At 35.9% G+C, this 72,089-nt stretch overlaps 1 long non-coding RNA gene across 1 annotated transcript; it reads right to left on the reverse strand.

Moving 5' to 3' along the window:
- Positions 1 to 31,005: 31,005 nt before the first annotated feature.
- Positions 31,006 to 52,631, reverse strand: LOC142850719 (uncharacterized). Its single transcript, XR_012910710.1, has 3 exons — positions 52,566 to 52,631; positions 49,628 to 49,741; positions 31,006 to 31,100 (listed from the first exon to the last, which is right to left on the reverse strand). It is a non-coding gene; the product is annotated as an uncharacterized LOC142850719 (long non-coding RNA).
- Positions 52,632 to 72,089: the final 19,458 nt, after the last annotated feature.

The raw sequence follows: 72,089 nt of genomic DNA on the forward strand, positions 1-72,089 counted from the left end.
CTTCATCCCAGAGATACAGGGCTGGTTCAGCATATGAAAATTTATCAATGTAATGCAGCATATAAATAAACTGAAAGAAAAAACCATATGATCATTTCATTAGATGCTGAAAAAGCATTTGACAAATCCAACATCTCTTCATAATAAAAGTCTTGGAGAGATCAGGGTTTCAAAATACTTTTCTAAATATAATAAAAAAAATATACAGCAAGCCAACAGCCAAGATCAAATTAAATGGAGAGAAGTTCAAAGCAATTCCACTAAAATCAGGGACAAGACAAGGCTGTCCTCTCTCTCCATATCTCTTCAACATAGTTCTTGAAGTTTTAGCGATAATACTACGACAAAAAAGGAGATCAAGAGGATTCAAATTGGAAAGGAAGAAGTCAAACTTTAGTTATTTGAAGATGATATGATATTGTATATAAGTGACCACAGAAACTCTACCAGAAAACTCCCACAGCTAATAAATACCTTTAGTGAAGTGGCAGGGTACAAGATCAACTCAAAAAAAAAAAAACAGTAGCCTTCCTATACGCAAATGATAAGGAAGCTGATAGTGATAAAGAAGCTGATAGGGAAATCAGAGAAACATCACTTTTCACAGCAGTCACAAATAACATAAAATATTTTGGGGTACTACTAACCAAAGAAGTGAAAGACCTATTTGACAAGAACTTTAGTCTTTGATGAAAGAAATTGAAGAAGATACCAGAAAATTGAAACATCTCACATGCTCTTGGAAAAGTAGGATAAACATAGTAAAAATGGCAATTCTACCAAAAGCAATCTATAAACTCAGTGCAATCCCCATAGAAATCCCAACACAATTCTTCATAGTCCTTGAAAAAACAATAATCAACTTCATTTGGAAAAACAAAAAACTCAGAATAGCCAAAACAATCCTGTACAATAAAGGAACTTCCTGAGGCATTATCATCCCTGACATTAAGCTCTGTTGCAGAACTACAGTAATGAAAACAGCTTGGTATTGGCATAAAAACAGAGAGAATGACCAATGGAATAGAATCGAAAACCTGGATATTAATCCACACAACTATGAACACCTGAATTTTGTCTAAAAAGCTAAAAATTATACAATGAAAAAAGAAAATATCTTCAGCAAATGGTGCTGGCATAACTGGATGGCAACATGTGAAAGAATGAAAATAGATCTGCATCTATTGCCGTGTACCAAACTGAAGTCCAAATGGATTTAAGGCTTCAATATAAACCCAACCACACTGAACCTGATAGAAGACAAAGTGGAAGTAGTCTTCAATGCATGGGCACAGGAGTCCACTTTCTAAATATAACACCAGTAGCACAGAAACTGAGAGCAACAATAAATAGATAGGACCTCCTGAAACTGAGAAGCTTCTGTAAAGCAATGGACACAGTCATAAGATAAAAAGGCAGCCTAATTAATGGGAAAGATCTTCACCAACCCTGCATCAAACAAGGGACTGATCTCCAAAATATATAACTCAAGAAACTAGACATTAAAATTATAAATAACCCAATTGAAAATGGGGTACTGAACTAAACAGAGAATTCTCAACAGAAAAATTTCAAATAGCCAAAAGATACTTAAGGAAATGTTTGACATTCTTAGCTATCAGGAGAATGTAAATCAGAACTACTTTGAGATATCATCTTACACCTGTGAGAATGGCTAAGATCAAAAACACTAATAATAGCTTATGCTGGAGAGGATGTGGAGTAAGGGGAACACTCATCCAATGCTGGTTGGCATGCAAACTTGTACAACCACTTCGAAAATCAGTATGGCAGTTTCTTAGAAAATTGTGAATTTACTTAACTCAGGATCCAGCAATACCACTCTTGGGCATATACTCAAATGATGCTCAATCATACTACAAAATCATTTGTTCAACTATGTTTATAGCAGCATTATTTGTAATAGCCAGAACCTGGAAACAACCTAAATGCCCATCAACTGAAGAATGAATAAAGAAAATGTGAAACATTTACACATTAGAGTATTACTCAGAGGTTAATAACAATAATATCTTGAATTTTGCATGCAAATGGATGGAATTAGAAAACACTATCCTGAGTGAGGTAACTCAGACCCAAAAAGATGAATATGGTATGTATTCACTCATAAATGGATACTAACTATAAACAAAGGACATTGAGCCTGTAGTTCATGATCCAAGAGAAGCTAAGTAATAAGGTTAACCCAAAGAAATTATATGGACCCACCTTGAAATTGAAAACAAACCGTATTGACTGGCAGGTTTGGGAGCATGATGATGGTGGGAAAGGGGTGGGTAGGAACAAAAGAGGAGGGAAGAGGAGAAGGGTAAAGGAGAACTTGAGGGAATGGGGTGATTAAGATGAAGGGGTGAGATGAGAGCAAGGAGAGAGATATCTTGATTGAGGGAGCCATTATAGGATTAGCAGAAACCTGGCTCTGGAGAAATTCCCAGGAATCCAATAGGATGACCCCATCTATAACCCTGGGTAATAGAGTAGAGGAGGCCTAATCTTAACTTGCCCTCTAGTCAGACTGATGTTTATCTTAAGTATCACCATAGAAAATTCATCCAGCAACTGATGGAGGCAGAGACAGAGACCCACATCCGAACACTGGGCAGAGCTCCCAAAATCCTGTTGAAGAGTGGAGAAAATGAGAATATGAGCAAGGAGGTCAAGACCATGATGGGTTCACCTGCTGAAACAGTTTGCCTGAGCTAATGAGAGCTCACCAATTCCAGCCAAACTGGGAAGGAACAAGCATAGGACTAAACTAGTCCCTCTGAATGTGGTTGTCAGATGTATGGCTGGAGCAGACTCAGTGGCCACTGGCAGTGGCACCAGGATTTATCCTTACTGCATATACTGTCTTTTTTGGGATCCGATTCTCTTTGGATGTATACCTTGCTCAGCCTAGATCTAGTAGGGAGGGCCTTGGACCTTTTACAAGGCAATGTGCCTTTCCCTCTCTGAGAATTAGATGGGGGTTGGGTGGCAGCGTGTGCGGAAGGAGTGGAAGGAGAGGAGAGAGTGGGAACTTGGATTAATATTTTCTTAAAATTTCTATCAAATAAAATATAAAAGTAGATTCTATTATCTACCTTTTTAGTACATTGTATCTATATTCTTCCTTTTTTCTTTCCAGAGTAGATTCAGTAATCTACCCTTTTATCTTATCATACCTGTATCCCCTATTTTTATTCTCAAAACAAGAATTCTGAATCTAATCTCCTTTGCTCAACTTTCCTCCTAGTCATAACCAATAACAGTTTGTAACCACCCTCCATTAGAAAGGCAAATATTCATAACCCATTGAATGACCAAAAAACTACTTACCTTCTTTTGAATGTGGGCATAGTATTTTTAAATTTTCTTCCTGCTGTCTGAACGCAATGGTGTCTTAGTGGATCCTGAAAGGAAAAATTTGGTGGATTAGTTGGGAGAGGTAGCTGCATTATTTGATGTCCAGTCTCTGCGTAATGGGAAAGTGCAGGACTTGACTCAAATCATGGTTAGAGTCTTCTGTTTGAGTGGATCTACTTAGCTAGCCACCTCAAATTTTTTCTGACAAGATTGTAGTATAAAAGCTGATCTTTAGGTGGACTTTCCCACCTTAGTGGGATTATCATAGTCCTGGAAGAATATTCCTTGAAAGGCCTAATCCTCATTTTAGAGACTTTAAAAATCACTGTTAGGTGTGCTCATGGTTCACTGCAGAAAACTGATAGAGACTCAAACCCAAAATCATGTACAGGAAGGTAGACGAAATCTTTTGCTACGGTTAGTTAATACTCTATTTGTACCTTTATACCTTGGCAATGCTTAAGCATCATGGGCAGTCTGTTTATTGCATTTCTCCAATAGTTCCTAGCCTGTGCAGTACTAGATGCTTGTCTTATTTTCATACCCATGATTCCACAGTCTTTTTTATTCTGTCTCATCAGCAGGTTTACTTTCATACCAAGGTTTTTGCTTACTTACAAAACTCTGTTTACCATGGACTGCAGCTCATTTGGACTTTCAGCAAATAGTGCTATGCTGTTGGTAAAGTACAGGTTATTGATTTGCACACCACCTTTCTGCACACCAATCTCCTTATCTTCAAGAGCTGTTGCTATTATTAATTCTGGAAATATAGTAGAGAGTATTAGTAAGAGGACACATCCCTGTAACACACCTACAATTGTCTTAATCTGATCACTTATTTCTCCACAAACTTTGACTGATGCAAAGGTATCTTTCTTTCTTTTATAAATTTTTTATTGAGTTCTACATTTTTCTCTGCTTCCTTTCTAGTCTTTCTCCTCCCCTTCTGCCCTCCCCCAAGGTCCCCATGCTCCCAATTTACTCAGGAGATCTTGTCTTTTTTTTTACTTCCCATGTAGATTGGATGTATGTATGTCTCTTTAAGGATCCTCATTGTTGTCTATGCTCTCTGGGATTGTGATTTGTTTTCTTTGCTTTGTTATTAAAAACCAGTTATGAGTGAGTACATATGATAATTATCTTTCTGGGTTTGGGTTACCTCAATCAAATGATGTTTTTTAGCTCCATCCATTTTCCTTCAAAATTCAAGATGTCACTTTTTTTCTCCTGTGTAGTACTCCATTGTGTAAATTACCACATTTTCCTTATTCATTCTTTGGTTGAGGGGCATTTAGGTTGTTTCCAGGTTCTTGCTATGACAAACAGTGCTGCTATGAACATAGTTGAGCACATGTCCTTGTGGCACGATTGAACATCCTTTGGATATATACTCAAAAGTGGTATTACTGGGTCTTGAGGAACGTTGTTTCCTAATTTTCTGAGAAATCAACACACTGACATCCAAAGGGGCTTTACCAGCTTTCATTTCCATTAGCAATGCAGGAGTGTTCCCTTTACCCCAGAAAGCCTCCAGTATAAGGTGTCATTAGTGTTTTTGATCTTGGCCATTCTTATAGGTATAAGATAGAATCTCAGAGTTGTTTTGATTTGCGTTTCTATGATGACTAAGCATGTTGAACATTCCTTAAGTGTCTTTCAGCCATTTTAGATTCCTCTGTTGAGAGTTCTCTGTTTATGTCTGTACTCCATTTTCTTATTGGATTTTTGTTCCTTTGATGACCAAAGCAAAAAAAAAAAAAAAAAACCCAGGATGGAAATGGGGTAGGAGTTCCTTCTGTTTGTATGAGATGATCATGTAGCTTTTTTCTTTCAGTTTGTTTATATGGTGAATAGATACTTTGGATATCACTATGGCAATTTCTCAGAAAATTAGAAAACAAGCTACCTCAAGACCACTTTTGACTCTATACCCCAAAAAATGCTCAAACATACCACAAAACATGGGATCAACTTTGTTCATATCAACATTATTCAGAATAGTCAGAACCTGAAACAACCTAGATACCTTTCAACCAAAGGAGGGATAAAGAAAATATGCAACATTTACACAGTGGGATATTATACAACATTAAAAAATAGTGGCATATTGAGATTTGCAGGCAAATGGATGGATCTAGAAAAATCCATATTGAGTAAGGTAACCCAGACCCAGAAAGACAAATATAATGTGCCAAATGTAGCATGAAAACTCAAACCCCAGAGACAGATATTGGAGTTGAAGCTGATGATTAGAAAACCAAAGCAGCCAACCACAGCAGAGGCCTTTTGCCTCTACCAAGTCTTCAGACTGAAATGGCCATATCCTGTCTCTGTGAATCTTCAGACCCCACACTCCACACTGAGTTCCTGTTTCTTCCTCTTTATATTCCTCTTTCTTCTCTCCACCCAGTCATATCACTTCTATCTCTACCCTCCTAGTGCTGGGATTAAAGATGTGTGATCCCAAGTGTTGGGATCACCTTTTTGTGAGTTCTGTTTTTCTTTTAGATAGATTCATTCTCTTGTAGCCCAGGGTGGTCATAGAGACCCTTCTGCCTCTGCTTCTTAAATCCTGGGATTAAAGTTGTGTGCTACCACTCCCTGGCCTCTATGGCTGGCTAGTATGGATGTTTTGCCCTCTGATCTTCAGGCAAGTTTTATTTATTAAAACACAAATGATATTCCACCATACCACAAATCAAAATTAAATCAAATTCAGAAAGAAATAATTTAAATAAATCTCTAAACACTAAAAAGAATGGAAGCAGTCATTAAGTCTCCCAGCAAAAAAGAGCCAGAGAATTTCAGTACATTCTATCAGAATTTCAAAGAAGGGCTAATACCAGTATTTCTCAAATTATTTCCCCAAATAGAAACAAAAGGAATATTGTCAAATACAATATTTTTTATGGAGCTACAATTACGCTGACACCTGAACCCACAAAAACTCAGCAAAGAAGGAGAATTATAGAAGAATTTTTTTTGAACATAGATGCGGAAACACTCAATAAGATAATGGTCAACAAAATCTAAAAACACATTTAAAATAGCATCTACCATGATAAATGGGCTTCATCTTAGACATGTAGGGATGGTTCAACATACTAAAATCTGTCTATGTAATCCACCATATAAACAAACTGTAAGAAAAATAGACACATGATCATCTCCTTGGATGTTGAAAAAGTCTTTGACAAGATCCTACACCCTTTAATGATAACAGTCTTGGAGAGATCAGGAATAAAATTTTAGTTTTATTATGTAACTAAACATAATAAAAGCAATATATAGTAAATTAATGGCCAAGGTCATTGACTGGAAAGAAACTCAAAGCAATTTTAATAAAAGCAGAAACAAGCTAAAGCTACTCACTCTCTCCATATCTATCAATCGTATTCAAAGTTCTGGCTAGAGAAATAAGAAACAAATTGATATTATGGGGACACAAATTATAAAAGAAGTCAAAGTATCTCTATTTGCAGATGACATGACTTCTTTTTTCTCATTTAAGTCCTTCCATGGGCCTCACCTTGTTTTTTAAGTTTATACTGATTCTTTAATTTTTTCTATATATATACATACACATATATATATGTAAATATAACCTGATCAACATATAATATTACTTGTTTTTATATGTGTTTTCACAGCTAGCCATTTGATACTTGATAAAAATTTTTAAAAATTAAAGTTGAAAGTAGGAGAAACAAAAGCATCAGCAATCTTCCAAGGCCAGATAACTATCTGTAAAATGTCATCCATAACAATTCTGGTCACTAATTTGCTCTAGTCATAATGCTAACAAATAATAATAATAACCTAAAAATAATATGGGTGAGATACAGAAACAAAACCTTTGTTGTGTACCTGACACTAAAATGAAGCTCTCCAAGAATGTTGTATCCATGACAATTCGGAATAAAATAGAATAGATAACATCAGCCAATTTTGTTTCTCCTAGAAACAGAAACATCCAACCTTCCTCCTGCCCTCAGTGCAAGTTTCTGATAAAATATTTTTATCATTGTTATTAGTAAAGAATGGACTAACTAATTTGTATTACTAGATAAAAGATCAAATGAATGTAATAGGCTGGAGTGATGACTCAACGTTTAAGAGCACTGCCTGCTCTTCCAAAGGTTCAATTCCCAACAACCACAAGTTGCTTCTGTAATGACATCTGGTGCCCTCTTGAGGAAGAGTCCTGGTCAGTCATCTTTATTAACTTAGACCATGAAACTCAATATGGACAAATTCAACAGAATTGCCATAAATGGTCTGCCCATGCATGCAAAAATTTGAAAAGATGGAAGAGTAAATGAATGTAATAGGCAGTACTGTCTTTCATCATTGTTTTTTCTTTAAATAACAGATTAGATGCCCTTCTAAAATCTTTCAGGAAAGTGTTTTGAAAATAATCCAGAGAAAGTATAAGAATTTCAAGACATCCTTTCTTAGTGAAAGCAGATGACAACATTAGGTCATACTATTATATTTACTGCCATGAAATCAGAGAGATACAAGTTTGCTTTTTTGACATGAATGATTTTCAAATATTATTTTATAAAATAAATGTTTTTTCATTGTAACATTATTTTGAAGTCTTGCTTGCTAATGCTTTTTCTGCTTTGCTTCTCTTCTAAAATGTTGATTTAAAACAATAATTCATGATATATGTTGTGTTTACTATGTAGCTATTCATTCCAAGCTAACACATTCCCTCTTAGAGGGAGGAGAGAGTGTCACATGCAGGAAAGCAACATAACATAAAAAACAAAGAAGCAGACTGTTTCAAGACTGGGGAGGTCCTTCCTTATATGTGAGCAATAAGGGATTGCTCACAAAGAGGAGACTCTTCAGTGGAATTGCCTGCAAGTCGCACAGAAAGCTGTACAGATGAAGATTTTATAATGCAAAGTTCAAGCTGCAGAAGACCTACTAGTGATGCAGCTACCTGTGAGTCACCAATGTTCCTATAAGTGACAAAAGTAAACTCCTAAATTCACCCAGGTAGACTTGAATGGATTTGTCCATTGGCGCCATGTCTGAAATGAATAGATAGATGTCTGTGCTTTGTTCTTCCCAGGAAAATTCACCCAATAATTTTCTGTGCAATAATGGTTTAGATGCATGAAAAAAGATGATTTAGAACATGAAAAACTTTTATTTTATATATGCTCTTTAAAAAATGTTTTGAGCCAAGTCGGTGGTGGCACACACCTTTAATCCCAGCACTCGGTAGGCAGAGGCAGGTGGATCTCTGTGAGTTCAAGGTTAGCCTGGTCTACACGAGCTAGTTCTAGGACAGGCTCTAAAACTACAGAGAAACCCTGTTCCAAAAAACCAAAAACCAAACAAACAAACAAAATTTTTTGAAATGTGGAGTTGATGCAAATGGATTTCTTGGGGAATTCATAAGTACTATTTACATTTAAAAAATTTTTGAGAGTATAATATAATTGCAACATTAGACTTTTGTACACATATTCAAACTCATTTTATCTCAGGATTCTTTTATTTATTAGAATATATTATGAGTCGAATGTTTAATGAAACATTTCATGGGGAACTTTGCTCCATCTAAGAAGTACATAGTTATGAGACAACCTAGAGGCCAGCAAGCACAGGCCCTGATGAAGAGCATTCACTCCTAGGGACTCATTGACTCCCCAGTATATGTCTAGAAAGTACACTGGAAGTTATGGTTTCAATACCAGCATTTAAGTGGAAAATATTCAATTTATAAAATTTTTTATAATGCTGTTATTTCTTCATTTAAAAATCTGTATTTACTGTGTTTTAGAGAGTACTAGGAACTGGAAGAGGCAAGTAGGGGTATTTAAAATGAAGGACAATAGTAGAATTAACTGTTACTTATAGGTCCTAGAACACTGAATTAAACAATCTATTTTAATTTTTACTTTACTTTTACAACAAGTGTAAGCATGATATATGAGTGCATGTGCCATATGTATGAAAGACAGAGGCTAATTTTGGCTGAGTCAGTTTTATCATCACCTTTATATGTGTTCCAGGAGTCATACTCAGGTCATCAGGTCTGTGTGGCAAGCATTTTAACTCATTGAGCCAACTTGTGGATCCAGAAAGCACATGTGCTCCTACTACACATGCACAGATATACTGTCTTGTCATCTCTCCCTATGTAATTTAGTACAATGATTATTTACACAACATTCACATTGTAATAGGAATCATAAATAAACTAGAGATGGCTCAAATATAGGGCAGTATGCATATAGGTTACATGCATATATGAAGCCATCTTAGGTAACAGATGGGAGAATCCATAGTTTGAGCATTGTGGTATCCTTGAAGAACAGAGATAGAGATGAGTGATAGACTCTAGGTACAGTGTCCTGAGGATATATCAAATTTTGATTATGGAAAGGGACAGATAAAAAATATTCTTAAAAAGAGATAGGAGACATCTGAGTCAGAGAAAAATAAACTGGATCCCTAGTAAGAAGTGTGAGTAAGTAGCTCATACTCCTAATGAGTCACTGAACCTTCTAAGTGTCAATCTGTCCTCATGTAAAAGACTGTGGAACTCCATTGCCTCTAGGCTCTTAAGCAATTCTCTGTGTCTAATCTAGTTTGCTGTCTTTTACATTTGCAAGGTCAGGTTTAAGGAAGTCAGGCAGCCAAAGAAGAATTCATAGTTGAACTGCTTCTTAGACATTGGTTTCATTTCTATTTAATTTATTATCAAGCTTACATGAAAACAAATTTGGTTATTGTTTGAAACAAAAGATCATTAAGCAGGAAGCATCTCAATGGCATTGTGATTAATAGACTCTGAAGAGCTCAGGAAGCAGTTTCCAAGCACACTGTTTTCCTCCCTTTGTACAAAAAGAAACCTCTTTGTACAGGTTGAAATGTAAGATTAGATACTAATTTGATCTCTTGCATTACAGAGCAGTCTTTAACACAGTGCACAGATATGGGCTTATCTGGTGGGACTGCATTTGAAAGACATGCTGCTATTCGAGGAGATAAGGACAGACCAGCTTTGTTTCCCTAAATTATTCAGAGCAGAAATAATTGGCTGATTTTCTGATATGCAGATACATCTCAGGTGTTACCTAGACACCAACAACGTGTGTGCTGCCTAAATACCTCTCTTCCTTTCTTGGATAAAGAGATTCCTTTTTCACAAAAGAGGTGAAATCTTTGTACAGATACTGGATAGTACCTTCAGGTATGGAGAATATTTGATAAACTCTATCATCCTGCACAGAAAGAAGCCTGCTTTCCTCAACTACAGATAAAAAGTTCTGTAATGATCCACAAAAGCTTCAACGTGGCGGTACTGAGGAGCAGGGAAGTTGCCACTTAGTTATAGTTAACTAGCAGTGCTACAATCATAAGGTTATTGTAAAGATGGAAAAGGCAGCCCTCCTTTATACCTTGTTGTTTCTCAGTTGTCTTTATCTCTTTTAAAGCCTATGTTGCTTTTCATTTTAACTTTAGAAAAAATTTCACCTTCTTTACAGCTAAATAAACACTGTGTATATTCCACAGCACAATTCCATTATCAATACATCAGTTGATGGACATCTAGGTTCCTTCTAATTCATAGATATTGCAAATTGAGAAACATTAAACATGGTTGTGAAAGTATCTTATAGTCAGATATAAAGTCATTTATGCCAGGAAAGGTGCTCAAGACGTAGTTCTGTTTATAGTTTTTGAGAAACCTCTAGACAAAGTTCCAAAGTAACTGTATTAATATACATTCCCACCAATAGTTATAAGACCTTCCTTTCCCATAAGTTCATTTTAGCATTTGTTGTCATTTATATTCCTGATGATGACCTTTCTGTTTGGGATGACATGGAATCCTATGTATTTTTAATCTAGATTTTGCTGGTAACTAATGAAAACGAACACTTTTGAAAGTGTTTACTAGCTACTTGATTTTCTTCTTTTGAGAATTTTCTTTTTTTTTAAAGGAATATAAAACTATTTATTGACCACTGTTCACCATTATTTACAATAAAGTAAATATACAGTTGGATGACATTCTGATACTACAAAGTTACTTTTCTGGCTCACTGAACCACAACCCAAATACTGAAAAGATTGTTGATCCTACCAGTAAGGAATGAGACAGGGTAAAGAAAAAGCATGCAAGTCATTAGTTTATATTACCAGATTTTGTTCATTTATGTCAGCAGGTCTGAAATTGCCAACACCATCTCTAACCATGATTCTATTTCCACAGCAAACAGATATTCCACACATCATAATCTTTTAGATTTCAACTTTCTACAAAGGAATGGTTCACTAGAGGAACCTTACATGCCCAATTGTCTTTTTGCTTAGTTTTTAGAGACAGGGATTCTCTGTATAGCCCTGGCTGACCCGAAACTCAGTAGACCCGGCTGATTTAGTCTATTCAATTTCATAGCCCATGTTTTATTTGGGTTATTGTCTTGAAGTCGAGGTTAAACTATCTGTAATTTCTAGACACAAATTATCTGTCAGATGTTTAGTTGGCGAAGACTTTTCTCCCATTCTGTGGAATGCCTTTTCACTTGGTTGACAAAGTTTCCTTTGCTGTATAGAAAGTCACTAGCTCCCAACTGTCAGTTACTGGAACTGTTTCCCGCACCTCGAGTCTCATTCAGAAAGTCTTTACCTGTGCCTGAAAGCTGACATACTCCCTACTTCCCCCCCCCCCCTAGAAATTTCAGTGTATCTGGTCTTATGGTGAAGTACTTTATCATTTGGAGTTTTATGCACAATGATAGATGAGAATCCAGTTCTATCTTTCTATATGTTGAAATTAGGTTTGCTGGAACCTCTTATGAATGATGCTTTCTTTTTTCAGTATTTATTTTTTGATATCCTTGTAAAAAAATCAAGTAACTACAGTTGTGTAGACATCTTTCTGGGTGCTCTATTCTTTTCCATTGACTGTATGTCTGTTTCATTTAACAGTCCCTTGCTGGGAGAAGGTTAACCAAAATGAAGTGTACATTTTAAAAGCTATGTAGAAATATACTATCTTGTAACTCAATTTTGACTAAATTTGAAACCTGCTCTACAAGAAGGAATTTGTAAACCTTTAGTCCATGGCTGTGGAAGTCAGAGGTCATTAAAATGGGACTTACTGTTGTTATTCTTCTGAATGGTCATATGTCAAACCACCTTCTGAACATTGTTTATATCATTGATCTACGCTTCTCTCAACCATGGTCAGAGAAATGCCTTTTAAAAGTGGGCAGTAGTTAATATAAAGATTCATACATAACAGTTAAAGTGCTGAGAATAAGTGACCATTGAGTGCTTGGTTTTAAATGGCACAATGGCTATTTATAACAATCTTTCTGCTCTCAAGTAACAGTGTGGAAGAAGAAACAGGAAGAATGTAAGTGCTAGAGGATATGAAGGGGTGCTGCTGTCCAACCCCATCCTCACAAATGCCCTTCTAAAGTTCTTCATAAGCACAGACTGCAGTGTTTCCAACTACAGATCTTTGCTGGAGGGAGGACTCCATGTGGTGAATGAGATAGATTGAGTATCAAGGTTAACTTGAATGTGGTCAGAACAGGTATACATCCCACTGGGAAAGTCTTAGAGGTGTTGGAAACAAGTTTCAGTCTAAATGCAATCTCCATGAAAGACAATAAGTTTTAGTAAAAATTTAACATATGAAATGAGCCATTGCCTTCTACAAGTTTTAATATCCTGGCCCTGTTCTTTTCAAATAGTATTGGGTGCCTTTAATCCAACAGACTTTAATTTTGATCTATAAAATAATTCCACATCTAAATAGACTACCTTAGAAATAGTTACTTTTACAAAAGTTCTGACTTGAATGTATAACCCCAAATTCAAATTCTTAATTCTCAAATTAATAGGTTGATGGCTTTAGAGTTGAGGATCTTAGAGGTTAAAGTAATAACATTAGGGTCTCATAATTTTACTATTGGCTTTATAAGAGGAAGAAGATTGAGCGTCTCACCATGTGATGCCATCACTGTGTCTGATGAAGCACATAGACCCTCAAAGGATTCTGGCATCTTGCAATTGAAGTTTCATACTACTCTGAATGTGAGAAACATATTTTCTTATAAAGTTACGAGTCTTTGCTATTCTACCATAGTAAAAGAAATAGACAAATACAATCAGGTGCAAGAAAACACTCCATTATCATTCAAGGTTTTTAAGTTAGTTTTTAAATCTTTACTTGCTTATTAGAATTAATCTCTAAGCATGTAAAAATGCTATTTGGTATGAAATCTCCAATCTCTAATCATATATCTTCAACAACTACTATTTGCATAGATAATAAATTTAAAATTATAATTAGAAGATAATGAGTTTCAAAAATAAATTGCACTATACTACGGAAGAGGAAAATAGAGGAAAAGAATATTAAAGATTATTAAAACAAAGGAAAATTAATATTTTTGTAGCAAGTTACCTACTTTAGTCTCAGTTTTCTCATTTGCATTTTTTTCATATTTTATATGCTGATTCTTGATATATAGCACTGTAAAATAACATTTCATTCTTAATTTTTAAAATCACAAATCAACAACCACAAAGAATTCAATAACTCAATTTCTTAATTCAATCTCTGTAAATTTAAACCATCTATTTTTCTATTATGTAGATAGATCTGAATAGCAGGAACTTTCTTAGGCAAAATTCTCAGTCAGGTCTTTTAAATGAACCCATGTTGTGTGGTTAGTGGTCTATGCAATTCTGTGTACTCTACAGTGCAGTTAGGAAACATGAGTTTTAACCCTTGAGTCAACTCCTTCTTTAGTCCTCAAGTGAATGAATTATAAAACTGATTTTTTATTGTATTTATTTATTTGATGTGTTGAGAGAATAAGTTTTGCCCTTCTATCATGTGGGTACTCAGGTCCTCAGTTTTGGAACACTGCATCTTTACCCACTGAGCCATCTTACCAGTCCCCCAAAAACCTTAACATCAAGAATTTGTCTTTATCTCCTCCACACACTGGCACTAAGGATTGAACTTATGCTTTATACATGCAAGACAAGCACTTTACTATTGTGAAACATTCCCCAATCCTATTTTTTGTTTTAAAGGAATATAGACAATTTATAAACAATGAGTTTAAAATTAAATAGTTATTTCTCTTTCTTTTTAAACTCTCACCTGTGCATCTAGGTGTCAGAATCACTTTCATCAGGCATCTTCGTTTTTAGAAAATAGGGCAGAATCAATGTGTCAACTGTAGTTTCTTCTCAGGACAGATTTCTCTATCAAAGCCCAATGACAATTATTGGGACGATATATCAAATTTAGCATGAAATAATATGCATGGATATTTGATGTGAAATTTAAAAATAAGGTTTTAATAAATACAAAAGATTTTGCTATAAAGAAATAATCATTAGTGTCTGCATTTCTCTAATCTTTGCTGGCATCTTCTGGCATTTATTTTATTGATCTTGATTCTGCTTACTGTGGTAAGGTAGATTCTCAAAGTAGTTGTAATTAGCATTTCCCTAATTGCTAAGGGTGTTGAACATATTTTAAAGTATTTCTTGGTTATTTGTGTTTCGTCTTTTGAGAATTCTATGTTTAGTCCCATTCCCAAATTTTGTTGGGCTGTTTATTGAGTTCTTTACATATTCTAGATCCTAATCTTCTGTCAGATGTATAATTGGTAAAGATACTTTATGATTTTGCAGGTTGCTGCATTGCTCAAATGATGATTCACTTTGGTATACAAAAACTTCTTAGTTTCGTGTGTTCTCATTTATAAGTTATTGATCTTGCCAGGTTTATCAGGTTCTTGTTCAAAATGTGTTTTACTTATTTGCTTTGGTCAGATACACAGTATCTAGTCTTATGTTGATGTGTTTGATCCTTTGAAGTTAAGTTTTAATCAGTTATAGGTACAAATCTATTTTCTTCTACACACAATTATCCAGCTTGACCAGCAGCATTTGTTGAAGATACTATCTTTTCTCTCTAATTTGCACTTTTCGCATTGCTAAAAATCAGGAATATATATGTGTGTGTGTGTGTGTGTGTGTATGTATGTGTGCGTGTGTGTGTGTTCATGTCTGACTGTGTGAGAGATAGATTATGTCTCAGTCCTCAGTTATACTTCTCCAATTACTGTCTTTTTATCACAATTCATTGCCTGGATTTTTTTTTAACTATAGCTCTGTATTATCTCTTTAAATCAGAAATGGTGATACCTCCTGCGATTATTTTATTTTTCAGGATTATTTTTGTTATCTTGTTTGTGCGCATGTTTTCATCTTATAATTTTTTTCAATTCTGGAAAAAAAAAACATTCTGAAATTTTGATGGAGATTGCTTGAAATCTGCAGGTTGCTTTTGGCAAGATGTCTATTTTCACAATAGTTGTCTTTCCAAAAAATAAGCATGATAGAGCAAATCTTAGTCAGTACTGGTGGGAGTGTAAAGTCATATTGTAAATTAGTGTGGTGGTTACTAAAAAAGATGATTAAAATAGATCTACCACAAGATTCAGCTATATTATTGTGCTGGTTAGCGGTTTTTAAACTTGATAACAAACAAGAATCAACTGGGAAGAAGGAAGTTCAATTGGGAAATGTCTCCATTAAATTTGTCCATAGACAGTTCTATGGGGCTTTTGTTAAAATCAGTAATTAGTGTAGAAGATCCTAACCCACTGTGAATGATGCCTTTGTTGATAAGGCTCTTTGGGTGCATAAGAAAGTAAACTGAGCAAGCAAGTAGGAACAAGCCAGAAAGCAGCATTTCAAGACAATCTTTGAGTCAACTTCTGCCTCGAGGTGTTGTGTGAACTCCTTCAGTCAATAGCCTGTAAGATACCACCTAACTTTGAACATGGTCTCATGTGCTATAAATGCAGTTGCAAAGCCTGCACGACTCTGCTGCTTGCTGAATTTGGTTCTAGTTCCCAGCGCATGGAGAAGACTGCAGATTGCTGCTCTTAGTGTGAGTTTATCTCTAAATAAATAAACCTTTGTTATACTCTTTTTCTGGGCTATTGTAGATATCTTTGGTGCGATAACATCCAGGTTTCCGCTTTGTGTTAATGTTCTACCTTCCCTAGATGATGAACTCCAAGCTCTCAGATAAAAGAAACCATCTTCCCCAAATTGTTTATGGTCACAATGTGTTATCATAACTCATTAACTCAGACCCATCAAGATAAATATTACATGTTTTCTTTTTTATATGGATGTTAGATTTTATACAGATTTAAGCTATGGATATTTGTATTTTATTTAGGAAAACCCAGAAGTTAAGTAGCTAGTAAAGGACCAGGGAGAAAGAGAAGATCTTTCAATGAATGAGAAATTGAATAGTGTTACAAAAGGATAAAGGGAAAATTAGACCAGGAGGATTGAATGGAGTGAGGTTTGGAAGTGCAGGATAGAAGAGGGAAAATGGGAAGTGATGACTTGTACCAGGCTTTCTTTTTTTGAGGGACACCAACCAGCTCCCAAATCATGACACAGAGACTTCAATTTTGAATGCTCAGCCTAGCTTAGTCATATCTCTGGCCAGCTCTTTTAACTTAAATTAACCCATTTCTCTTTATGTTTTGTTCCAGGGCCTCCCCCCACTAACTTCTGGATGTCTTGCTTTTATTGCTTCTCTATATCTGTTGGCTGCTGGCAGTTGACTGAATTCTAATCCTGGGCATCTCCTTTGTTCTCTCCTCCTACTGCTTCTTTAGTTCCTCCTTTCTTCTCTTTGAGCCTAGATTTCTCCACCTATTTATTCTCTCTGCTTGCTAGCCCTGCCTATCCTTTGACCTGCCTAGCTATTGGCCTTTCAGCTCTTTATTACATCAAGCAGGTGACCTAGACAGGCAAAGTAAAACAAAATACAACACATTTTTACATCATTAAACAAATGCAACATAAACAAATGTAACACATGTTTACATAGTTAAAGATTACTTTATATTCTGCAGCATAAACAAATGTAACACCTCTTAACTAGTTAAAATAATAGTCCACAACAATTGTTAACAGTAAACACATTTTGAAGGATCATATGGAAACCTACTACTGTAAAAGCTTATAAAATATATACATATATAAAAGGGGTTTAATGGAGATATATAGTGGGGTAAACAATTTTCAAAGTAAATATAATTTGCTACAAAGTAAAGCCTCAAATAGTAGCAATAGCTTATACTCTTTGACTATTGGCCAATAGGTTTCATAAACCCCACAAACATTATAGGCTACTGCAAAACTTTATTGTTTATTCTATCTAGACTGATAGTAAGACCCTATTGCTAAAGATACCACATGCTTATAACTTAGAACATGGAGAATTGAGCTGGTACACAATAGGAAGCATCACCCCTACAGACTATAATTCATTATGGGAAGTTATTATGTATCCTACTGAAAAAGACTTGTAATATTCTATAGCAATAATAGAAATTTGCTTGCAAGATAGCCCCACTGGAGCGATAGTGGCACAAATGTTGTGGGAATAACCACCCATTTTAAAACTGGATTTAAGTGTGCTGTATGAGGTGGAAATCACTCACACCCATACCTTTAAGGCACAAAGATATATGTGAAGGTGGAAGCAGAATAATTATAAGAGCCAAAGGTGGTGAATAACTCCAAGGAAACTGTCTTCCAGACACAACAAGGTGATGTGCATATAAACTCAGAAAGACTGTGAAACCTCTGTGACACACTGTGTATGAGACCTGCACAAGTTCAAGCCAGAGTTCTGGAGAATGGAAACCAGACAAAAGTTCTACTTTTAGACAAGAAGTTATTTGTAATCAGTAGCTGCTGTGAGAGGCAAAACAAGTCTTATACAATGAAAAGTCGCTGTGCTTATCAATCATACTCCACAGAATTCTCCAGGCTCAGGAGAAATTAGAAAACACATGTCAGACTCTATGTATGGGGGTTTATGATATTCTGTTTTGTTTATACTAGAAAGGAAGAACATGAAGTTGGGTGAGTGGGTGAGTGAATGGGAGGAGGACTTAGGAAGAGTTGGAGAAGGAAGCAATTATGATACAAAATTTAAAAAGTCATTAATTTTTTAAAATAATGAATTGAAATTATCTTGAAATTAAAACAATATTGTCTCCCATACAGAGAAAAATGTAGATCTCAAAAAAATCAATAAAAATAAAATAATGAATGTAAAGAAAAATAATATTGTCTGAGGTAATGTTTGGTTTATATTTTTGTTGCAAAAATATTATTACAAAATATATACAAAGAAATAAATCTAATTTTATAATTTAAATAATATTTCTGTACTTAGGTAAACCTAAGTCCTTTACTTCTTCACTTACATGTTTATCTATTGCTGAGCTTCAATTTCAATGAATTAAAATTTACAGTGAAAATTGATTAATTTCAGGCCATATTTTGATGATTATTAATGAAAAATAAAAGGGAAGGGCATGACTCTTCCATGGTATGGTGTTGGAGAAAGTTTACTATAGAAAAAGGGGGGTCTTAGAGTCAGAGACCTCTGGCAGAATCCAGAATGGACATGATCCTGAGTCATGTGAGGAGAGAGGGGAGAAGAAGGGAAGGAGGAGAGATGGAAAACAGCTGCAGAAAAGAAAAGAGGAGAAAAGAGACTGTGACTAAAATGTCTGGATTATATTCGGAAGAACCTCTGTGGGAAGGGCTGCCTAGTCCCTGGGCTGGAGAGTTCAGGGTAGAGGGTAGCCATATCCTGTAACAGTTATGGACTGAGGATGCTGGGAGAACCTGGTGATCAGGCCATGTTACTTTATATGTTAAACAGGCAGCTTAACTATTTGTTCCTGGGTCCAAGACTTAACAGTGATTGTGGTGGTGGTGGTGGTGGTGGTGGTGGTGGTGGTGGTGGTGGTGGTGGTGGTGGTGGTGGTGGTGGTGTTGGTGGTATGTGTGCATACTTGTGAGGAATATTACAATCTGGGTCATCATTCTTCAGAGTTTCTCACTGGCCTTCCAGTTGACTAGCAGACCAGGCTAGTGAACTACATCTCGCCAGCTCTGGAATCACATCCACAAGCCACCATGCTTGGCTTCTTTGAAGTGAAATGTGGGAATCAGACTCATGTCTTGTGCTTGCAAGACCAGCACTGTACTGACAGAGCTACAACCCCACTAACTTGAGAATATTTTTAACTGAAATGAAATTCACATGAAGCTAGCTATCTTAGGTCTCCTACACAGACATGGTGGTAATAATAGCTTGACCTAATGCAATATCTCTCCTGTTTTTGTTTTTCTGTAATTCTAATACATAATACACATTTGTTATAATCCTTGGGGTGTATTATTTATTTTCCTACTCTAGAAAATTCACAAGCAAGAACGTACATGGGCAATTTTGTGTTTGATTTCTTTGAGGCTCAGTCATACTATAGAATAAATCAGTATTTCATTAGCTTTGTTAGTGGGTAAGTACTAGTACTAGTCCATCCTATGGATATCATATTTTGTTCATTTTTTTCAGATGGAGGGTATTTGGTCTATTTTAAGCTTTTAGCTGCTGCGTATGTTGGTGCACCAACATTCAGATATATTTTTCTTAACTGAGACTCTGTTCATTTCCCTTGTGTTAATACATACATGTGAAACTGCTGGGTTATATAGTGACCCTGTTTAACTTTGTGATAAATCACCAAACTTTTCCCATAGTGTCTGTACCAGTTTTGCAATCCCAGATGAATCAGGATCCTAATTTCCTCAAACCCTTGTCATTATTTGCTGTCTCTTATTTGTTTTGTTTTGTTTTGGTGTCTTGATTTTTGGCTTTGTTATTGCTGTTTTTGGTGAACTTCCTAGATAGGCTGCCCTGTAGTCAGTCATGTCTGGGAGAAATTGTCTTGATTGTTAATTAATAAAGAAGGAGCAAGCTGATGGTGAGTAGCCCTATTTTCTTGGCTGGATCCTGAGTTGTGAATAAAGAAATCATTGAACAAGCAGGCAAAATAAGTGATTTAATTTATCTGCCTTTGTCTGTGCACTAGATGCTTAAGCTCTTGCCTCTTGATTTCCCTGCAATGGTGGATTATAACCCCAAATTATGACCCAAATCAACTTGCCACACCCTAAGCTGGTTTGAATGTTTCATCTCAGCAAAAGAAAGTAAAGTCAGACAATTGTTTTCTGTTTTTAATTTTGCTTAGTCTAGGCAGGCTATCAGAAACAGCTTACAAGTGTGTAAGCACAAGCAGCTTTGTGTCTTTTTCCATGAGAATGCTGACCTTCTGGTGTCTTTTGGGGATATGGATCTATTCAGATCCTTCATTCTTTTCAAATTGTGTTGCTTATATTGTTGGTGAGCTTTGATATGTTTGATATATTCTGGACACTATTCCTTTATAGTTATATTATTTCATAATATTTTTGTCAATATTATTGCTATTTTCACTTATATATATTCCTCCTCTAAAAAGTTTTAAATTTTGATGGGTTAGTATTTAATTAGTTTTTATTTTTTTTGCCTTTATTGTCATATGAAAATACTGTCAATAGGTTTTCCTTTCCACTGAAAATTTTCTTCTTGGACTTTCATAATTTTAATTCTTACATGAAGTCTTTGAGGGAGAGCAAGATGATTAAGCAGGGCAAATAAACCAAATTCTATTGGTAGAATCCACAGTGGAAAAAGATGCATAAGCATTATCCTCTGGTCTTCATACATGCAGAGTAGATTATGTGTGACTCGCCCGGTACACACACCCTCTCTTCTCTCACATGCACATATGTAATACATAACATGAAAATTTCAGAAGTTTTTAAAATATTTTGAATTGGTTTTATGTTTACAATGTAAACTCAGTGTGTAAATGCATTATTTGAATGTGGCTATATGATTACAAATACGGTATTGTAAAGTTTGTTTTCCCATATAACAGTTATAGAATGCTTATCAAAAATCAGTTGCCCAAATTATGGGCATATACATATATATGTATATATACATATATTATATGTGTGTATGCAATTAGACTATTTCATATAGACAATTTTCATACACGTATCTATAGAGGAGTTCCAGTTTTGGTTGTGGTAGCTTCCTGATATTTTCTGAAATCAAATTTTTTCTATTCTATTGTTTTAACCATTTTTTTTTACTATTTGTGTACCTTACTGGTTATTATGGATTATGAAATAAATTTTTCCATATCTACAAAATGGAAAACATTCCTTTTAGAGAGATTGGATAGAGTTTTTAGATCAATTTGAAAAGCATGTTCACCTTACTAATATGAAGTGTCTTAATCATAATACGACGTCTTTCCACCTATATCTTATAATCAAGTGTGTCATCTGTAAGTCCCTATTGAATTGTTTTCTTCATTTCATTTTAAATAGATTATGGATAACATGTAGAAACACATGTTTTTCATGCATGGATATTATATCCAGCAACATAGTTGAATTTAGTTATCAGTTGTAATAGTCTTTCAATGCTCTCTGCTTATTGTCTTGGTTGGTATGAATAGAAATATATTCATATTCTCCATTCCCCTTGAAAAAATTATTCTATTCTATATAAATGCATACACTCACACATAAGTTTAAGTTTTAATGCTGAATAGGAGTGATAAGAGTAGAAGACTGTTTTAAAATTAATTTTATTTGTGCCCTTTTGTGTCTGTGTATGCATGAAGGTGTGTGAATGCATGCAGTTATGTCCATGGAAGCTGAAATAGGACAACAGGTGTCCTACCCCGTCAATCTCTACCTATTTATCTGAAGCAGGGTCTCTTCTTGAAAGTGAAGTTTATGTTGGCTGTAACAGATTGTTACCTAGCAATCGTTGGACTATTTTTGGTTTGTATTGGCCTCAGAGATGGAGTTACATGTGTTACATGGACATAACATGCAAGTGCATGCTTAAATTTTAACTCAGGTCCTCAACAGCGTATAGGAAGTACTCTTAACCATAAGATGTCTCTCAGCCTGAAAGTGGATAACATAATCCATAATTTAATTCCTTATTTTAAGGGGATAGCTTTCAGTATTTCTCAACTAAAAATGATATTTATATTTAAGTTTTAAGGTGTTTTATTATCAAGCTAAGAAAGTCTTCTGTTATTAATAATTACTTTTATTATTTTATTGTGAAAGACTATTGAATTTTTTGAAATGTTAATTTATTGTTTCTAATTATAATTTCCAATAGATTCACTAATTTATTGTTTTCTTTTTATTGCACTAATATTAGACTTAATTATTCACTTTTTCATTTTTATTATTGTTGCCTGTGTGCATGTGTGTGTCACATACATGTATATAAATGTATGGTAACACATTACATGGTGTGCATATGAAGATCAGGGTGAGCCAATCTAGAATTTTCTTCTTCCAAAATTATATGAGTTTCCAATATCCAACCAGGTCACCAGATTTATGACATGCACTCACTTTAACACACCTTGCTGGTCCTAGATAATTTATTTCTAGAACTTCCTTTCTATTTACCATTGTTTTTCACTTTGTTTTAATATGCTGTGGTGGTACACATTTGCTTTTCATTGAGGATTGTATAAGTTGTTGAAATATACTAGTTCATTATATGCTTTCACAACAATATTATTACTGTAAGATAATTAATGCTATCATTTAAACTGATTTTTTTTAACAAATTGGGCTTTACTATCTTTTGATTTTACCAAATGTTTGTAAAATTTTGATTTTCTTAAAAGACAGCATTTTGTTTTATTGCCCTTACCTATTTTCTTTTATCTATTTCATATACTCATTATGTTATTACTCTCTATTCACTTGCTTTCTTTTTGTTCAGTACCATTAAAATATAAACTTAAGCTATTAATTTGATATGATATTTTGTTAATAAGGGACTTTAAAGTATAGATTTCCTCTTATTTAGGTTTTTCTGATCATTATAACTTAGGGTATGTTATATATTGGTTCACATTTTATTTTGTTTTAAATGTATTTTCTAATGTTTTAAATGTATTTAAATGTATTTCATTGTGATTTTTATCATATCCATTGGAAACTTAAAGGAATGTCAATTACTTTTCATAGTTTCACGATTTTCCTTTTTAAATATTAATTGCTAAATGTATGAGATACGATTAGCCTAAAGTTAAATAAGATTTTTCTCATGTTGAATCATCTGGTATATCTAAGAGAATATTCTATGTGCATTTTATTAATTTTTAACATGAAAATCATTTTAAGGTCATGAGTTCACAAATTTAACATTTGTTTCACAAAAGGTGAGTGCATGCAATATGAGACTATTGTTTTCTTGAATCTTTTTAAAGCTGATGTTGACACAGGAGTTCATTCAGCTCTTACCCTATCATTTGACAATTCCCATAAAGTTACTGGATATATCAACGTTGGTTGTATGAAAACCTTAGGTGTTTCTCTCTATTCTCTTAATGCAATAACTGAAAATAGTTCTTTAAATTTCTCTTTCTGGATTTGAATATCTCTATGATCTGTTTTATTAAGCTTTTCCATGGCCTGTATTTTTGTACTCAGATTATCAATGTTTTTCGTGATAAAACAAATGTTTACAATTGATGTTATATAAACCCCATCTAAATTAGTGATCCTATCATGTAATCATTCCATTTCAAACTGTCCAGCTTATCACACAGTGACACAAATCACTCCAATGTAATGGTTTTTCAATTTTTTAATATGGGGGAAAAAACTCGTTCATTTAACTAATTCCTCCCTTTTAGAGTCTCAATTGTCTTACCAAATCTGCCAACAATGATGATGAAGATGTGAGGTGTATTGTTACATGTAGAACAGTATGAGTGACTGCATTTCAAGGCAGCTACCTAGTTTGGCAGCATCATGAGAAAGGGGGTTCAGGGAGAGCTTGCCAGGAGAGAAGACAGAAAACACCTAGCCAGAAGGGCAGTGTCTCAAACTGCATGTAGCTCTGTCCTATGCCAGTGGCTGTAGAGCTACAGGCAAACAGCTTTTTTTATTATTTCATATCCCAAATATTGGACACCAAAAGTGGTACAAATAATTAAAAACCTAGAGACAGACATTAAAGTTCCAGCTGGAGATCAGAAAAGCAAAGCAGCTGACCACTAGAGAGACCTTTTACCTCTACCAAATCTTCAGACAGAAGGAGTTAGATCCTATCTCCATGAATGCTGACTCCATACTCCCTTGAGTTCCTGTCTCTTCCTCTTTATATTTCTCTCTCTGCACAGACATATCATTCCTCTCTCCACCTCTCTAGTGCTGGGATTAAAAGTGTGTCTCCCAAATACGTGGATTAAAGATAAGAACCAACATCACCTGAATCTGTCTGTTTCTGGATCAAGCTTGTGTAGCCCATGGTAGCTTTGAACTCATAGAGATTCATCTGCCTTTGTCTCCCAAATCCTGAGATTAAAGTTCTGTGCCACCACTCCCTGCTCTGTATGTCTTACTAGTGTGTCTTCTTTGCTCTATGATGTCAGGCACCACTGTAATGTTACTGAGGTTCCTCAGTTTGGTGACTCTGGCAAGTGTACACATCTGTACCAACTCCTTAACCATGGCACCGGACACTTACAACTCAAATATCACTAGTGCTCTTTGCAGGACATCTTCTTTGTTACCCTCCAGATGTAGGAAATTGAATTCTGTTGTTTACAGTTTTTCTTACAGGTAAAATCACTGATATTTTCTGTAAGATGTTTATCTTCAGTCTCAAGTATTCCAGATCTAGTGAATTCATATTGGTTTTCATTGGATAGTTTATAGGCACAATTTTTAGCAGTTTAAAGAAGTAAGAGCCAGTGTCTCCTATCTGATTCTTAATCCTAACACTCATAAAATATGGAATAACTCAAAGTGCATAAATGATAGGTATTAAAACTTTTTTTCAAAAGAGCAAACATCACAGTTTGGAAAATAGTGCCCATGAGACTTATATAAAGGTCATACAATATGAATAAATATTAATGTACTTCTTTATGCAAAATTGGAAAAATGTGCTGTAACAACTGGAATATTATTCAAAGACAAGCATTGTAATTAAGGTTTGCCATTTCCCTTGGCAGTGGTGGAGAAATGCAAGTTTATTCTCATCTTTTAACTAGTTCGTAATCATTTGAAAAATTCAAATGTAAGTCTTGTTGCAACAACATTTAAAGCCTGAATGAATAGCTAGTTAATTCCACAAAAGCATGGTATTTGATTCTCTTAGCATTCATTTTGCTGCCTTATCTGTTCTGGAATATTATTGACACTATCAGCTGATTTTACCCCCAGAATCTTATGGTTAACTAAACTCTTTCTTGTCTCATCTTTTGTTATAGAAAAAGGCATTCTTTGGGTTAAATATAGATAACCAGCCTCTGTATTTAAATCAGAGAATGTTTGTCTTTCATGCTACATTCATTGTGCCATTTTAGCCCAGATACACAGTTTCAGTTTACACCTGAGAAGTTGCATGTAGGTCCATAATAGCTGTTCCACTCCACAGCTACCACAATGTTTTTTTATACATAACGCTAAAATATGTATGCAAATGTTGGTAAATATTTGAGGTTATTATTCAGTTCTGTTCCCAAAGAGCCAGATAGGCTATGATGGGATTCACAGGTCATATTCCAATGCTACCTTATTCCCTCTAGTTGACTTTTCACTTAAATTCTTGCATGTAGCAAAGGTAAACAAGTGACCGCAATGTATTTAAATGTTTAGGAAAGAATAATGGGAAAATAATTATGTGGTTTAATATCCATTCTTCATTAAAAAAGACTCAAAACTAAAAATTAAACTCTTCATTGCTGTAACAAAATAATTCAGTAAAGAGTTTAAGGGAAAAAAGATTTATTATGCTCATAGCTTCATAAAAGTACTGTCATTGCTGCAGGAACAGGTAGAGTAGGGCAGCTCACAACACATGGCAGTATTCTCAAAGCAGAGAAGAGAATGGGACCAGGGTGTACGACCTACTTTCTCAAGGTAACCCCAACCTTTACAGTTTTCTGAGCTTCCGGAATTAGCTGTACACTCTGAGAATCAAGCAAAGAACATTGGAGGATACTTCACACCTAAGCCTTGACTTCATGATTGTTTAAAGTGCTTAAAAGCTCAAGAACAATTTAAGAATAAAAGGTTTATTTGCTGGATGGGCAAATAAAAAACGTTAAAGAATTACTTAATTTGTCATAGACAAAATGAATAAGTGTTAAAGGAAGGTATATGAAGTATGGAGAAAATAAAATGCTAAATATGTTAAGTCCATCATAAGTAAAAGACAATTTGTAAATGTCTAATTTAAATATTCTCACATGTCTACATTAAATTTATAAGAAATACTGATATTTACTATTGCTTCCACAAAAAGAATGAATCAACAAATACCAGGGACAGATGATGGCAGCAGCTTGGCAGTGACCTCAAAGAGGTCATTTTTCTGTATGTTAGACTTGGGATTAAATCAAAGCATTGATATCCTTGTATCACCTCAAAGCTTATGCATATTGTCAGATGAGTCATGACTTGTCAGTAAATTGTATGGGATATAGCTAAATTGCAAATATGTGTTACATTTGTTTATGCTGTGTAATATCTTAACTGTGTAATTATGTATTATATTAGTTTGTGCAACATTTATTTAAGGGTATAAGGATATGTGTTTTATTATGTATAGATGTATCTATTTGACCTTCCCTTCCTAAGGCACCTGATTGGTCTAATAAAAAGTCAAATAGCCAATAGGTAGGCAGTAGAGGGATAGGTAGGGCTTCCAGATAGAGAGAATAAATAGAAAGAGAAATCTAGGCTCAGAAGAGGAAGATGAGAAAAGGGAGAGAATGAGTGAGATGCCTGAGGCCAGAAGACAGGGAGCCACCAGCCGGACAGACATGAGAAGCAGTGAAATTCAGATATACAAAGGGAAGGAAAAATAAAAGGCCCCCAAGAAAATGGTAGATGAAGAGAAACAGGTTAATTTAAGTTAAAAAAAAGGGGGGGGGGCTTACCAGAAAGGTAGGCTGGGCACTCAAAAAACTAAGTCTCTCTCTCATGATTTGGGAGCTGATTCATGGTCCCAAAGAATACCTGCATATCAAGATGCATCACTCTCAGTTCCTCCTCCAGTACCATGTCCTCCTACATTCCACCATGACATATTGTAATGATAATGGGCTGAATCTTTGACCAGCAAGCCACCCTATAACAGACTTTTCCTTTGGATAGAGGAGCAGGGTATCACATAACTTAATTAAGGGAACCACCTTAGGGTTGGTAAGAGACTTGAACCTAGAGTGGCTCCCAGTCCTGGGCCTTTGTGCAGTGATTCTGATATCCTTCACTTTCCCATCTCTCCCAATCTGCTGCATTACTCTGCAGCTTACCTTTTTATTTATTTAATGAAAGCATTCTATACTATAATACTGAAATGTACAGACCTTTTGGTGAGAAGAAGGAGTTTTACTTCTGTTTTTTCTACCTTCAGTTTTCTCTCATCATTACACTCGTATCAATGATAAGATTTTCAGGAATATTTCATGTGAATCGACACAGAGTGCATGGTTTTCCTTTCAGAGCACAAATTTTAGCTAACAAGTATATTATTTACTTTCTTAGATCTTTTTTTCCTCTTGTATTTTTGCTCTTTTTTCAATTCCCCACCAGTTTATGAAACACTGCTTCTTTTTAAACTAGCTAGATATTTTTCTCAGATATGAGTGTAAAATGTTTATTAAAAAAACTCAATTAAATTATGTAGTGAAAATGTTGCAAATGATTTGCTAGACCCAGTATCTCACATACAGGTTACACATCTGTGGATATTTCAGTGAGATAACTTTCAAGAAATAGAATAACTCTGTTTTTAATTTTTATGTCTAGTAATCCTTGCAGTGGGCTGTGGTATTTTATGGTAACAGGCGCCAGGAGCAAGCCCTTCTCCGGTACTCTGCCAGTTTAACGCATCTTTGTGCACTGCCCATGTGTTCTTGAACCTTTGCCAGTTCAGTTGTTGAAAACATTATCACAGTTTTAACCAGTACTTTTAATTAGTTAAGCAATTTTTCTTTTTATTAATTTCCATATCTTTGTACTTTTCCTTCATATTATAGATGGTTTTGTAAAAACATTTCTATATGAAAGCACTATTCCATCAATATTACCTGAATTTCTGTTGTTCTTTTTCATATTGGCATTTATTGTGAGCGATGAAGGAATTATTTGGATGTATTTAAATGAATAAATATTTTGAGTAGGCAACTTCAGAGACAGTACGATTAGAAGTCTTAGATTTCTTAGACTCAAAAATTCTATCTTTTTTTAACAATTTATGGACACATTTTTATTTTTATGTTTACATCCTTGATCCAGCTAGAATTTACTTCTGAATTTAAGAGTTAATATCCAACTTTTAATAATTGTTCTTTGTTTTCTTTCACAAACAGCTGTCTGTTGTTAATCTAATGCTTTAAAAATAATAATACTGCCCCATTTTAAAATATTAACTGCATCATATTTTTCAAGACAATATTTTCTGCTTCTCTGATTTATTTAGTACATGTGCTAGTACATATGTATTTTTATTATTACCATTTCCTATTTCCTGATCAAGCCATGCCACTCCTGTGTCTTTAAAGTGTTTTGTTTTGTTTTAGACACTGTCTGCCTATAACGTATTTCTGGATATCTCAGAACTCCCTATCTAGACCAGGATGGTACAGAACACACAAGGATCCACCTGCCTCAAACTTCAAAGTACTGGGATTAAAGATGTATGCTACCATGTCTAGATCTGTTTTGATTAGTTTTACTAGTCAATTTTTCTGAATGAATTAAGATTTTTTTTTCATTTTTATTATTTGTTTTTGTTTTTTGAGACAGGGTTTCTCTGTAGCTTTGAAGCCTGTCCTGGAACTAGCTCTTGTAGACCAGGCTGGACTCGAACTCACCTGCCTCTGTCTCCCAAATGCTGAGATTTTTTTTATTAATTTAATTTATTAAAGATTTCTGCCTCCTCCTTGCCACCGCCTCCCATTTCCCTCCCCCTCCCCCATTCAAGTCTCCTCCCTCGTCAGCCCAAAGAGCAGTGAGGGTTCCCTGCCCTGTGGGAAGTCCTGTCTGCCATACCTTGAGCAGTCTTTTGGTTTCTGTGACTTCTTTGCCTCATGCTAACAATGGTACTAATTCTACTCCACAAGGTTAGTCCTAATACCACTCCATAAGATTGTTATGAAGAGAGAGGAATTAGTTCTGTAGGGCAACTAGAAAATGCCTGCCATAGAAAGTCCCTTCAGTCATTTTCATTATTATATAGCAAACACACACTCTCACACAAACACCAAATGTTCGCGAAAAGTGAAATAAATAGATCAGTTGTCCTAGGTTCATATTTTTCACAGAAGATCAGAACAAGGCAGCAAACACTCAGTAGCAATTAGATTTCTAAAGGCAGGAAGTCAATGATCACCGTTATTGTTACAAGTTTTATTGTTTGTAGTTGCTGGTTCAAAGGTCATTAGACACACACCCACACACACCACACCACAATGTATATGTGTACTATAGGACTTGGGGAAGAAAATTTACCGAGAAGCTGATAGACGGTTGAGGGATCTTGGTCTAATGGTCACAAAGTCATGAATACATGAATCCAAGTTGGAGCCATCCCATTATCAGGGTTCCAAAGGAATCACCTACACTTCAGAAGTACAGAGGACATTCCACTCAGTTCATCAATCCATTGAGTCAGTTTCTGTCTGAGCTACTGATGGGGGAAGAAGTGACTTCTCAAGCCCAAAGTCGTGACTGCCCATTAGACAGTATTGTTATTTTACAGTCCTTTTGTACCCCTTCCCCAAAGAAACCACAGTTCCTAACGGGAGCAAGGATAGAAAGCTCTCTAGGCAAGTCTGCTATCACTTATTAGCTTTTCCTGTATGGTAAGTAGCTATGGAAAGTCTTGCTGGAACATTTAGAATTTAGACTTTATCATTTTTCTAGACACCTGCAAGTAAGAACACAGACCTTGTGATGTTAAGTCCAATAGAATCTATTCTTTTGTATAATTACACTATTCACATCAGAAGCAGGTTTTCATCCATAGGCAAGAATTTTAAAAGACAAAATAAAGCCTTCTGAATCCCTCATGCATATATAGATCCAAGAATGAGATGCTAGCTAGTTATTGTGGGCCAGACATTCTACAAAAGCGCTTCTCACCATACGTTCCCGAAAAGTGAATGCAGATGGTGGAGCATAAATTCAACTCCTGTGGGCTTACTTTGAGTTTTGACTTGGGCTGCCCACAGAATTATCTTAGTGATTTTCCATGCTGTTCATTGAAGGACAGGCTCTCAACTCTTTATATTCTAGCCTGTGTAATTCTTGATACATTCTTAAAACATGGATGCCCATTGTCTGTTCTTTCTCTTCTTTTCTTTTTCTATCTTCTGTCTAGCTCAAAACTACCTCTGAACATTCATTGCACCCCGATTTTGAAACAGGAAAGGAAATATTTACTTTTGTCTCATTTCTACACTAGCTATTGTCTGTCACATATTACCTTAACAATTCTCCTTTGAGATATACAGGCATCTGTGGCCAACAAGAAGCAGAATCACTCATAAGAATGAAAAGAGTTACTCATATGTGCTGAGCAAAGAATAATATTTTACCTGACAGCCAGCTGTAGCCTCCAGCTCATTCATCTGGTTTATCTATTCAGTGAATTCTGAGCCAGAAAATTTTGATTCTTGGTCTCTGATCAATGTTGGAGATTGCTGTAATAATAGTGACATGATTATTTATTATTTATTTATTTTGGTTGAGACGTTGCTGATTTTGGAGATCTGGAAAAGGTCCTATAGGATTACTAAAGAAAATGCTGCTTGAAGTTTTCTGATTGGAAATGAAAAGAAGTAGTAATGAATAAGGATGTAAACATCATTACCAATTTTTCTAAAGTTGATTTATCCCTGATTATCCTTTTGCCCTATATGATACCACACATTGAAGCTATGTGAAAATGCCCAAGCTACCAGAAGAAGTAACTTATAATATGGATTTTTAGTTCATCATTATGAACACACGCATGCTATGTATTTCTTTCCCTTTTCTGTCTTCCTTAATTACTAATCTCCAGAGTACACAGTATTTGTCAGCAGACAATTCAGCCGAGTCGCTGAAAGTGGTAGCCTGCAAAAGTTAGTCACCTAAGCGTATACAATTACCCTATAGATGTTATGATTAGTAATAACGTGACTTTATGCAGATTCATAGCTATTGTTTATTTTCAAGGCCCCAAGGTATATATGGCAGTCTAAAATTATATTCTTTTTTCTCACATATTTTCTGCAGAGATTTCACACATTGACTCATTTTAATATTGCGATCACCAAGAAGCATGCTTGAAACTCCCCACCACCAATATCTCTACTGGAGTCTTAAATCCAAGGGGAGAGTATTTCTAAACCAGTGCCTTCCATACTTTTACTTTCAATCTTAGAGAGTAATTAATGTCAGTCTTCTTAATGTGAATTGGGTTAAGGTGACATTATGTCATCCTCTTTTAGAAAACAAACTCCTCAAGCGTAGTTTAATACTCAACTTCCCAAGTCAGATGTCAATTGTGTAGTTATTTTCCAGCAAAGGTATCATTCCTAGTCTCACATGAGTGTATCTAATCCACACAGTTTGTTCTTGAACACAAGAAAGAAGACCAAATGGAGAAACCAAAACAGCAACAAAACACGACTATCTCCAAAATAAACTGAGGGGCATTTGACTCAATTTCCTGGAATGTAAGACCCGTTTGAACAAAGGAAATCCTGCCCACAAGTTTTCTTTATGTCTTCACTTTATGATCCCTGGTGGATGCCCTGTGGAGACTACTCAGAATGCAAGGTATGCTCCCATTCTACTCATCAAGGGGTAAAACAGCTCCAACCTAGCTGAAATCTTTATAATAGGTATCATGGAGGCAAAAATAGAGTACACATGCAAAAGCTGGTGTCAGCTTTGTACGAGCTGTCAGCAACTTTCCTGATAAAATATTATAGCAGAATGGATGCTGGGACAAATGCTATTAATACTTAAGTGAACATAATAAAATATAAAAAGAATCAGTGTATAATGGTGGATTATACCAGTATATTTGCATATATAACACGGACTATTTCTCCTCAAATACGTTTCTTTTTGCCTAATATAGGAGTTCCATTATCACGGGAGAAATGTGTACTTTTAAATCACTTACTGACCATTTGCTGCATAGGGGAAATGAGTGTTATGTTGTCTCTTGAATTGCACCCTTGAAAAACACCATAACTAAATCAATTCTACCTTTAATGAAATTGAGTTATAGAATGACCCAGTCCTAAACACAGAAAGTAATGAATCGACAAATTTCTCACATGTTACTTTGTAGTGTATTTCATTAAATTATAGGAGGATTATGAGATAGTTAAACATTAGATTTGGTATCAGCATGAACATATAATATTTAGTTAAGCTGAGTGAGGCTTGGCATGCCTATGACACAGCATTTGAGAGAAGGATAAGCAATTTCATGGCCAAGCTGATGTACACAGGAAGACACTGTCTTGAAAAACAAATACGAAATAAATAAAACAAAGCAAACAATAAGAAAGGATGCTTAGTTGCAAACTGTACAATATTCTCGAACCCAGATAAGTACATTGAGTGTTAGAGGTAACTGTGGCCCAGGTCTGTAATCTCAATATTTTGTTTTTTTGTTTTGTTTTTTTGTTTTTGTAGTAATATGGGCGGCAGCGGGGCTGCGTCCCCAACACCCCAGCCGCCTGCCTGGCTAGCTTTACCGGAAATAATTACACGGACACTGTATTCTTTCAAACACCGCTTGGCTCATTTCTACCTAGCCTCTTCTAGGCTAACTCTCGCACCAGGACTAGCCCATTTCTAATATTCTATGTAGCACAGCTAGGTGCACTTACCGGGAAGATTCTAGCCTATGTCCATATGGGTCGGAGCTTCATCGCGTGCATCTTCCCGGGAGCTGGGAGCATGGCATCTTTCTGAGGCGTCTGCTCCAGAGAGGAGAGCTGTCGAGTCTGACCTCACTTCCTCTTCCTCCCAGCGTTTTGTTCTGTTTACTCCTCCCACCTATCTTCTAACCAATGAGAGCCAAGTAGTTTCTTTTTATTTAACCAATGACCTTCCTCCATCATTTTTTTAATTCTTTTATTTATTTATTTATTAAGGATTTCTGCCTCCTCCCCTCAACCGCCTCCCATTTCCCTCCCCCTCCCCCTCCCCCGATCAAGTCACCCTCCCTCATCTGCTCAAAGAGCAATCAGGGTTCCCTGACCTGTGGGAAGCCCAAGGACCGCCCACCTCTATCCAGGTCTCCAAAGGTGAGCATCCAAACTGCCTAGGCTCCCCCAAAGCCAGTACGTGCAATTCAAGACAGGGTTTCTTTGTGGCTTTGGAGCCTGTCCTGAAACTAGCTCTGTAGACCAGGCTGGTCTCGAACTCACAGAGATCCGCCTGCCTCTGCCTCCCGAGTGCTGGGATTAAAGGTGTGCGCCATCATCGCCCGGCTAATCTCAGTATTTTGGATGGATGTGCTAATACAAGAGAAATTCCATATGTTTGAGGTCATAATAGACTAGATAGTGAGAACTTAAACTCAAAGAAAGAAAGAAGGAGAGAGAGGGGGAAGAGAGGGAGAGAAATAAAGGAAGGAAGGAAAACAAAAAACTCATGCAAATTGAACACAAAACATGTCACAAGAATTTTCTTTTTCAGTACTGTCAAGATCACAACTCACGAAAAACTACTTACTTTCTTCTATATACAACATTTCTCAACTAAAGCGAAATGAAACAACTTGATGCCTCGAGGCCTTGGAGCCTTAGATTTCCTTCATCATTAACACCAGTTCATTTTGTTTTCACATCTACTGTGAAAGATGCTAGGGTTAATTATTAGATTATTCTTATTTATATCAAAGTTGTTACATTGCTCTTAGGGTTTAAGAATTTAAGATATTCCTTAGCAAGAAATAGGTAATATGAATTCACATTAGCAAAATGTAATGCATTAATTTTTAAATGTATTCTTCAGTTGAGCAATTCTGTTAAACTAGCAAAGAGACGACGACTCCAAAGAATAGCCACTCGGTATTGTAAGAAATGCTATAGGGCAAAGAGAGATAATTTCTTCAAAAATCCCTGGTGCTTTCAATAAAAAAAAATACAGCTAGTGCAAATTAGTGTACAAACAGAGGCAACAATGTATTTTGGGGTGTAGGCTTCTTAACACTGCTCACATAAGCTCATAGAGGCTCCACATTATATAAGTTTCCCACTTTAATTAATCTACCAGGCTCTTGCTTTTATTCTTAGTTAGAAAGGGACACCTCAGATATTTCCTTAATGTGTCATACAATATATTTGACTGTTTTTATAATTTTTATTTTTAAAGCATTTTATTTCAAAACTCCCAAAGGACAGAAACTAAGTATATTTTGTTCAACTCTGTGGTTGGCATGTAAAATAAGCTTTTTCTACTGTATGAGCTTATGTAGGGACTGTCTTGAGTTGAGTGAATTCTGAGAACTTGGTATATTTTAAAAGTATTTTTAAAACTAATTAATTTTTTCATTGGAAACTTTGGATTTACTCAAACTAGTTTAAATTATTCTATGTTTTTGCCAACGAACTGTATTCCCAAGTGTATGCCAACATAAGTTGAATAACCTTTTTCTTTATCATGTAAGAAAAACATGGATTACTTCATACCCTTGTTATTTCTGGCAACTAGGAGTTCATTTCAACCTTACTTATTTTTAAAAGGTGACTATTTCCAGTCTCTCCTCTGATTAATAACCTTATGTTAAATGAAGAAGGGTATTACATAATATATTAACAGATAACAAAAGGTAACTTTCCTTTATTATTGATTTTCATTGAACTCTACATTTTTCTCTGCTCCCCTCCCTGTCTCTCCCCTCACCTTCAACCCTCTCCCAAGGTCCCCATGCTCCCAATTTACTCAGGAGATCTTGTCTTTTTCTACTACCCATGTAGATTAGATCTATGTATATCTCTCTTAGTGTCCTCATTGTTGCCTAGGTTTACTGGGATTGTGATTTGTGGGCTGGTTTTCTTTGCTTTAAGTTTAAAAACCACTTATGAGTGAGTACATTTGATAAATGTCTTTCTGGTTCTTGGTTACTTTACTTAATATGATGTTTTCTAGATCCATCCATTTTCCTGAAAAATTGAAGATGTCATTATTTTTTTCTGCTGTGTAGTACTCCATTGTGTAAATGTACCACATTTTCCTTATCCATTTTTTTTTTATCAAGGGCCATTTAGGTTGTTTCCAGGTTCTGGCTATGACAAACAATGCTGCTATGAACTTAGTTAAGCATATGTCCTTGTGGCATGGTTGAGTATCCTTTGGATATATAACCAAAAGTGGTATTACTGGGTCTTGAGGAAGCTTGTTTCCTAATTTTCTGAGAAATAACCACACTGACATCTGAAGGGGCTGTACCAGCTTGCATTTCTACCAGCAATGCAGGAATGTTCCCTTTAACCCAAACGTCTCCAAAAAGTAACTTTCAAGTAATTTTGCCAACATTTTATTGTAACCAAAATAAAACTTGTTTGAAAACCAGATAAACTTAGCCTGAAAAGTGATGATACAATAGAGTTGAAATTCCTGGTCAACTGAGTGAGCATGTTTGAATCTCACAGTTTCTGAAATATGCCATAAAGCGAGTATGATGGGCCATGTTAGGAAGAATAGTGGATTAAAGTTTTCAACTCCTGTCACCTATGTTTGCTCTTATATCTCTCTATCAAAGAAGTTACAGCCACACATTCTCTATTAGACATGGCTTGAATATGAACATAAAACTTTTATGCGAATGACAGTAAACTAATATTTCCAACTTGCTTCTGTGCTTTCCTTCCAAATTCAAGGTGAGTAGAAAAGCACACTTCCTTTATTTTTGAATTACTGAACAAATCAGAACATACTTATGCTCAAAGTTCATGCCTTAGTCATCAATTCATTAATCTTCACAATAGTCTTTTCATTTAAATATCTCTTAGCTTTGAGAAGGAAGCTGTTTTCCTCGGGTCATAAAAATCTTAAAATTCAACATACCCAGTAATCTTGAGGATGGAAACTACTTGAAACAAAATATTTATTTTCAAAGAAAAGTAAAAATAAACTACTTCAAAATGATATCAAATTATGGTTAAAAGAAACTTTTTTACAAATAATGATAATACAGCATTAGAATAATGTATGTAAACATAGAAGAATAAAAATAGGTTTGTATTATGATCACAGTTAAGAAGAACTCTCTGGAGAAAAACGACCATAAAAAATATACAAAAGTACAAGTTTTGGTTATTTAGTGAGGTAGAAGCATTTTCTCTCTGTTCTTCTGTTCACTTTTTTTCCTCAAATTTTGAATAATAAGAAGTATTCATTTTTAAAAACACAATATTAATTTTATTCAAAAATACTCTCTAAATTCACTTTTTATTAATAGTTTTATCATATTTGGAGAATTTCATATATGAACACAGTGTCTACATCACTCAGCCTCCCTCTCCTCCCCAAGTACCCCACCCAAGTTCATGATTTCTTTCTTAATTATTATTGTTACATTATATATAGAATATATATAACATACACACACACACACACACACACACACACATGTAAACATAATCTACTGAGTCCTTTAGCTGTATTTATTGGTGTATGTGTTCTGAGTTAACCACTAGGGATTTTTTTTATCTTTTTACTTTCAAATAAGTCTTAAAAACACTTTTCTGCACTTGCTTTTGTGAGCTATTCCCTTTCTTGTTTTATTCTTTGACAGTTGCATCTCAGACTTCTTTATGCATCTGAACTCCTGTCATTAGATTTGGACTTTCTTGCTGCCTTGGAGCTCTCAGTGTTGGTTCTTCTCCTCTGTATTTAATGATAGTTCTACCAGCTGTAGAAATTATACCCACTATCTCCTGGCCCTCAGCCTTCTCTATTGCTGAGGTTGGTGGGTTAGATTAGTATCAAGCAAAGAGATTAGGGATTTTCTTTTAGCTTCCTCAAACCTGTTTTCAAAAAGATAGTTTGCAACAATAACAATTTTTTTTGGATCTCCAGTGCCTATTGAATTCTTATATTTCTATATATGCATAGGGCACACACAGTGTCTTTTTTCACCTGCACTGTTTTTGAAAATCTAGTATATTATTCTCCTCCTTTTCTCTACTTTCTAATTTACTTGGTCTTTCTCCTTCACTTGCATCTTTGTTTGCTTGCACATTGCCGTTAGGCTTACCGTGCTATCTTTCTGTTTTACAATACTTGAAAAGTCTTCCCAAATAGCTGAATATGGAAAAGCACATTTTTGGTTTCCAGCCACACAGCTTTGAATAAATGCCTAACATTCTCAGACTTAATCCTTGCTTATTTTCAAATAGAGCAGCCTGTTGCTACAGATGATGTCAATGTCATGTTGAACATACGTGCATTCAAGTTTAGTAGTTCTTCCAACTCCTACACCTTTGGCATCTGATGCATCCCTAGGCCCTCATCGCTCAACACTTCTGTACTCATGACGGTCAACCCCTATGTTCCAGATGCAGTAAAGACTGTACTATTGCCTGAAAATGCTACAGTCCTGACACTCAGAGTTCCTGGAATATTATCAGTCCTCTCTAAACCCACCACAGTTTTCTTTATCCTCAAAAGATCTTAATGGCAATATCGGCACTTTCAACATGCTCTCCCAACAGTTCTACTAATTGTATTCCACTGACGGCTCTATCAGGTTTTTTTTTTTTTTTTTTTTTTTTTTTTTTTTTTTTTTTTTTTTTTTTTTTTTTACTTCTGTCCTTGGTCATGATCTGTATCGTCTCTGGAATTCTCCACTTAATTCCTGACATTTCTCTCCAGTCCAGGCTGCTAGTGCCATTTTGTTGACATACTCATATGCCAGGGTCCTATCAAGTATCTGGGAGGCTGTAGACAATCTGCTTAAAACTGAATCAATGAATGAAAAAGAAAACAAATGAAGTTTTGCAGAAAATGGAAGTGCAATATTAGTTTAAAATAAATACATTGCAATGAAATATAAATAAAGATTAATTAAGTCCTTCTTGTATGAGTATGACACATTTGCATTCGAGCTGATCTCACAATCAGTGTAAAGTCCACCATACAGTGCATGTCCTGTTTTATTTGAAATGGCCTCCCTCTGTCACTTTAGAAGAAAAGATTATGTGCTTCGTGGTTAGGCAATACAAGAAAAGAAAATATAGCTAAACATTTAAAAATTAATATAAGATGTATTCAATATCAAAAAGAGTAATTTGATCAGAAAACAATAAACCTACATAAAGGAAACCCAAATAATTAGTGTTCACTTCCAGACAGCTCCTTGAATTGGATTCACATCTCGCTAAAGCTATCTGAATTAGAGACAGCTGTACAATCCAAACATTGTGCAGCATACAGAATCAGATTGAGTGCTTGAGTGTCTGCACCCCAGGAAATTGATTTGACGACTATGTCAATTACTTCTGGCACCAAGCTTTCTGTGGGTTGCATTACAACTGCTCTTTTGGTCAGCTGTGATTGCTTCCCCATCCACGACTATTGTTGTAGATTTATTTACTGCACCAGTGGTCATAAATTATAGACTTTTTCCTATACCATCTGGAAACTCTGGTGTCATGATTTGGGTCACTTTTGATCACATGCTCTTATTCTCAGCTACTGCTAAGGCTGTTGTATCTTGAATTATGAAACAATTCCTCCATAAGCTGACTTACTTGTGAGCAACAATGTCACATCACATGTGTTTATTTCATCCAATACACAGCTAAATAAAATTTGGGAAGTGTTTTTTTTTACCCCCTTTGAAGTTACTCTTATTTATGTGATGCTAAGTTTTTATACATCAAAATTCACTTCCCAATTTTTGTTAGACCATTGCATATTTCTATTATTGTCAGAAAGCCATATTTCACAAAATAACCATCCTCTTTTACCTGGTGTTGGGATTGAAATTTCCCTAACATTATCGTCTAGTCTCCATTTCTACCTAGCATCTCCTACTCGGAACTATGAACCTAAAATGAGGATTCAAGAGATTCCCTTCTTCACACCGTCTTTAAACAAGACAGACAGCCTTTAACCTTTCTTCATTCTGATGTTCGGTGCTCTAACACCTAGGAGTAATTACTATAATACTTTCTGAAACATTGGCTCCTATTTCCCCCGCACTGTTCTTTCTCTAGTCAAAGGACACTGATAACCTACCTGCATGGACAGCTTCAGCAGACTGCTCTCATTTTGTGCAGATGGCTTACTGGCAGCCCAGATAAAATCTGAAACTGTTACCAAGCAGTTAATATCCAGAGAAGCAATTTGAATATTGGAATTTTGTTGAATTTCCCCGCCACAGCTGCTTGCATCTGACATCTGCTTCAGCTTTGTGGAGCAGCCAGTGACTTTGTTTTCCCCTGGTAATGTCAAGGTTGAATTTTGTATGGCTTTGCTCATAACTACTGACTGAATCCTTTAAATTATTCCTCTCTATGTAGATAGTACATCAGAATATTCATAGTCGAAGCCTGCCTACTCTCTATTTACTTTTAAAACATCAAATATCTCTTAATTACAATGGGAATATCCTCATTTTCCTTACTACATTTCCCTAGACAAGAAATTTCATTATCATTAGTGGGGATCTCCATGAGATTGAATGAAAAATTTTCCTTCAATAACCCCAATTCACTCAGAGGTCTTCAGTAGATAGAGGAATACCATATGATTGTTTTATGACTCAAATAACCTGTTAGAAAGGCTGCTTGTCTACTGCAATGATAGTCTCAGTAGCTCTCAATATTGTTATCCAAACTTCCCTTTCTTATTCTTGACCACAAGACAGAGCTGTTTGCTGTGACTCTGAGTCTCACCACACCACCTTCTCTTATGTCAGATACATATATGAAATGTCCCCATAAAACCTGAACAAGATTCCCTGAAGATATTTGAAAATGGGGCAATTTGTTTGTCCCTTCACCACTGACTTTCACAATGCAGATTCACGCAACCACCATTCCAGTGGGTATAGGTCAGATCTGAGGTGGTTGGAAATTTCAGCCACTGCTCATTTTTAAATGATTTTTATATTATATCCAAAGCTGCAGTGACGGTTGTTAACATATTGTCAGATCTCTAGATCATCCAGCTAAGAAACCTTGCAAAGAAGCAAAGAATAATATTACAAAAGCAGTGTGATTTGCTACCTAAAAGGATCATGAAAAGCACACAATTTTTCCTTTGCATTAAAGGGGTGAATATCAGCCCAGTTGTGCTTCTGCTTTTAAAGGAAAAAAAATATATCCTAAAGGATGCTGTTGGCAAGGTGTGATATTATTTTCAATGTGTCCCTATGTTCCCATCTTCTCTTTCCATCCTGCCTATTACAGAACCTGTTTACACAGATGGGTGATGAACACTTGAAATGACTGGTGTTGTTTTGGTCAGAAAGAGAAGTTTCTTTGATTGTTTTCTAGATGTATTTGCGGCTTCTTTCATTGGACTTTTTTAAGAAAAAAAAAATCAGAGTATCTACATCTAACAGTCCCATACTTATCAGGTCCTGATATTTTGCTGAGGTAAAAAAGAGAAAATACACTGTAGTGCTGGTGTTGAGAGATTCTCAGTAATAACATTGTTTATTCTATTTTCACTACAGGGAGCAGTGTGGGAAAACCAAAAAAAAAATAGACTGATCATAGAACAATTTGAATTTAAAATGAATGTTTGGGTTAGATACTGCTGCAGCAGTATCTAATTTATGAACAATGAAGTGTAAGAAAAATAGTTTTCTCATATGAAGAATGCTGAAAGAATAACTTCCTTTTGTTTGTTTGTCTCTTATTGCTTTATGTCCACCCAAATGAAGGGCTGACAATGCGACAAAAACAGCCACAACAAAACATTGGCCGCTGGGGAATCTCAAATGAACAACAATGAAAAAATATTGAACCAGGGAGTCAGAGAGAAATCAAGAAAACTAACGTTCTAATTCTCTTGAACCTTTTATTGAGATTGCTATTGTATGGCCACGCATAAAAGAGTGGCTGTTGGGCTCATTGCATCAGGACTATCTTGGTACCTTCAGAGGTCACACCAGTCATCTTTTATTCATGTTGTCACTGGCAATGGAAGTTATGCTAATAGATCTGCGTCAGGCACATGAAGACAGAAGGAGAGATGGGACATAAATCCCAGGCCACAAGCCCATCTACCATCCCAACCGGCAAGATGAAGCTGCACCAAACAAGGGGAGACAGCCACTTCTAAAGCTTTCTCCTCTGTCCCTCAGATGGCCAAATGGCAGTCAAATCTCAAAGGACCTATTCATTCACCTTCCCATTCATTCATTCACTCAGTCATTCATGTCCATTAACAAAACACAAATGTTAAAGGGGAGTTCTCATATCAACCTCTTTCATCCTAAGACGTTTACACCATTACAGAATTTTACAAATCATATTTTTGGCAGATTTGTGTTCAGAGAAATGTGAAAAACATGAAGCATTTTATATAGTTATTTTTTTAGAACATTTAAACATTGGCTCATCATAAAACAACGTTAATTTTTCTCACTTCAGCAATTTACCAATTGCTACCATCTCAGTTGAATAAAGCTTGAATTATTCTGTCTCTGATCCTTTCTTTACCATATTATGTGGTGAGATATTCAAAATAAGAGACTTCAATGTATTTCATAAGAATATTGCTATTTTCTTTTAGAGTACTATACTATACTTGAAGGAATGTGATGTCTATGATAAATAAATAATTTAAAAATATTTATTTTTAATGAATTGTGTACAAATCATTAAATAATTTACAGAATGAAGCAATTATCCTTCAAAATAGAGGAGTATCATGATTGACTAATATTTCAAAGACATAGAAATCGTAATTTTGTGTCCCACTAAGCACAGACAGGATTATGTCATTGCATGTGTTTATTACAGCTGACTGTATTTGATGAAGTAAAGCACAGCTTTTCCAGTTGAAAGATTGTCAGACACGTACAAAACAGACAATTCTATTCTAAATTTTCAACCCAAAGACTTAAAAGTCTAGCTGCCTAAAAGATATCTTCCACAAAATTAGTAAACCTTTAAGTTTCTGTAGACCACTGTATATGAATAGTATAGGCTGTGAATTCAGGTCACCATTGACATGTGTCCATATTCTTATCATTTGTAAGGAATCTCAAGAAAACTCAGTGGTTATGGAAGGCACATAGAAGCAACTCCTGAGGATGACAGAACCATGCTTGTCAATAACAGTTTTAAAACCAATGTGCTTAATTAAAAATGTGAAGTCAATTAAAATCAAAATAACAGTGCAGCATGTACAAATGCTGGAACAATCATTAGGCCTTGCTGAATAATGGAAGAGTATAGAATTTTTTAATGGAACAGCAGGGGTGATACATTACACAAAGCAACAATCTACAACAATATGACAATCGAATTACTTCAGCCCCATTAGGCAGGTGCAGAGGAATAATTAACATGAATTTTTTCCAATGAAAAGGAAAAATACTTCTTTTTTTCTTTTCTAATAGCATTGAAGATTTCAATGTTAACCGGTCTTATACTAAACAAGGTATAGGTTTCCAAACTTACATTTTTTTAAAAAAAGAAATACTAATAAACAATAGAAATTTCTATTTATTACCTAAATAAACTGAACAACATTGGATCCCATATGGAAAAATGTTAACTTTTTAAATGCAATATGTCTGTGTGTGTTGCTTTTGATTTTTAGAGCTTACAAAACAAAATAACAAAAGATTTCCTATAGTTTCTGACTACATCACCTAATTCATCTATAGAGGCATTCCCGGAAGCCTTAGGCAACATTTGTTACCTTATTTCCAGCTGAAATTCAAAAACAAATTGTGACCCTCAGTTTAGAGGAAAAGTGCCTACTCATTCAAATGCCAAAGGAAATGAACACAACCTCATGTTTTCTTGGATAGCAAGGAGTTGAATACTGCTTCGGTCCTTTTCCCGTCAAAAATATTATCCTGTTTTAAAATAGATGAGATGGAAATCTTACTCTTTTCTTCCTCCCAGTGGTATCTATTTAATTTATACAGAAATAAATGGCCATGCACATAAAAAATAAGTTTCTCATTTATTTCCTTACCATCAAGGAATTAAACCCAATGCCCTTCATCCTTACCGGTCCATTTAGGTTAGATAGATCCAAATCACAAACTTTTTCAGAGACATAGTAAGATAGGGGTTTGGTTTTCAGAAAGATAATTGCTTGCTCTACACTAGGTCTTTTATCTTTAGCTTCAACAAATATTACTAGTGAATTCTCATTAATCCCTCTGCTGTGTCTAACAAATGTTTTGCCTCCTGATTTTGAAAAACAAAAGGCTGTTACAAAGTCAAGGATGTAATAGGTAAAATGTTCTTCCTAAGGTCATCTGTAGTAAGGGGCAACACACAGAGAAATACATAAAGCAATTTAATAATACCACGAATCATGTTACATGTTTTAGATACACATATCAAAGTCTGGAGAAATGATTAGATTATCATCCCAAGGGACTAATAGAGAAGGATCATGAAAAAGAAATGCCCATAATTACACATTATGGAAAGCATATATTTATTACTTTAAAAATGATGGAAACGTCCTCTTTGTCAAAGTGAACCTTCTCTTTGTTACTCAGAATAAACTTCAAATTATAGTGTAAGATGTATTCCAAATTTTTAGCAAAGCATATTCCTTCTTTAATTAAAATTATTGGAAAATTCTCCATAATTGTATTAATAAAATTTCTTGCAACCTATGTTCTATGGCATAACACAGGCTAGGAAATAGGCTCTCTTTTTTTCTGAAAGGACTTAGTGAGCATGAAGAACCTTAGAGTGTTATATATCCGGGACGCAGTGGCCATTGCAGGGGCTGTGGGCTGGGGGACCATGCTCTCTGGGTGCATTCAAGAAGCGCACCCACACACTGAGACAATGGGGATGTTCTATCTGGAACTCACCAAGGCCAGCTGGCCTGGGTCTGAAAAAGCATGGGATAAATCGGGACTAGCTGAACATAGAGGACAATGAGGAATACTGAGAACTCAAGAACAATCGCAGTGGGTTTTTGATCCTACTGCACGTACTGGCTTTGGGGGAGCCTAGGCAGTTTGGATGCTCACCTTAGGAGACCTGGATAGAGGTGGGCGGTCCTTGGGCTTCCCACAGGTCAGGGAACCCTGATTGCTCTTTGAGCAGATGAGGGAGGGTGACTTGATCGGGGGAGGGGTAGGGAAATGGGAGGCGGTTGCGGGGAGGAGGCAGAAATCCTTAATAAATAAATAAATTAAAAAAAGAAGAAGCACAGGAGCTCTCAATCTTTAGTGCTCTCCCAGGGTGTCGCAGCTATGGGAAATGATTCATCTGGAATTTGACAGAGGAAGAACTGTCTAATTTTCCTGAGATTCTCTAGGATATTTGCTTCCCATGGACTTGTGAAGAACTGGTTGAAGAAGACAGAAATCACACATGATAGCCAAAATATGGACTCACAGTGAGCTTTCCAAACAGTGGGTTCATGTAACGTAAAGGTGCCTTTGATTTATAATTATCATTTGTTTATTTATGTATAAATTTTAATTTTTATACATAACATATATTGGATATTTATCATATATGTAATATGATAATGAAATATTCTGGGTAGCAGGATTATAATAGGAATTTATTTTAATTTAATTATTTGAGAATTTCTCATGGATACATGCCAAACTCACCCCTCCTTTTTCCTCCTCCAACTATTTCCACATCTCTTCATACACCTGCTCCCTTGATATCTTCCTGTTTAATTATGGCTACAAACACACACATACAGACACACACACACACACACTGAGTTTAGTGATGCCCATGTGTATGTGTAGGGCTTACCACTTGCGACTGACAGCCTTTCTGGTATCTTGGTGCAGGAAAAGAACTGTTTTGTCAGACTTGATCCGGGGATGGGGAGGGAAATGGGAGGCGGTGGCGGGGAGGAGGCAGAAATCTTTAATAAATAAATAAATTTAAAAAAAAGAACTGTTTTGTCTTGGGAATCTTTTTGTGTATAGTTCTTCCTCTAGGGGAAGACATGAGATTTCCCCAATCCACACTAGCATGTTAACTGGTATCGTCTTTGTGAAGGTCAAATGTTTAGGTGTCTACATTAGGTTCTATTTCCCTGTCATATATAAGTCCTTAGAACATAGTTGATGCCCTGGTCTTATGATTCTTTCTGAAACCTCTCCCATGTTGTTCTCTGAGCCTTAGGATAGGGGTTGTATGATAGACAATCACTGGAGGTTAGGCTCTTATACACACGTGTTTTCTACATGTAGACAAACTGTGGATTTCTGCAATCATCTGTGTTGTTGATGAGAGAAGAGGGAAATACGTATCTGTATGTATAAAGATAAGTAACTAGAATGTAGTTTAAAAGTATATTAGTCTAATAGCGAAAGTAGTAGGTTGTCTTTTAGGGTCCATGGCTTCACTACCCATGGGTACTTAGGTAGATTCTTAGGTATTAGAACTGCTTAGGATGACTTAATGATTTTCTCTGTTGGAAGATTTTATGATATCTCTGAATAGCATGAGAGTTAGCTTTAAATTTTTAAGTTAATAAGATAATGTAAATATAGCTGTCAAATTGCTTTACTTTTTAAGGGTCTTGCATTTGGAAAAATTTTAAAGGCTAAAATGGCATTCCAGCATTTAAAAATATGGAAATATTATTTTTTGTATTTAAATAAATAATGTAATTATTTTCATTTTTAAATAAAAAAATAATAAAATTTTAGTAAATAGATATTGGTTTTTATAATGTTAAATGTCTATATTAAATTTTTATATATTTTCCACATATACTATATATATTTCCTTTTAAGATTAATTTGAAAATAAACAAAATTCTTGTCAGAATATAACCTATAGCAGTGTTTCTTATAAAATACAGTTAATGATTATTTTTAGAGTATTAAACCAAATATTGTCCCATTTTTAATGCAATTTCTTATCTTAGCACAACATTAGTTTTATATCTTATTAGTATATATACTTTTTTCTTGGACAATTTACATAATAAGTCACAAGCAATATAGATAAATATGTTACTCTGGGATTTGATATTAAAATGGAAACAAAGTTCCATATTCAGGAAGACTATTATTAAGTATTTAGCAAAAATATTGAGCTTTATTAGTTTTCTGCTTCATTTTAAAGATATGTTCCCCAACAGGGGGCCTCTAGAAATGCATTAAATGTTACAATTATGATATAATTAATGTCTTTCACCTTAATAAATTATTAGTACCTAGTTAGATTTGTCTATAGGCACTAAATATGTTCTATTCAGGCTTCAATAAGTTATTGAATTCATGATACTACCAAACTGAGAAATGAAACCTGTATTTATGTGAGCAACACAGTATTTTTTAAATTGCATGTAAAAAATTAAGAATGAATAAAGGAAAACCTACTAACATGCATTATATCAAACACTTATTAATTTTGTGTTTAGTAGAAACTTTTAAATTTAATCTTCTAGTGATTTCCAGATACCCAATATGCTGGCATTGGCTATAGGTATAATGTTTGCCTGGTTTTATTCCCCAATTCAAATTTCACATACCTGACCAATATTCCCAACCTCTACTTAAATCACCAATACATATATTTCAACTTTCTTCTTCTATGAATTTGATTAACATAGATTCTGCCTGCAAGTTAGATTATATAATACTGTTTAACTGTGACATTCACGATATTACGTTTTAGACTCTTATTAAATCAATTCTGTTGCTTCATAAATTATTTCTCTATATAACTTTTATATTAACAGAGAAATCACATATGTGTATTATTTTGCATAGCCTACCATGCACAGGGAAAATTATATAAATTGGAAACAAGAGATGGTTCATTGATTATAGTTTCTTAAATACTTCCTATCTTAACCAACATATTCCTCTATACTTTTATTCAAATTATCGTGAGAGAAAATTAATATGGTGATAAGAGTCATAGAGATCATATACCTAAAATTTCATTTGTCATATTTTTTTTAAATTTTTCCTTCCACTTTTGTAGGGTGTAGGAAGAAAAGCATTCTTTGTAGTGACAAGCTGACCAATGTACCCTTGGGAAAAAGACTCATTTTCTTCAAGACTGAAAAAGGCAGATTTTGACACTTTAACTATAGGTGTAAAATTTATAATTAACCTCTAGAAATGAGCTTAAATCTCTGATCAGTGATAGTGAAATACATCACACAACACTGACTATGGCATAGCGGTATATAGCAACACATTTGTCCCCTTTTTAATTTGATATTTAAATCAAAGGGGATTTCAGCACTATGCAAGGGCTAATTACTTGGGGCTGCAAAACTGCAAGAATCAATAATGACAGTGAGTAGTTTTCACTTTCAGCTCACATCTGCAAATAAATCCTTTTACTAACTCAGCCATAAAAATCCCTTTGTGCAAAATTTCAAATATGTGTTTAAAAGTTTAAAAGCTGAGAAGCAAAAATATCATAAATGAACCAAAGATTATAGAGTGTTATGGAAAGATTGTTTTTACTCATAATATATTTATTTAACCTCAGGTTGATATTTGTAATTGTTATCTGTCATAAAGAAAATATTGATAATACTGATCCTCCAGGTTAAGTATATTTCATTTGAAAATCCATTAGTGATGATATGGTTAGGTAGGGTTTTTTTTTTTTACTATCTATTTGTCTGTACTTTTTCTATTTAGCCTATAGATTCCAAACCAAACAAGTTTAGCAATTTGTACAAAAACAGTGTGTTAAAATCAAATGGAAATTTAAAGGTATCTCATTTTCCATGTTTGTATCTAGATAATTTTTATTTCCAACTAATTTGACAGTACTAGTTGCCTTTTTTGTATATCTTGGTCTACATTCTTTGAGTCCTTTTGTTCAGATTATTGGTTCTCATTATATATGAAGAAGTGTTCCAAATAAATACAAACATAAGCTTTCAACCCTGTGTAACAATGAAAGTATGAACAAAGCTCAATCATGACAGATCACCATTTACCAACGAGCTAAAAAATTGACTAGGAAACAGTATCAACTGCTTCTATTGATATTAGAAAACAACTCCACAATTCATATAATAAAAATGTGAACTATATTTCCAAAAGGTCAGATAAGGTATATTAAAATATGCAATATAAATTTAAATAGAGGAATATCTAAAATAGTTTTAAAATAATACTTCATAGGCAGAAAAACCTGAATTTCAAGCAAACTTCCAAGAAAGTGCTGAGAATATATGTTGGATCAACTTAGAAAGAAATTTGGATTATTCTAGTAAAACCATACGTGCATATAAAATCCCATTTTAGGCATGTACTAGAAAAATATCAACAAGCTCACAGACATCCATAAAATTTTACTGCAGTATTGTTCATAATAGGAAAAGTTTAGAGACATAACTGTCCTCTATGAGAAAATGGATAAGCTGTGAAATTGAACTCTTAAGGGAATACTCATCCATATGAAGAATTAAAGAATTGCATGAAAACAGAACACTGAGTTTAGAAAGTACACACTTATAGCATCCCTATAATTTTCATATAAATTTTAAACACGTTTGTTATGCTAATATATTGTGAAAAAATATCCTTACATAGTGCAAACGTTGGAAAACACATGGAAACTGAAAAATATACTCAAAATAGCAATTATCTCTGTGAATGAAATTGAAAAAGATGGTACAAATATCATTTATATTTTCAATACGTCCTTAACTAAGCTCTTGTGGGATGGCCATGAATTTCATTGTTAGATTATACTATGTTTTATTGACTGAAGGATATTGTAACAACACAAATGGGATTCGTGTTTCTGGAAATATGCCAAATTAAATGTTTAGACTAATGATACCTTCAGGTGCAACGTCATAAAATTACTAAAAAAATAAAAGAGTGTATTGAAAATTAAATGAACAGCTGAGCTGGCATAGAGGCGATTTCATTGGAGGTCAGGAATGGAATAAAATCAAAATCCCCATCTCATGCATAGAGTAGTGGATTGGCTGTTTGATCAGGTGAAATTTGTCCATTCCATAGATAACCCAAGTCCTATGTTTAAGAAGCCACTAAAGGGAGATAGCACACAGGCCCCAATACCTGAGTATGGTGACAGTGCAGTGTTCACCACAGTCCACCATGGAAATTTCTCCAAAATTCAATGCAGAGCACAATGTAGAGAGATCTTCTTATCTGAGTATCACTTCTTTTAGCCTTGAAAAAGCAAGCAGAAAAAAAATGGTGACACATTTGCTCCTGTGGAGGTTTCTAGCAGGATTAAGAACCATACTAACTACTTCTTGCTTGCTGCTGCAATTAAATAATCAGTAGATGTACAAGATGTTTCTCTTCAGAAGAATACATTTTAAATAAAATCCAAAATAAATCCTGCAAAGAAAATTTCAACTAAGATGCGTTCTTAATTAAAAACAAAACAAACAAACCAAAAAATATTAATGAGATGGAGAAATAAAATTTCAATGAACAATGTCAACTTTCTCTTCACTGACAGGTTAAAGTGAGGGCTCCCCTGAACTTCCGGATACTATCTAGTGCGGTCATGACTATCCTCCCTACTTACTCCCCAAAATAACATACCTGGTTGTTTTGTTTTGTTTTTATGGAGGGGAGGGTTGCTGAGACAGGATTTCTCTGTGTGGCCCTGGTTGTCTTAGAACTCACTGTGTAGAACTGGCTTTGAACTCAGATTCACCTGCCTGTGTGTGCCTTCTGAGTGTTGGAAAGAAAGATGTGTGACACCACTGCACACAATTCATACCTGATTTCTTTAGGAGATGTCACCAGAAGTGAAAGAGAGTCCTTTAACTGTATGTAGGGCCTCACCACTGGAACCTTAAAGAGATAGAGCTGATCTACTTCCACAGTACAGCCTGCATCATTAGTCTAACTCTGAGATGACCTAGTTTTCCTGCTTCTTGTGTCTAGTTGACAGCCCCAGGATGTTTTGCGATTGAGCACTGCCTCCATCCTTTTCTGCTTCAGTTCTGTCCTCTTAGGAATGCATTAGCCATCATTAGCAAGTTTGGTTCAGTTACAGATATTTTTCTCCAATATACTGCTCCACTATCAACAGTGAGGATATTTCTCCCAAACAGTAATCTCATGTAGCTGCTTGTGATTTTTGTTTTTGATTTAAATTTTAATTTTTTGAGAATTTTTTTTGTGTGTACTATGTAAAACAATTTCCATCTTTTTGTCTCCTTATGTGCTCCTCTCAAATTCATGACCTCTCCTTTTTAATTATTAGTTATATATAAACACATATGCAGATATTTATATACATAGGCACATATTTATGCATATATACACATACCACATACATGTATGTATACATATACATCTGCTGAATCAATTTGTTTTTGCTTATATATACATATGGTTAGGGATGACCGTTCAGTATTGCTAACCTATCAAATGGCTTTTTTCTAAAGAATGATTGCCCCTTTTTAAGCAGCCATTAATCTTTCTATAGTTCTTTGTCTAGAAGTAAGGCTTTCTAAGATTTTCACTATTCATACAGTCATGTCAGCTTGTGGCAGTGTCACTGTGAATGTCTTGCTTAGGTGACCAGAGTATTGAAGTTTTATGGTTGTACCTTCCCTGAAGATACCATCTTGCAAAAGATGTTCTAATACTCTAGCTATTACACTCTTTCTATCTGCTATTCCATCATGTTCCTTAAGCTTAGGTATAGGGATTGTGTTATAGACTGTACTGAAAACTGCCTTGTTAATTATTCTTTGAATTTTGATGGGATACCGATTTTTATGTGATGTAATAGTCTCTATTTGTTACAAAAAATTCTTTGATGAATAGCAATGTTATAATTATCTCTGTCTATAAATATTTAGAATGCAATTTGAAATTATACTGGTTTAGGCAAGTGGCAGTTGTTAGGTTCTGCTCTAAGGCCCATGTCTTAGGAACCATGGGAAGTTGACTGGATTTATCGTATCAGGCATGAATTCCATTCTACTGTGTGAAGCTTTGGTCTAATTAGACAATTGTTGGTTATAGTCAAGATATGAGTGCCTGTTGCTACACCTTGGGGATGACTTGTCATGGAGGTTATTTTGTGGTTACTGTGCTTTACAGCTGGGTAGGGTTATTGACTGTTTTTATCTCTCTTGGCAGCTTGTAAAGAACTTTCAGACATTATAAGAGCTAATCCTCAGGGAGGAGTTCTAGGTGAGGTCTAGCTCTATTCTTTCAAGTTCTGTGTCTGAAGTATATGTTGTCTTTAGCAGTAGGACCTCAAATACAAAAGAATGGGCAGCATTTGTCATAAGGTGTCTGAATTACCTCACTCAATATAATACATATGAATGGAATTCTATTTCACCTTAAAGAAAACAGAAATACTAATCTTTACAGGAAAAATAATGGAACATTTTATTTTCTGTTTTTCTTTACAATAGCCTTCCTCTCTTACAGATGAGGATGTTTGTTCTTATCTTAGTTAGGGCTTTTATTGCTATGAAGAGACACCATGTCCATAGAAAATCTTCACTCTGATAAAGGGAAAACATTTAACTGGAGTGTTTCATTGACAGTCTCAGACATTCAGTTGATTATCATCATGGAGTAATAACTGAGGGTCCTATATCTTGCAAACAGGAAGTTCACTGAGATGTTGGGCCATATCATGAGCATAGGAAACCTCAATTCTGCCCCTGCAGTGACACACTTCCTCTAAAAAGGCCATATTCACTCCAACAAAGTGACACCTTCTAATAGTGCTGTTCCCTTTGGGGCCATTTTCTTTCAAACCATCACACTCCTCGATTTTGCTTTTCATTCATGATTTTCTGTTTATTTTAAGTCTTACTGACTTTGAACTCACTAACTTTAAACTGATTTGGTACAATTAGAATGGAGCCCCTGAGATCCACAGTTTCATACTTCTGCAGAGCTTTGCCCATTGAAATTATTCCCTTTGCCTTGGGTGAACCTGTCCTGTCAATCTTAAGATAGCCTTTTGTGGAAGAAAACACAAATGTCTTCCTTTTTTACTCACTGAAGGTGATCCAGCAATTTTTCTCCTCTGTCATCTATTTCTCCATCTTCCTTTTCTTCTTTCTGTCTTTATCACAAAAAAAAATACAGCACAACTTTTAACTAGATAATAAATATTTATCCATATACTCATAGATAACTGTAACACCCCTTTGCGAAACTTCTCTTTGCGACAGATGAAAATCAATATAGAAAAGGTAACTGATTAAATTGGAGATAATGTGATGACTGTATGATGTCCAGCTCCAACTGATGTATGTACAACACAGCTCTTGCACTTAAGGTCCAAGGAACATCATGGAAGAAAAGGCAGAAGTACTATAAGATCCAGAGGATCAGGGCATTATCTGCATCTCCTAAAATGTCAGGGAAGCTTCACCTATAATATCTCAACAGTATGGCTTTCTAAATAAAACCTGAGGCAATAACCACCAAAATACATACTAACATGGAAGTGGGGCCCCACCCAAATTCAAAAAACCATAGGCTAATAAGGGATGTAGTGAGAAAAATAGTCTTCCTTTGGAAAGAACCCTTCAATTAGTTAATACCAGGGGTGAGCACTGAAATCATATACGTATGATTCAGATTATTATAATTTTAAAATTACTCTCACATATTTAAGTTTAAAAGTAAAACAAAAATAACTGTTCTTTACTTTTTTGCCTGACATTGCCCATATTGAGAAAAACTGTTTAAGAACTGTAAGAATATCTAAGAATCTTTCTTTTCATTTCTCTGTCTTTCTTTCTGTCTTTGTGTCTCTCTCCTTCCCTGTCTATTGTTCATTGACCTCTACTGTTGCAGTAGGCTTGTTCCCTCAGCTCCTCCATGCCTAATACTTTTTGCAGGATTCCTTATGTTTCTAATTTTCTTCCTACTTGCTTCCCACACATGGTCATACTGGAGTCTTGTTTCTGAAATACTTAACAAGACCCTTTACTGACTCTTTCCCTCAGCCTGTCATCTTGTCCTCTCTTCTCTTATTTCACTTATGAGGCTCTCATCTCCCTCCATAAGATATGTCACATAAATTTATCAAAAATTACAATCCCACTCAAGCCTCAGAACTTTAGATGGTTTCTCCTTCCTGGTTTGTTTTATTAGAATATTAATTCCATAAAGACATAGAATTTTATTTTCTATTTTTTATTCATTTGTAGTTTTGAAGTTGTTTGACCAGGACCTGATATAAAAAAGCAATCAATGTGTGAATTGAATGAACAGTAATTATTATGAAACAGATACATAACATTTAGATAAAAGTTTCAATAGATATAAGTAACTAGATTGCGTCAAAATAGCTAAGAGACAAAAAATTTATGAAGCAGATTGAAAATAAAATATACAAATCTTCTAGAATAAAATACAATATTTAAAATAGAAAGTTATTAGATGTGTTAAAAAAAAAAAGAAGTTAGACAGAGACAAAAGAAGAAAATTTGCCCCAGAAGTACAGTTAAGGAATTAAGAAAAGAACAGTCCAAAAGTGACTAAGAAATAAGAACTATGTGAATAGGTGCAGAAGATGAAGAAGAAAAAATGAAATAGACTTCATTGAAATTCCAAAATATACAACATGGAACGACAGTGAGCATTCTTGATGTGTAGTCTCAGAACTGATGTAAACATGATTCCTAACTTTTAAAGGCTAAAAATTCTAATAAAATAATGGAAAAAGACTCAAATGCTGCTACATCAGAGTGGCACTGAACAGTGTAGCAAAGTCTGGTGGGCTTTCCCCTGTCCACATCAGCAGTTTATTGTTGTTTTCCTTCCACTCATGTTTAGGCAATCCTGGTGGTGATACTTTATGGATGCAGCTTCTAATATTACTAGGAGACACAGTAATATAGCAAATTCTTGATCAATAGGATTACAGTTTATTATTAGGGTTTTAAACATAGTTGAAAAATGGACTTCTTTGATGTACAGATAAGTAGACCAAATTATATCAGTTAACACAGGAAGTCAGAAGACAGGATTATGACTTCATAAGCATAAGTGCAATAGTAAATAGAATTATATACTTGGTAAATCTGTCATTTTAGAATAAATAGGTTGGGTTGGTGGCACATGCCTTTCATACCTGCACGAGAGGAAGAGACAGGAAGATCTCTTTGGGTTTGAGGCAAAGTGTAAAAAGACAGTTCCAGGAGAGCCAGGGCTATAATGCAACGAAACCCTGTTAATTGTACTACTACTGCTACTAATTCTGCTGCTGCTGCTGCTGCTGCTACTACTACTACTACTACTAATAATAATAATAATAATAACAATAATAATAATGGTACAAGGGTCAGAGAAATGGTTCAGCTGCTAAAGGCTAGGCTCACAACCAAAAATTAGAATAATGGTACAACAAGGGAGCTTTTAAGCCTATATAACTAAAATAATTGGTACTATATTACTATTCTTTTAGAATGAAGTACCATGGCCCACATGACTTAAAGCAACAACAAAGGGTCATTTCATGGGCTTGAAGAACAAAAATTCAAAATCAATATAATAACAAGATGATCTCCCCTTTTTCTTTGGAGTTAATAATCATTCCTTGTTGCATCCCAGTTCCTAAGGGTTTGCTATAGCTGTCTGCATTTCAAGACTTGTGTTATGTAACTCAAACTCCAAGATCACACAGCATTTTCTTTTAAAATTCTGAGACCCAAACTCTTTAAAAATACCCAGAGGCAGTCCCTTTGTTTCTGTGGCCTGCCTGCACCAAGGAGGGTAGGCGCTTTGTTTGCGAGCTGCCCAACCAGCACGGAGGCCTGATCTCTCGGCCCCAGGAGAACCAGCGTTGGGGTGAGTTTCTGGCCCGCGGCGCCAGCCAGGGACGGGGATCTCGGGGGTCCCTGGGCCTCCTGTCTTTCTTGGGCTCTCTGCAGGACCTCTATTCCCTGGTTACTGCCTCTTTCTTCCTGGCCCACCCAGCTTCCGTCCAGAGCCCTCCCCACTTGGGCCCCAACGCCCTCTCTCGGCGCGTGGCATTGGGCGCTGGGTCCCAGTCCTTGGGGCGTCCAGGCGGGCTGCAGTTCCTTTGTTTCTGTGGCCTGCCTGCACCCAGCAGGGTAGGCGCTTTGTTTGCAAGCTGCCCAACCAGCACGGAGGCCTGATCTCTCGGCCCCAGGAGAACCAGCATTGGGGAGAACCAGCGTTGGGACGAGCCAGGGTTGGGCACGGAGACCTGATCCCTTGGTGCCAGGAGAGCCAACATTGGGGAGGCCGCGTTGGGTAGGCAAGGAGACCTGATCTGGTAAAAGAAGACCCATAAGGGAGTATTTGGAAGAAGAGATGGGCAGACGCCAAGGCAAGAATTCGCCCAACAAACTGAAAAGCAACATGAAGCCACCAGAATCCAGCGACCTCACAACGGAAGGACATGAACACCTTAATCAAGAAGGAGAAAAGATTGACTTCATGAAAGTGATTGACGCCCTTAAACAGCATGTAAAAAACGCCCTTATAGAAATGGATGAGAAATATAACAGAAAGTTTGAAGAATTGAATAAATCAGTGAATGATACCCTAGAAAATCAAGGAAAAACAATCAAACAGATAATGGAAACAGTTCAAGACTTGAAAACTAAAATAGAGGCAAAGAAGAAAACACAAACAGAGGGCCGGCTGGACATGGAAGATCTAGGTAAACGAATAGAGACTACAGAAACAAGCATAACCAGCAGAATACAAGAGATAGAAGAAAGACTCACAGATTCTGAAGATACCATAGAGAAAATAAACACTATGATCAAAGAAAACAGCAAGTCCAACAAACTCTCATCACAAAACATTCAGGAAATATGGGACACAATAAAAAGACCAAACCTAAGAATAATAGGAGTAGAAGAAGGAGAAGAAGTGCAGCTCAATGGTCCAGAAAATATATTTAATAAAATTATAGAAGAAAACTTTCCCAACCTAAAGAAAGATATACCTATGAAGGTGCAAGAAGCATACAGAACACCGAATAGGCTGGATCAAAAAAAAACATCCCCTCGCCATATAATTATCAAAACACAAAGCAGTCAGAATAAGGAAAAAATATTAAGAGCGGCAAAGGAAAAAGGCCAAATTACTTACAAAGCTAAACCTATCAGACTTACACCTGACTTTTCCATGGAAACCATGAAAGCCAGAAGGTCCTGGATAGATGTACTGCAGAAACTGAGAGACCATGGATGCAAGCCCAGATTACTATACCCAGCCAAGCTTTCGTTCACTATAAATGGAGAAAATAAAATTTTCCAGGATAAAAACAAATTCAAACAATATGCAGCCACAAATCCAGCCTTACAGAAAGTAATAGAAGGAAAATCACTAACCAAGGAATCCAATAATGACCACAATAACTCAGACATCTAGAGACCCTTCACCAAAGAAGGGATACACACAAACTCTACGACTAAAAAAAAATGACCGGAGTTAACAACCACTGGTCATTAATATCACTTAATGTCAATGGTCTCAACTCACCTATAAAAAGGCACAGGCTAAGAGATTGGATAAGAAAACAGGATCCAACATTCTGCTGTTTACAAGAAACACACCTCAACCACAAAGACAGGCACCTACTCAGAGTAAAGGGTTGGGAAAAGGCCTATCAAGCAAATGGACATAAGAAACAAGCAGGTGTGGCCATACTAATCTCTAACAAAGTTGACTTCAAACTTAAATCAATCAGAAGAGATGGAGAGGGGCATTTTATATTCATAACAGGAACAGTTCATCAGGATGAAGTCTCAATCCTGAACATCTATGCCCCTAATATAAAAGCACCCACGTACATAAAAGAAACATTGCTAAAATTCAAGGCAGCCATCAAACCGCACACACTAATAGTAGGAGACTTCAACACTCCTCTCTCACCAATGGACAGGTCAATCAGACAGAAACCTAACAGAGAAATAAGATAATTAATGGAGGTAATGAAACAAATGGACTTAACAGACATCTATAGAACATTCCACCCAAATAGGAAAGAATACACCTTCTTCTCTGCAGCTCATGGAACCTTCTCGAAAATCGACCACATAGTCGGTAACAAAGCAAACATCCACAGTTACAAAAAAGTACAGTTCTAAAAACAATTCTCAACAGAAGAATCTCAAATGACTGAAAGTCACTTAAAGAAATGTTCAACATCCCTAGGTATCAGGAAAAACGCAAATTAAAATGACTCAGATACAATCTTACACCTGTCAGCAGGGCTCAGATCAAAAGCACTAATGACAATTTATGCCCTGGCAGATGTTGCATGAGGGGAACACTCCTCCATTGCTGGTGAGAGTGCAAACTTGCACAGCCACTTTGGAAATCAATATGGCAGCTTATCAGAAAATTTAAAATCAATCTACCTCAAGACCCAGTTATACCAATCATAGGCATACACCCAAAAGATGTTCAGCTATGTCATAACAGTTTTATTTGTAATAGCCAGAACCTGGAAACAAACTAGATGCCCCTAACCAATGAAACATGAAGGAAATATGGTACATTTAAACACTGGAGTATTACTCAGCTGTTAAAAATAATGAAATCAGAAAATTTGATGCAAATGGATGAAATTGGAAAAAAAATCAACCGAAGAGGCAGATTTTGAAAGACAAACATAGTATGTACTCACTCATAAGTGGATATTAGTTGTAGAGTAAAACGTAGCCATGCTACAATCCAACAATCCCAGAGAGGCTAGGTGTAAAGTAGGGTCCAAAAGATGGAAGAGGAAATAGAAAAGATTGCCTGGGTACTCTATGGGCTGGGCAGTTGGTGGTGGTAGCACGAGAGGCTGTGTTGGGTGTGGGGTAGAGGGGGGTTGAAATGAAAGGGGAGTCAGGATGTGGGGAGCATTTTGGGGTCAGGTAGAAACCTACTACAAGGGAAACTCCCACAAATCTGAAAGTATAACCCAGGCTAAGACTCCTAGCATTAATAGAAAGATAGCTTGTACTGGCCATCTCCTGTAATCACAATGCTGACTATCCTCATTGTTATCAGCCTTATTATGAGGGAAGAAGCTTAGTCCTACCTTGACCAGATGGGCTTTGCATTGTTGACACTCACGTGAGTCCTACCCCTTTCTGAACAGAAAAAGGGTAAAAATGGATTGGAGGGGGCAAAGGGGTAATTGGAGGAAGGAATTGGTGGGAGGGGAGGGAATGTAAAATAAATGAACAAATTTCATGAAAAAAGTGACAAAAAGGAAAATTTAAGAGAAATTACATAACATTTCCAAGGGAGATTGTGAAAGATATAATTCTTGAGGCAGAAATTACTCAGCATTCTTGGAGATTGGTTCCAGAATGATTTCAGGTTCAGAATGACATGTGAGTATACATATGGTATGGAATTTGCCATATCCCATATATATTTTCCCATATACTTACAATTATTATACATTATTTAGGATGCCAGATTCAATGGACATGGTAGGTAACTGAGAGTTATACTGCTGAGAATAAAAACAAGGAAAAAGTTTGTGCACATTCAGTGCAGATGCATTTTTCAGGGAGCTGGCCTGGCCTCTGATGGAGTGGAAAGCATCCATTAGTAGTGTGGGCCTGGATATGGTGATGAGAGGGGGCAGCTGGAGTTAGGCAGGGCGAGCAAGTGCTGGCAGGGTTGGGGGCAGCATTACCTGGAGTACAGGATGCTGGCCTGGCCACTGAGGGATGGGGCAATGAAGTGTGGGCCCAGATGTGGTGTCAAGGAAAGGAGCCAGATGCATTTTTCAAATGTTTTCTATTTATACTATGTTTGAACTTAGTGCAGATTCTGTGAATGTAGAGGGCTGCTAGCATGTATCTCTAAAACATGTTTTATAGTTCATTCCTGAATAAGAATGGAGAAAATTTTCCCAGAATCAAGGATTACCCTCAGTTATAGTAGTTTTAACTTTCTGATGTGGACCCAGGGCCAGATAGGTTGGTCACCATATTAGAAGTGCTACCCAATATATTGACAGTAACATTGACACATGAAAAAATTCTGTGTGGCACAGCAATGGATAAAATGACAGACTGGCTATACAGCACATTTTTATTTAGAAAATTGATTAACTACAAGAATATTTTTAGAATTTTAAACATGTATACAATGAACTATAGTTGTATTCATCCATATTTCCTCCATATAACTCTTCTGTCGCTTTCAACTTCAAGTACTTTTCTTTGATAACTTACTAGTTACAAATAGTGTTGCCTATATGTCTATTCTTGTGCGACCATCTACTGAAGCATGACAAGATTATCAGTTAACATCCTCAATAAATAATTATTTTCCTCAGCAACTGTCCACTCCCAATAATAGCACCACAGTAAGGGGTGTGGCCTGGAGATGATCTTCCTCTTCTATAACAGAATTTCTTTTCAGGATTATATATAACCACACATATTAAATATTTTATTTTTTTAATCTAACATAGATGTTTTCTGATGTTTTCAATATATTCTGACCTGTTCCTTCTTACCTAACTTTTCCCAGATCCTCCCCACTTCCCCACTCATGCAAATATACATTATTTCTTGCTCTTTCTCATTAGAAAACAAACAAGAATCTAACAAAAAAAGAATAAAATGAGATAAAATAAAAGTTAAAATACCTCAATAAGACAAAACAAAGAGTCAAAGGGGATAAAAATCAGGAAAATATATAGATTTTATAGATATATAGATGTAGCATTGGCACACACACAAATCTCCTAAAAACAAAATATTGGGAACCATAACATATAAGCAAAAGACCTACAGGGTAAGAAACAAGCAGGAAAACACATGTGCAGACAAAGCATGATGAGAAAATAAGCAGACAAACAACCCCCCAAGATAGCATTAATTTCATTTTGTTATTCATCTTTTGCTGGGCGTGGAGGCTGGCCTCAAGAGAGGTATATATACCCAGTGAGGCTTAATTCCAGAAAACTGATATTTTATTTGCCAGCAGTTATAAACTGGAGACAGTGTCTGGGATGTAGACTTGTATCTACTTCTATTCTCATGCTTGGAAGCCCATCATCCCAGTCATGTGCAGGTCCAGTGCATGCTGCACAGGTCTTTGTGAGTTCATATATGCACTGGTCCTACTGAGTTAAAAAAAAAAAGGCCTTATTTTCTAGGTGTCATCATTCCCATTCTCTCTTTCAATCTTTCCATCTCCTCTTCCACAGAGTTTCCTGATACTGAGTGGAGAGAGAATTGGTGGAGACATACCATTTAGGGCCAGGTGTTCCAGCTCTCTCTCTCTCTCTCTCTCTCTCTCTCTCTCTCTCTCTCTCTCTCTCTCTCTCCAAATTGTCCATCTGTGGGTTTCTATATTTATTTTGATCTACTGCACAAGGAAACTTTACTGATAACAGTCAAACAAGAAACTGATCTATGAGTATAGCAGAACGCCATCAGGAGTAATTTTGTTGCTAGAGTTATTTAGTATATTAGTATTTGGTCTCTGGTCTACCTATTCTAAGGTGCTTGGCTACGTGATCAGTGCCAGGGATGAGTTCCATCTCATAGAATGGTCCTTAAACCCAATCAGACTTAAATATTTTTAATTGCTCCAACAAGATTTGGGTTACTATTGCACTAATACACTTTTGGTCACCATTGTATGTGGGCTGGTATTTATCTTTCTGATGTGCTAGTATGCAGAGTACTTTTCAGTGTTCAGTAGTTTGCAGAGTAAGGAAAATGCTCCTCCATTGCTGGTGGGTACAAAACTGTACATCCCTCAGGATGATCTTTTTCTAGCTCATCCATTTACCTGAAGATTTTATGATTTTGTTTTAACAGCTGAATAATTTTCATTGGGCAAATATATCACATTTTGACTATTTTTCTTCTGTTGATGGACATCCAGGCAGTTTTTAATTTATGCCTATTTATGTTTAAATTTATGCTTAAATAATTTCTTTGATTTTGATTTAATACTGCTAGGCCACATATTTCAAGAAATTGATCTACTTTAAATTTTTTAGACTCTGTCCTTATGATTTGCTGGATTTCCTTGGTATCTGTTGTGATTTTTCTGTTTTCATTCCCAATTTTACTAAGTTGGTTCTTTTCCTCCATCTTTTAGTTAATTCCACCGTGTTTATGGGTCTATATTATTTTATCAAAAATCAAGTCTTTGTTTCATTGGTTATTTTTATTTTTGGTTTGTATGCTTCTATTTTGTTGATTTCACTCCTGGGTTTTATTTTGCTCAATATCTACTTTTCGGGGATGGTATTTCTTTTACTTATTTTTTGTTTCATAGATATCATGTAAGTGACTAAGTTGCTAAGATGAGCAAGATCTCTCCAATTTTTTTACTTAGCTTTCTCAAAATTTTGAGTCTTGGTCTTGTTAAGGTCATATGCAAGTAACCATAGCCACTGCGACTTTATGAGTCTAATAGCTGTACCACGTCCAGAAGAGCAGTTCATTCATCTATCCCAACTATGTAGTCCTTACATTCCTTCCTCTGCCTCTTCCATGTTTCATAAACCTTGGCAGTATGGTTAATATAGCAGTTCAGTTGAGGAATGAACATTTAGGGTATGCCTCTTAGAACCTTGGCTGCTAGTTGGGCATCTCTAAACTGACCACTATCTTCAGCAAAAGAAAGCTTCTCCCGCTAAGATGAAAGAAACCTAGATCTATGGGCACAAACATAACTATTCAGAGTCAATTAGATCAGATGATCAATTAGCAGAATAACAACAGGAGCTTTATTCGGGGCCTATGATCTAGAAATCATGGGATTTGATCAGGATTTTAATTCCAGGCACAAAATTTCCTCTTGTAGAGCATGCTTCAAATCAGAAAGTATTTAGTTACTGCATAATAATCATGACACCACAGCACTAGTAGGCACATCTTGCCTGGGAGTTTAATATTGTTGTGTGTAGAGTACAGTCCTTGGTAAGACAATTAATGTCTATTCTCCCCTAGCATCCTGTATAGCATCTTTGGTCACTATGGCATCCAGGCAAATGGAAGAAGTTTCCTGCTCAGTTTATGATTGATTTCTCTATGTCATGAAGCCAGAGTATGTGGGATCTTCAGAAATATGCCTTACTATGTAAATTATGGTGAGCAATCAGGATCAATGAATTGTTTTAATTCTAGGACCTCTAGGGCTCCCCAAATTCAGGGGGGCTATTCCGTGCCTGAATATTTATTTACTAAATCACATCTGGAATCAGCATTGCCCACTCCTTTCCTCTTTTGTTTTTATTCCCTGCTGTTATTCAAATGCCCTGAATAAATTTAAATTTAGTAAAGATAAAGGAAAAAATAAAGTTAGATTAAAACTTCACTGAGAAAAAATTAAGTCAAGGAAATGAATATTTCCAAGGCTTTCCCATTCATAGCAGCTCTGCCACTATTGTGACAATTGGTGTCATTTGAGAGACCCTCATGAACTTTGCATATGGCATATCAGCATCACCTGTCTTATTTGTAGCAGTACCCACATAGAGAAATGCAAAAGGAGCTGTGCCATCCACCAGTCCATGCTGTGTGACTATTTTGTGTACCTGTTAACTTGATATGACTTTGTTTTGTTCTCATAGATCTTCGTGTCTTGGACAGCAGTATCCAGCTTTGGCTGTGACTATGAGGGTGTCTTTGCTTAGGGAATACCTTTCTCTAAAGGTTTTAAATCCTCCTCCAGTGTTAAGAGCAACCTGTAAGCACTGTTTGGGTGAAGCTTAGATATGGCCCACTAGGGATTCTGGTCTTCAGAAGTAGCTACCAACTGATTTTCATAGCTGGTTCTGGCCAATGCTAAAAGAAGTTTGTCTGTTTAGTGTTCAAAGTCTGGCCTAATGTACAAAGCCTGTTGCTATGTATGGCCAAGGCATGGGTAAATTTGTTCCTTTCAGAACGCTCTGATCTCTACTAGCGTTTATGTAGGGCAGATGGTCTCCACGAGCACCAGGACTTTGCCTATAGGCCCTGCTGTCACCTGTCTCTTTGTCGTCCTCCAGAAATTCATTGCCACTAAACAACTATGATGAAATTGACAAGTTAATGAGGAGAGGGGTAACTTGTGCTTTCAAAAACAAAGGTCAGTTCTTTACTACAGCTTCTCCTGGCTCATGGTTACGCCTTTGGTGTGTGTCAGGCTGTGTTTTAGTATTGCCTCCTGGGTCCATAACAGAGACAAGCACAAGAATGACACAGATCACATGTGCAGCACTGTTTTCTTGCAGGGCAGCAGTCCAACACTGCGGGCTATGTGCATCATCAACAGTCCTGACATTTTTCTACAGCCATCTCTATGGTGCCAGTTAAGAAACTACCTGCCATCTATTTAACCCCAGGTTCGTGGCCTAGTCTCCTTACTGGTGGTACTATATTGGAGCAGTGGATTTGGGGCCACCTGATGAGAGTCCATTTGCAGAATTTGCTAACTTCAGCCTAAATGCTCAAAAGAATACCTGGTTGCTAGAAGAGGACTTCTGACTTTAAAATTTTGACCTGTGAGTTCAGAAGAACTACCAAGAAGAATTTCCTTTCCTGATGTGGGAGTGTCATATATCGATCTGTTGATTTCATTGGTTAAGCAATAAAGAAACTGTTTGGCCCTGTGGGTGGAGTAAACAGAACAGAATGCCGGGAGGAAGAGGAAGTGAGGTCAGACTCCACAGCTCTCCTCTTGGGAGCAGACGTCCGCCATGCTCCCGGCTCCTGGGCAGACACACGCGATGAAGCTCTGAAGCTCCGACCCAGGATGGACTTAGGCTAGAATCTTCCCGGTAAGACCGGTGCTACACAGATGATAAGAAATGGGCTAGTCCAGGTGGGAGAGTTAGCCTAGAAGATGCTAGGTAGAAATGAGCCAAAGCAGTGTTTAAATGAATACAGTGTCTGTGTAATTATTTCGGGGCATAAGCTAGCCGGGCAGGCGGCTTGGGGTGTTGGGGACGCAGCCCTGCGGTCCTTATTACTACACTTTCCAGGTTTCTATGTATTGCTATGGTTAAGAGAGGGTGTTACTACTCCTGGGTAGTTATTTGAAGGTCCAATTTGTGGTTAGGAAACTGCAGAGGCAAGAAGATACATACCTTTCAACAAAACATGCTCTGAAGTACTGCTTTTAAAAAACGGTATTATTTCTACTTTGTTCTTCAGGTAGAGAGTATGCAGTTATATAAGATCAACATCTATGCAGAAAATCACATGTAGCAAATAATACATGAATACCTCAAAGATTATTCAAGAGCCCCGTCTAGACTATGAAACACAGGCATGCCTTAAAGACATGAGCTTCCAAATCTTCAAAATAATACAAATGATATTTAAATCCCTCTACTTGAGATTTCCTTCCTCCTTGTATTAGTATCCCTAACATGACATTGACTATTGCAAGATGAGATTTTAAGTTGTTGTAATGATGAAAAACTGGATTTATTCTGGGGCACCAAGATATCCTGGGTTCACTTCTTCCTTCAAAACTCTATTTGAATGACTGCTTGGTGCTTTGAAATATTATTCGCTAAGTCCTATCATTCACATGAAATAAAATGACTTTGCTCATATTTTGAAATGTAGAAATGGATACTAATGGCTAACAACTTATCTAAAGTCCAACCAGTCCCACTGACAATGAAAGAAATGATGCCAATATGCTGCCTTTTCTTGTAGGCCTTAAATCTCCGGCACAAGTAAGAGAAAAGGCAAAGTATATTTTAGTGAAATAATTTAAACTTTGACTGATGTACTTGTGTCACTGTCCATGAATTTGAATCTGTAAAGAAGAACACACAGTCCTGAGTATGAAAGTAACTGTAAGGCAGAGGGTGGGGGTGTGTGAAGAGCTGGGGTAGTGTCTGCAGCAAGTATGACCCTCTTTCTCTTCATTTTTATATAAGAAGGAACATTTCTCTGCTGCCAATACCTCCCACTTCAAGTCTGGAAAACAGAAGTCTTGAAAAACTCAAATGTTTGAAAGTTTTTTTTTTCCCCATGGGCACCTCTTATAACCTATAAGATAATTTGGCAGAATTGCGTTTTAGTCATAAGAACTCAGCAAAAATATGTGGCTGTGTGATGCAGTCACAGACTAGCCATTGTGGAATCTTGAATATCTAAATGTGAATCTTAGCTTCCGCCACTTATATGCTGTATAAAATCAGTTACACTAAAGAAAAATTCTTCTGATGTCCAAATCCCCAAAGATAAAGATGAAATTATAAGACTCCTTAAGGTGTTTAATGTGGAAAAAAATAGCAATAGCAAGACTCCAATGAGAGCCTCTCCATGAAAGCGCTTTCTTGGTGCTGGTCCTTACAAACTAAAATGCTATTTTTGTGTCCTTAGGTTTAGAGAATTTGCAACAGTTATAATTTGAAGTCATTTGGGTAAATATTTCATTATTCTCAAGTCAGACATGGTGCCTTAATGACATGAAAAAGTTCACATATTTGCTACAAAGCTAACTTAACTAAGTGGACTCGGGAGTACAAATGAGAAATAGAAACCAACTGTGTAATAAAGGCTGAAAAACTTCAACCCTTCCTGTATGACATTAGAAACTATACTTGGATGCTCATAGTCAAATCTGAGAGTAGAAAAAAGTAGTCAAAACAGGTGCTAGATTAAATTGGTTGGTGAATTTAAAGAAACCGATGAACTCATTCCAATCACATGAATAAGCAGGCAGCCTCAAGTGCATATGTGGCAAATCTTGCTTTTCTCTTTCCTACTGCAGTCAATTTTCTTTCTAATTCCAGGTTGTTTCATTTCCTTTTGACCAGAAACAATAAAATCCCCTTATCTCACACCTTATGGTAACTACACAGTGTATCCCCACATCTTGTGAAAGAAAGATAATACCATTGAGGGGTCCAAGTTTCCTCCATGTTGTTCCTGATGCAGCCATCTAAAGTCTGACTCAGAGTTAATCCCTGGCTTATTACCCCTCCCTCGGACAATCACCCAACTCTGTCCCAGGGACTTGGGGTCAAGATGCCCCAGCTAACTGCTGCTTTTTGCTTCTGTTAAACTTCTCCCTTGTTTTACTTACCCTGCAACTACTAACAAGGATATGTTTTTGTCTTTAAAATTCAGCGCAGAAAGTGGTTGGAGCTGCTGTTTCTCTCCAAGCAGTCTTTGGCAGTTTAATAAAGACTCTCTAATTCATAATCTGATTTTGTTGAGTGGTCTTTGGGGTGTTTGCCCCATGATAATAGCAAAAATTCAGCTGAGGTTTCAACTGACATAAAAGATCCCCTGAACCCTTCAACTCAGCCCAGCTCAACTCAAGACTTGCAGTTCCTGCCATTTCCTCACTCTGGCAAGCTTCTGAGCTAAGTGAGAAGCCCCCAGCTCTTGGGATAAGTCTTCAGCTCCAATTATGGTATATGTTTCTTTCTCAGCCAGTGACTTGCATAACTGGAAATACCAGAAACACCCTTTCTCTGAAATCCCCAGGCATTCATTTCTCAAGACTGTCTTCTATACACACAATTTGACATGGGACTACTGCCAACAGCTACTGGCTACCCTGTTTACTTTAGAGAACAAGACCACATAAAACTGGAAGTTAAGAAAGTGGTCTTGGGCCCAGATGGAGGATACTGGATGATAATGATTTTCCTATAGAGAGTTTATTCTCCTCCAATTGACCCAGTTGGGATCCTAATACCAACAAAGTTAAGGGAGCTCTGGATACCTTCCAACAGACTTTTCTGGCTGAACTTCAAGCACTGGCTTAGAAGCCCACCCAGAGACCCAGAGACACCAGAGAATGAGCAAACAGTGTTTAACATTGCTCTTGTGACCCAGTTGTCCTAGAGATTAGGAAAAATTACAGAGATTAGAAGGGTTTTAACATATGACTAGATCTCACCTGTGCTTTGAAGTTTTAAAAGTATTTAGCAATCCCATCCTTTTCTAGGGATAGCCAAAAGAATAAAGATAGATGAGAACCATAGTGTCCATTCTATGAGAAAGCCAAGTGAATAAATTGTTCAGGCATGAAAAGTGGGAAGAAAGCTAGGAGACCATGCTCCAGCCACTTTCAAAGAACCAGTGTGCCTACTCTGAAGAAAAAAAGACATTGGAAAAAATGAATGTCCAAACAAAAAGAAAAAGACTCTACAGGTATTTCACCCAGAAAAAAAAATTAATGAATGTTCCAGGCTACTACACTTTGAGACTTCAGAAACCTAGGGAGACACCAAAGTATGGGTCAAAGAAATTGACATTTTATTTGACACAGAGGTAACTTACTTCATCCTCCAAAAGTCCCCAGGTCAGGTGACTGACCAAAAGATTGCAATCTAGCAAGTAATAGGGAAAATAGACTATTAACCCTGGACCACTGTTCACTCACTCCACTGATCGTGGAAAGGAAACAAAAATCTATTTGTTTTTTGGTAGAGATCATGCCTAATGATCTCTACATGCCATTAGGGCAGAACCTCTTGCATAAACTCAAAGTAACCATTTCCTTTTCTAATAAAGATGTACACCTGGACTTGCAGTCACCTAGCTAAATGTTTTGTCCTGCACACTTTCAGAAAAGTGCCTAATAGGAAAGCCCAACTCCATCCTGTGAACACATTCAGAGTATCACACAGAGATTCTCAGGCATAGGAACAGAGCCCAACCCTACAGAGCTGGCTAGGCACAAAGCACCTGTAGCTGTTCAATTAACAAGCTCAGCTACACCTGTTCAGGTCCAGCAACACCCCATGGCTCTAGAAGCAAAGAAAGGGATTGTCATTCACATCATTTCACCCAGGAAGGCAGACATTCTGATACTCTGCCAGTTATTCTGGTAACACAATCCATTTACCATCAAGAAATATGGAAGCCATGTCTACAGACATGTCTAAGATCTAAGAGGGGTTGGGAAAAAAAAGAAGATCAAGATGATTCATCCTAAGATCCAAAACCCATGGACCCAGATGAGCTTAATTCATTCAAAGAAAAGTGTATATATACAGTCATTGACTTGAAAGATGCATTCTTTAATATTCCCTGGCAGAGGAGAGTCAGCTATCCTTTTTTTTTTCAGATGGACAACAGATCCAGAAGCAGGATATAATGGACAACTTACTTGGACTTGTTTATCTCAGGGATGTAAGAACTCCCTATTATGTTTGATGAGGTGCTGAGTGCTGATCTCTTGTCCTTATAGCAGATAAAAGAAACAAAGAGAGAGGGAGGGAAGAAGGGAGGAATGAAGGGAGAAAGAGGAAAGGGAGGAAGGAAGGCAACAACAGACATTGATCAGATAATTGGTACCAGTCTTTGTTCACTTAGTTCCCCTGGCTAGCTACTCTACTGTCAGCATTGACAGGGCCTCTACATATCATTCTGATTGGATTAAGAGTGGGACCCTGGATCTCAAACTCTATGGTCATCTATATCAAACAAAGGGTTAATTCAGTTAAGTCCTAAGGATACCCTTAGAGTAATATGAATCCCTGATTTGAATCATTTTCCTGAGACCAATAGGAAATGTGATGGGGCCAAGGTTCTGCTGTCATGCCCCTGATAAGACCATCTAAAATCTAACTGAGAGATAACCTCTCTTGTTGCTTACATTACCCCTCCTATGGGAAAGCTTCTCAAACCATTACCTAATCTTGTACTAGGGACAGATGCCCCAGCTAACTGCTGTTTATTCTTTCTGTTAACTTTCTCCCTTATTCTATTTCCCCTGACAATTACCAACCAAGGCATATATATTTTTTGCCTTATAAAAGCACTCTGTAGGAAGCAATTGGGGCTGCACTACAGGCAATCTTTTCTCTTAATAAAGACAAAAGTTTTAATAAAGACTTAATAAAGACTCTCAAATTTAGAATCTGGTTTTGCCAAGTGTTCCTTCGAGTCTTTCCCCCATAAAAATATGCAAATTTGGCCTTAGTATCTGTGTTACATAATGTTGACCAATTAGATAAAGTTCATCAAATATACTATTTATAGAAGAACAAGTTTTCTCATCCTGTAACTTCACATGGCTCTATCACATAAAGTGGTCAATATTTTTGAAACTTGGGTGTTTGAGCATTTAATATTTTAAATAATTAACTAAAGGTCACATCAACATCTTCACTTTACTTATAGTTCCATATTCTTATGGATTCTATTTTAGAAATGGAGGAGACAGAGACTATCAAGCAACTTTAAGTATCTGTGTATTATACTAGCATAGGTTTTATATGTTCTATTTATGAGCCAACCACACTAAGTTATTAAAAATCTGTATTTGAATTGCTACTCATAGCTGTGCTTGAATTTGTGGAACCAGAGTTCTTAACAGTTGATGGCTCAGGGAAATGCCTCCTTGAAGTGGCTCATGCTCCACTGGACAGCCCCACACCTCCTAGCAGCAGGTAACACTAATTGGATTTAGTGACTTATAAAAAACAAAATAAAATAAGAGTTTACGAAGTTGGATGGAGATGCAGGAATGAATGGGGTTCTAAAGGACTATGAGAAAGATAGTTTCGAACAATATGATCAAAGCACAATGTATACTTATATAAAGTTCTCAACAATAAATAAAATGCATTGAAAACTTAAATATCCTAAGAGAGAGCAGAGGCAGAGATAAATTTCTCAACTTGTTCCTAAAAGAAAATGTCCAGTCATAGGATCTATTACTGTGTCTTACACATTGGCCAATAATAGATTCTAGAGGAAGACAGACATTGTCTTCATTTGCAAAATCACTATTGAGCCACCAGGATCCAGTGGTTAGTTGCAAACACATGGCCCAGCTTAAATTTAGAGAGGCAGAAATCAATACAAATAGACATAGTGAGAAATACTAGGATGGAAGAGGATGCATGGATACAGCCAGTAGGAAGACTGAAAGGGTGAAATGTTAAAAAAAAATAAATTTAATTAAGAAAAAACATAAATAACCACATTTTAAGTATGCCAGTGTTCTAAACATAGACTTTACCACAAAAGGATCTGTAAATAGCCAGTAAGCAATGACTCAGTGCTAAATATCATGTGACCAGTAGTAATGAGAGACCTTTAAAGACTAACAAATATGACTAGCTTTGATAATGAGATGCTTTCTTGGAAAAGTGGTTGGCAGTTGCTTAGAAAATTAAGTAACACTCATCCTAAAATCCAGCAATATTATTTCTTATATATATGGAAAAACATATAATGAAAAACTATTCATGTGAAACTTACACAAGATGCTCATTGCCATTATATTTATAACAATTAAAAATTAGAAGACACATACCCATCAACAGTAGAATACTCTGTATGCACACAGATAAAAGAGGACAAACTATGAAAAATGACAATGATATGACTAAATTTAAGAAGCATAATATTGCATGAAGTGTTCAGAAAAGATACAGTATATGCTCTATTCATATATATATATCATATATATTCATATATCTATATGTCTATATATGAATTTTTTAGATGGGAGAATCAGTCTGCAGTAGCAAAGGTGTGTTGTTCTGGTGAGCAGAAATACACCTGATTTTAAATGAACATTGGCTAAAGTTAGTTGCTAAAAGTATTTCATATATCAGCTTCAGTGTTGCCAAAACAGATGTGTTAAAATTGTCTCTTATCTTAAATCATATTCTACTAAAGTTGATATAAATGGATTATAAAATAGATGTATATACAAAACATGACATATACCTGCGTTCTAAACAGCTGACCCTTGCATCACTTCATTCACACTAACGTATAAAGTATTTGTAAGGAAGTTTGAGGGGTTTAGCACTTTACATTAGGGAAGATAGATTTCTTTCCTTGCTCTGCTGACACCTTTTAACTTGCACAAGTGCCATATTCTTATAGGAAAAACAATGTCGTTATCAATACTACAGAATAATTGTACTGAGTTAAAATACTCATTTAGACTATACAATTTAAATCCCCTTGAATATTATAGAATATTATATAGATTAATGCTAAAAGTAATTAAGGACTAGAATAAAAGTAATTATAATTTCTGATGGATTTGCTGATAGGAATAAAGTGAGAATTGACCTAAACCCTCACCATCTAAAACTAGAACAAAATTAAGGAAAATTCTAAAAACATCACTATGTTTGTAATTGATTTTCACATACCAGTGCCCTTTTAAGTTTTCTGCTTTCACTGAAAATCATAATTAGAAGCTTTTCCTAAGAAAAACAGTTGGTATTTGGGACAGTAAGAAATATCCTCACAATAGCTTTCAATATATGTAATATATATAGAGAGAGATCCAAAAATCTAAAAAATTTCTAGGATTAAAATTCTTAAATAAGTTTTTTACCAAAGAAATTCCTAAAATTATTGTCATATAAAATGAGATTACAAATCTCTCTAGAATATTGTAGGAATCATGATAAAAGATCAACTTCCAAGAGTGATTTATAAAATTGGTATGGGCACTCTGCCTGGCATGGTACTAAAGTAATGGGAATTCTCTTATGTCTAACTGTGTGCTTACTGTGCAAATCTCTTCAGCCTCTGAGTAGGAACAAATACTTGACTTATAGATGCCCAAATTTCTCCTCTGAAACCTCCTGATCTAGGCCCCCATAGTTCAA

Source organism: Microtus pennsylvanicus, chromosome 5 (genome assembly GCF_037038515.1).
Source record: "Microtus pennsylvanicus isolate mMicPen1 chromosome 5, mMicPen1.hap1, whole genome shotgun sequence".
Classification (NCBI taxonomy): Eukaryota; Metazoa; Chordata; class Mammalia; order Rodentia; family Cricetidae; genus Microtus; species Microtus pennsylvanicus.